Here is a 52,252-nt window from a genome sequence, read left to right as displayed (position 1 = left end):
AGTGGTATCATCTGCTTATTATCTGAGGTTGTTGATATGTCTCCCAGCAATCTTGATTCCAGCTTGTAACATCCAGCTTGGCATTTCATGTGATGTGCTCTGCATATAAGTTAAATAAAGAGGATGATAATACGAAGCCTTGTTGTACTTCTTCCCCAACATTGATCCAGTAAGTTGTTCCATGTAAGGTTCTAACTGTTGCTTGTTAAATCTCATACAGGATTCTAAGGAGACTGGTCAGGTGGTCTGGCATTATCATCTCTTTAAAAATTTTCCACAATTTGTTGTGATCCACATAGGCAAAGGCTTTCAGTTAATCAATGAAGCAGAAATAGATGTTTGTTTTTTTTTTTCCTGGAATTTCCCTTGGCAATTTGATCTTTTGTTTCTCTGCCTTTTCTAAACCCAGCTTATAATCTGAATGTTCTTGATTCAAGTACTGCTGAAGCCTAGCTTGAAGGATTGTGTGTATACAGTCATTTACTAAAGTGACATAAATATTTTGAAAATTCATAGCAATGATAACCTAGGTTAGAGACGACTGATACACTCTAGGGTTAAGTGACCTTTCGTCATGTATATTTTGCTTTCTTCATCAGCTTGTATACACAGATCCAGTATTTTGCATGGACTCTGTGCTAACAAAATGCTTCATCTTTTGTACTTACTCAGGGCTTCTCTGGTAGCTCATGATAGAGAATCTGCCTGCAATGTGGGAGAACTGGGTTCAGTCCCTGGGTGGGGAAAATCCCCTGGAGAAGGGAATGGCTATCCACTCCAGTATTCCTGCCTGGAGATTTCTGTGGACAGAGGAGCCTGGTGGTCTACAGTCCATGGGGTTGCAAAGAGTCAGACATGACTGAGCGACTAACACACAACAAATGAACAGATTCCTTATACATTAGAGCTACCCTAGCTGTTTGAGCAGACAATTTTTAAAAGGTTATAAACACTACCCCAGTTATTTTTATTCATTCTAGTATTCAAAGTGAGAATTTTTGGGAATTAAATCAAAATGTGAACCAGAGTCTCTTATCTTAGACCCATGTATTTCATTTGTCCTTTCTTTAATGTACTGTGATTTTCTTTTTTTCTTATTTTACAGTACAGTTTATTTCACAATTTCTTCTTTATGATAAGTTGGTGATAACTACAAAAGCATCTGTCCTTCTTCATGAAAGGGTCACGTCCACGAGGCATCTTCAGAGATGGTCGAGGCCTTAAAGATAAGCTCTTGCAACTTGACAACCAGTGCCTGGGCACATCTGACTATAAATTCCTGGTCAAGAACACACAACCAGAAAGCGCCGCTGTAGTTCTTTCTCCTTTCAATTCCTGCCAACACTGTATTGTATTACACCACACCTGATCTATCACCCGATGAGGTAATGAGAACCAAATACACCATGACATTGCTAAAGAGAGGGACACAAAAGCCGTCTGTATTATAAATGGGAACTACTTCTATTAGAAATTCAGATAACCCACTTAAATAATTCAAAATGCTTCCTTCATAAGCAGATTACAAAAAAGATACTGCAAGTGCTACCTTTGACAATTTGACAATAATCAAGTTGCTATCACCAAGGACAGTAATGTGACCAGCCTAAGAGTCTCATGCACTCTGTATTTTGAAATCTCAAGGTAGAAAGTACAAATACTTATGCTCTTTATTGCTGTGTGTTCCTACAGTTTAAAAAAATTATTAATGTTTTAAAAAGAATTATCTTCTAGAGATATACACTGAAATATTTATGGGTGACATGATATGTCAGGTATGTGCTTCAAAAGTAATCTAGGGGTGGGGAACAGGGAGTTTACAAGTGAACCAGGACTTTGGAAACTGAGCAGTGGCTTGGGGGCAGGAAGAGGGTTTCACCAGACTTCTCTCTATTCTTAGCTATGTCCAAGACTTCCCATTTTTAAAAATTAAAAATATTTATCGAGGTAGAATGCTTCACTTTTCTCTAAAATACTTCACTATCAAAGAATATTTCTTCTCTTTGCTCCTCTATAATGTATTCTGACACTAGACTTGGAAAAGGAAGTCTGAGTCATAATAAAGGCTAGCAAAGGTTACACACACACAAAAATCAGCGTTTCACTACCCTGTTAATTATCTGCTCCTAAACAAGAGCTGCCCTCCACCATCCCAGGAAGCTCGTCCAAGTCCAGTACTCAGATCACATCCAACTCTGCCTCTTCCCCAGCCGTCCTGGGAGCAGACAGAGGGGGCAGTGCCACAGCAGACCTCCCTCACTTGCCCACTCCCACCAAGTCCTGAGTCATCCTGGACTCACCCCCAAACTCAAGATTCCACCAGGAGCTCCCAGAGCAAAGAATGTCGACTCAGTTCTACTCTGAATAATATTTAGAAAAAACTCAGCCCCAAATAGCAACCTGAAGTTTTTCCCACTGTGATCAATAAGAATGTCACAACAAAAGGTGGTTCCCAAATGAAAATGATTTTATGATAATCAATAAGATGAAACTTTGTGGGATTAAAGTTTAGGGCCACCAAACCTAAGAACCGGGCGTCATCTAAATGTCATGAGCAGAAGACCTAGTCCCTGTGCCAACACTGACAATCTGTGAGGCCTTGGAAAGTCACTTGACATTTATGGGCCCCCAGTTTCTCACCTGTGGGATGAATCTCTTCCACGTATGACTGCCTCAGAGAAAGGCTGATGACCCAGGGAAAACACAAATGAGCCTCCTATAAGCTATAAAGCACTGCATCAAAGTCAGAGTATGGTAAAGACAAATGTGCCAATTCCCTAACATGCTTGATGGGTGTGATGAAGAAGCGTATGTTTAGAGAGAAGACACACTGTTCTACTGAAAAACAACTGACGATGCCCAAGGTGCTCTCCAGCTGGCAGGCAACAAAGAAAAGCATCAAAACACCTGAACCACTGATCACAACCCATGAGAACCATACAGGACACTGTCCAGTGATCACAATCCAGGTTAATCTCTCTCATTAGACTTAGAAAGGGTCTAATGGGCACATCTCTCTCTCTGCCCGTTAGACTAAGAGATGGGAGACCTGTCCTGGGCAATGTCTTCAAACCAGAGCTACACAGAAGCATCACACTGACCAAGAGGTCAACATTCAGGATACCCATATGGACACGTCCAGACTGAAAACTCAACAAGGAGCCCTGACGCAGGATGACCCAGTTCTTTACATGACTGCTCAATGGACGCCATGAATACTCAAGGGGCACAGAGATCCTGTATAAAAGTTCTTAATGTTCTGGCAGACACCCTACGTACCAGGGTGTCAATTTTACCTCTTAGCTTAAACATGCATATGTACCTCACATATACCTGAACGCCCACTTCACATGTATGAATAGTATGAATATTCACATGTATGAAAAGTCAATTAAATACAAACACTAGCAGATCAGCCTTTGGAATGTCTCATCACTGAACAACGTATTTAAAAGAACACCTGCTCCGCCCTGTATTATTTTTATTCATTCTAGTATTCAAAGTGAGAATTTTTGGGAATTAAATCAAAATGTGAACCAGAGTCTCTTATCTTAGACCCATGTATTTTATTTGTCCTTTCTTTAATGTACTGTGATTTTCTTTATTAAGAAAGTGCTAGCACAAAAGGAAAAAACAAACAAAAAAAAAACTATCCCTGTGAGTTGATGGATATGTTAATTAGGTGATTCTGATAATATTTTACCTTTATACATGTATATCAGAATATCATATTTGCACACTGGAAATATATACAAATTTTATTTATTAATTTTAACATTATAAAGATAGAAAAATTTAACTTTTTAAAATAAATCAATGAAATAAAATATAAAAAATTAAATTAAAAAGCACATGATTGCATCCTCCAAGAACATTAATTTTACTTGTTACAGTACCTTTGGACCCTGTCTGTAAGTATCTTTATTGTCATGAATAAATTTTATTTTCTAGAGCAACACTCTATATTGTACTGTAGACATTTTTGGTCACATATTTTCCCCAAATTATATCATTTCCTTTACTTTTCACAATCCATAAGTGAAGTTAAATAATATTGAAAGCATCTTTACTTTCATCCACATAGGAAAGCCTTAAAAAAACCTTGATACATCATATTCCCTACAATTTACTTTCCTAATTTTAGAATGCATCACATTATCCTTCTTAGTTAATAAAAGTTTCTTTTTAAACTTTTTATTGAAAATTAATACAGTAATGCATGGCAATTAATAAAGTCATACATGATATAATACTATTATGATTATATTAAGTTAATACCTTGAATTGACTTCAGCAGGACAGACTTCAAGAAGCAAGATTTCTATAGCAGGACCCTTAGAATAATTATGTTTGTCACTTTATCACAGCATGCAGCTGTGAAGTATACATTGATCTCTTTTTGTTTGGATATTCTTCGACTGATGGACCTAGTTGTTTGCAGATTTTTATTTCTTTGCCACTATAAAAATTGCTGTAATAAATAGCTTTGTACTTACAACATGATACACTGTTGCTTTTTGTTTATAAAATAGATGCATAAGTGCTCTTCCACATTCTAACTGTGTTGTTGGTAAATTACCTATTTGCATAATAATTTAAAATAAAAAATAAAATGCTAATAAAAAGTACTATGCTTTGTGATAGAGTGTGGACCAATTCACTGTAAAGAGACATTGAGGAACATTTCAGGATGGTGGAAATTCTCTTATTGGGAGCAGTAGTAGCAAGCCATCATTTTTCAAGGTCAGACATACATACTTCACATTTTATTATATTCTATTGTGCCTAAAATATACCCTATTAATGTCTGTAAAATGCAATATGACCTTTTCAAAACTATTTTTACTTTTTTAAGACACTTTTCTAGAATTTTTATATAGTCCGTATAGACAAAGATTTAAAGGTTATATAAAAGTATATTAAATATATATCTATAACTCATTGCATAAACTTCCAAATTGTATACATAGTTTACAGTATTTCTTTATACTGATAATACTCTCATGACAATATTAACTTAATACCTTGAATTGACTTCATCAGAACAGACTTCAAGAAGCAAGGTTTCTACAGCAAGACCCTCAAATTATGTTTTTCAGATTGTGACACTTTTTCATTATTGGGCCAGGCAGAACCTCTTCTCTTTATTTATTTTTTCTTCCAAGTTGTTGTGGGCAGAATTGTGTCCCACTAAAATTTGTATGTTGAAGGCTCAATCCACAGTATATCAGAATCTAAGTGTATTCAGAGATAAGGCTTTTTAAAGAAGTAGTTAGTTAAAACAAGTTACTAAAGTGAGCCCTAATCCAATATCATAGCTGTCCTTATAAGAAGAGGCTAAAACACATAGAGAGACACCAGACACTTCGGTGTACCCAAACCGAGTGACAATCACATGAAGCTACAGCAAGAAGGGGGCCATCTATATGCAAGCCAAGGAGAGAGGCCCCAGAAGAAATCAGATCTGCTAACCTCCTATTCGTAGACTTTAGTTATTAATTTTATTTTAAGATTTTTTGATATGTGTGCTTATTTGCTCAGTTGTGCCTGACTCTTTGTGACCCTTTGGACTGTAGCCCTCCAGGCTCCTCTGTTCGTGGGATGTTTTAGGCAAGAATTCTGGAGTGGGTTGCCGTTTTCCTCCTCCAGGAAAATTCTGACCCAGAGATTGAACTCGTACTTCCTGTATTGGCAAGAGATTCTTTGCCTGATGAGCCATCAGGGAAGCCATTTTTTATATGAACTGCTTTTAAAATCTTCATTGAATCCATTACAACACTGCTTCCATTTTATGTTTTGCTTTTTTTGGCCCATAGGCATGTGGGATCTTAACTCCTTGACCATGGATAAAATCCACACCTCCTGTGTGTGAAGTCTTAACCAGTGGACCACTAGGGAAGTCCCTTGATCATGGGCTTTTAGACTCCAGAACTGAGAACACATATTTCTTTTATCTAAAGAAACCTGTTTTTGGTATTTTTGTTATAGCTGCTTAAGCAAATGAATCCATTTTTCATCTTTATTTATTTACCCCACGAGGTGGGCTTCCCAGTGGCTCAATTGTAAAGAGTCTGCCTTTAATGCAGGATACACAAGTTTGAACCCTGGGTCAGGAAGTTCTCCTGGAGAAGGAAAGGGAAACACACTCCAGTATTCTTTCTTGGGAAATCCCATTGATAGAGGAGCCTGGCAAGTTACAGTCTATAGGGTCACAAAAGATTTGGACATGACTTAGTAACTAAACAACAATAAAACCTTACTAGATAACCATCCCAATGTATTTAATGTGAATATTTTCTTGTGTTCTTACAAAATATACATGACTGTTCCATGTGCATGCATCTATACTTTATATAAATCACATTTTGTCATTTACTCCAACTTCCAGCTTTAAATTTAAGGCCTAAAGGGGAAAATAATATGACACACACACACACAAAGTATTGTTGCAAAGAGAACTTAAGCCCCAAAGCTGATAATTTCTCCTGGGCATTTTTCTTTCTACATGATTCTCTTAGTTTTTAAATGCATGAAAATATATGTCTAAAGTATTTAGTGTTTAAAACAATTGTGTGATAGGAAATTTATAGACTAAATAAAGGCTTTAGTTTCAAATATTGTGTTTGATCCTTGCCTAGAATTTATCGTCTACATTTTTTTCACTAGAAATACAATTATAAAGAAAGGATTAAAATAACATTTTTAGTATAGAATATTTTTTGGAGGAGATAGCCTCACTTTTAATATCCAATTTATCCTATTCTTGAAATAATGACTGTGCTAAATTGCATTCTTTGTAGTAAAAGTAAGAAACAAACAGAAATAGTGTCATATGAAAACAAAATGTGTAGATGGAGTTTGTTTTTATTTCATTATTAGTCCATTGGTTTCTAGCTCTTTGGTCTGCATTTTTGCGGTAATGAGTCGCTGAATACAACGAAGTTACTTTGATAGGTACACGTTAATCAGACGTCATGGAGTTGAACTCATTTCAATAATATAGGTCATACTGCCACCAAGAAAAAAAAAAAGAAGAAGACTTAAGAATGTCTGGTTGAACTCCTCGGGGGAGATCTTATGAAAGAGCAAATCCCAAATGGCATCTTCCCAAAGGATGCAAAAGACAAGTTGTGGATATCAGAATCACCTGTGTTTTAGTTAGGTTCTCAAAGGCTCATAGAGCGCCACCAACTCTCACCGACACAGTCACGTAGACATTCTCACTGAGAGGCTGAAACAGATGTGCCTTAGAGGTGGGTAGAAAATATTTATCTTATTTTGGTATAATGGCCTTCAAAAGATTGAAATCTACACCTTAAAGTGCATGACTTCCCTTTCATTTTGGAAAGCATCAGACATTACGTACGATCAAATAATACAATACTAAGTAAAGCTTATTTCTAAGATTTATAACATTTTTGGAGAAAACAGGTTATTAAAAACGATCTAGCTGTTTATATTTCAAACTTATAACTGGTAACATTAGATATTGTATATTTATGCCACCATTGAAAAATGGATTTTTGCTCACTGAGATTATATCATAGTTTTGTTTCTGCAATATTAACTAAAATGAAAAATTCATCTTTCACACACATACACAAAAAAACGTGAAGGAAAACTGAGTACAAAATCACCCAAACTTTAAATGATGATTCTTTTTGAGAATACAGTGATATACCACCAATTTTCTCAAGAAAATTTCCATTAACTCTGGCAATATATTCAATACAGTAGAGGTGAATATATATATATATATACATAATATATAGCCAATGCTATAATAATATATTTAGATAAATCATCTGTGTACAATAAAATTAATCTGACAACATTTTACTCAAGACGTTTTCAGAAAGACTTCAGTTTGAAGAGACAGTGCATAAACAGGATCAATACATTAAGAACTGCAGACCCCTAAATTTTTGGTTTGATAGGACAAGGCTTTCTGTAACATTCTCAAGGAGAAAACGAAACCCAGGAAGAAAGAGAATGTTCATTTACTGGGATGCCTTTAGTTCAAGTAACCCAAAATAAAATATCTGAAATAAATTTACTTAAAAAAAAAAAAGGCCTTATAATTTTATAGGATAAATTTCTAAGTACATGGAGAAAATTACTACATATATATATATATATATATATATGTGTGTGTGTGTGTGTATAATTACTCCTCCTTAGTCATAAACATTGTTGCTAATTTAAAGATAATTTCCCTCTCTTTTAGCCTTCCTATTACTAATTAGTGCTCATAAGAAGACTGAAAATGCCTAGAGTATGATCAGGAATGACATTTTTCAATACTACAAGTTCAAGTTTTATAGCCTTATTTGAGGTAACATTCATTTGCAGTTTCTGGTAGCATGAGGTAACTACTGCAAATGATGAACAATCTTTTTTTCAGATAATAAGGTAACTCTCACCAATCTATGTATTTGAAGAATCAATATGAATATGGATACAAAAGACCAGACATCCTAATAAAATCCAAATTCCCTACTTTGGCACATTAACTTCTGAAAGTAATGCTGTAACACTGCTTAACTTATTCTTAAAATTTTACTTCTCCCTTCCAATTTCTATCCCTTCCAATCATACAATTTCTATCCTTTCCAATCATATAATTCATTATCTTTATAACAGCAAGAATAATCTTTTTTTAATAATTTAAATCTGACCTTATTATTCACCTACATTAAAAACTATCAGTTTTACAATTTACTAGAAAAAAATTCTAATATTTATTGTCATCTTTTTATCTGATTTTATGGATTTTATTTTCAGATTTCCAATATATCCTGGTATAAGTTAGTAAGATAAGAAAAATAATATGAACTTGATTGTGGAATGTATTAAAATGAAGCTAAAGATACTTCAATTATTCTAAAAAGCAAAGCTTAGAATGAATGAATTAATAAATCAAAAAGTTGTGATCCTGCCATTTGCCTACCAGCTAATCTGAGAATCATGGCACAGCGACCATTAAGGATGACAGTCAGTGACTGTGTTAATGACCCAGGGAAGTCTAGACCCAAGAAAGAAAAAGGGGTGCTTAGGATGGCAAAGTATTACAGAAATTGCTAAATACTTCAATGTGGAACCTTGAATAAGAAAATTAGAGGATGAATAGAATGTTTGTGATCTAAAATAGTTGTTTTTTGAAATGTAATTTTACAATTTAAGATAAAGTATATAGCCAGTGAGGCATTAGACTTCAGCAGAAATACAGGAGCTGATATAACTTGGAAGTTTTTGTTTGGGTTGATAATTGCTATGTTTGCCAAGGGAGACAGTGGAGAGACTGACAATTGCAGACAAAACATTAAAAATTGTAAACATGGAGAAAACAAGACAAAAAAAAAAAAGAGGCATGGTGGGGACAGGGGGAACACAGAAGCAATATTTTGTGGCTCAGTGTCTGAGGGCAAAAAAAGCTAGAATCTCAAAATAGTGGGTTGTCCACAGTGTAAAAGGGTGGAGGTTGATTAAGGAACATATTAGAAATTTTTTCTTAGAAATTTTAACAAATAATTTTGAAATAAATGAAAAAAAATATAGTATACCTATCAAGGTTGACATTTTCTTAAGTACCTGTAAGACTAATCACAACAAATGTGTCCCAGACTTAAATATTAATATGCCTGAATGTTTTATAAATGTCTCATAAGTACCTAAAACTTAATATGTTCAAAATATCACTTTGATCACTTCATTTTAAATCATATCTTTTAATATTTGAAAAATGTCATGGGCAATGACCTAACTGTGAAAAGATCACAAAAGTCTTTCCTGTTCCTTCAGTTCAGTTCAGTTTAGTCACTAAGTCATATCCGACTCTTTGTGACCCCATGGACTGCAGCATGCCAGGCCTCCCTGTCCATCACCAACTCCTGGAGTTTACTCAAACTCATGTCCATTGAGTCAGTGATACCATCCAACAATCTCATCCTCTGCTGTCCCCTACTCCTCCTGCCTTCAATCTTTCCCAGCATCAGGGTCTTTTCCAATGAGTCAATTCTTCCCATCAGGTGGCTAAAATATTGGCACTTCAGTTTCAGCACTAGTCCTTCCAATTCAGGACTGATTTCCTTTAGGATGGACTGGTTGGATCTCCTTACAGTCCAAAGAACTCACAAGAGTCTTCTCCAACACCACAGTTCAAAAACATCAATTCTTTGGCACTCAGCTTTCTTTATAGTCCAACTCTCACATCCATACATGACTACTGGAAAAACCGTAGCCTTAACTAGATGGACCTTTGTTGGCAAAGTAATGTCTCTGATTTTTAATATGCTGTCTAGTTCGGTCATAACTTTCCTTCCAAGGAGTAACCATCGTTCAATTTCATGGCTGCTGTCACCATCTGCAGTGATTTTGTAACTCAAAAAAATAAAGTCAACCACTGTTTCCCCATCTATTTGCCATGAAGTGATGAAACCAGATGCCATGATCTTCTCTGAATGTTGAGCTTTAAGCCAACTTTTTCACTCTCCTCCTTCACTTTCATCAAGAGGCTTTTTAGTTCTTCTTCACTTTCTGCCATTAGCGTGGTGTCATCTGCATATCTGAGGCCATTGATATTTCTCCTGGCAATCTTGGTTCCAGCTTCATCCAGCTCAGCGTTTCTCATGATGTACTCTGCACATAAGTTAAATAAGCAGGGTGACAGTATACAGCCTTGACGTACTCCTTTTCCTATTTGGAACCAGTCTGCTGTTCCATGTCCAGTTCTAACTGTTGCTTTCTGACCTGCATACAGGTTTCTCAAGAGGCAGGTCAGGTGGTCTGGTATTCGAATCTCTTGAAGAATTTTCCACAGTTTGTTGTGATTCACACAGTAAAAGGCTTTGACATAGGCAATAAAGCAGAAGTAAATATTTTTCTGGAACTCTCTTGCTTTTTTGATGATCCAGGGGATGTTAGCAATTTGATCTCTGGTTTCTGTCTTTACTAAAGCCAGCTTGAACATCTGGAAGTTCACGGTTCAGGTACTGTTGAACTTTTCAGCTGCAGCACTGGAGCGGCGGTTGCATAGCATGAGCAACCATGAGGACATACCCCAAATCCAAGGTCTGAGAAACTCCAGCAAGATGGTAGAAGCAGCAAATTCACGTTTAGAATCAAACCCCATTACCTCCAGAGACACTCAGAGGGCTCAAACAAACCTTGTGTGCACTAGGACCCAGAGACCCCAAGGAGACTGACAGAGCTGTGTTTGAGGGTCTCCTGCGGAGGTCCAGGTCAGCAGCGGTCTGCCGCGGGGGCAGGGGCTCTGGGTGCAGCAGACTTGGGCATGGCACAAGCCCTCTTGGAAGAGGTCACCAGTAACCCTATCAGAAAGCTGCCAGAACTTACACAGGACTGGGAAAAAGATCCTTGGAACCACAAACAGAACCTTGTGCACCAGGACCCAGGAGAATGAGCAGTGACCCCACAAGAGACTGACCCAGACTTGCCCGTGAGTGTCCAGGAGTCTCCAGCAGAGGCGTGGGCCGGCGGTGGCCGGCTGCAGGGTTGGGGGCACTGAGTGTAGCAGTGTGTGCATGGGGCCTTTTGAAGGAGGTCACCATTATCTTCTTTACCTCCACCACAGTTTGGCTCCAGATAAATAGCAGTGAGGGAACACAGCTCTACCCACCAACAGAAAATCAGATTAAAGATTTACTGATCATGGCCCCACCCATCAGAATAAGACCCAGTTTACCCCTCAGTCATTCTCTCCCATCAGGAAGCTTCCATAAGCCTCTTATCCTTCCCCATCAGAGGGCAGACAGGCTGAAAAACCACAATCACAGAAAACTAACCAATCTAATCACACACATAACAGCCTTGCCTAACTCAATGAAAATATGAGCCATGCCCTGTGGGGCCACCCAAGACGGATGGGTCATGGTGGAGAATTCTGACAAAATGTGGTCCACTGGAGAAGGGAATGACAGACTGCTTCTGTTTTCTTGCCTTGAGAACCCCATGAACAGTATGAAAAGGCAAAAATATAGGACACTGAAAGATGAACTCCCCAAGTCGGTAGGTGCCCAATATGCTACTGGAGATCAGTAGAGAAATAACTCCAGAAAGAGTGAAGAGATGGAGTCAAAGCAAAAACAATATCCAATTATGGATGTGACGGGTGGTGGAAGAAAAGCCTGATGCTGTAAAGAGTAATATTGCATAGGAACCTGGAATGTTAGGTCCATGAATCAAGGCAAATTTGAGGTGGTCAAACAGGGGATGGCAAGAGTGAACATTGACATTTTAGGAATCAATGAACTAAAATGGTCTGGAATGGGGGAATTTAACTCAGATGACCATTATATCTACTACTGTGGGCAAGAATCCCTAGGAGATATGGAGTAGCCATCATAGTCAACAAAAGAGTCTGAAATGCAGTACCTGGATGCAATCTCAAAAACGACAGAATGATCTCTGTTCATTTCTAAGGCAAACCATTCAATATCAAGGAGTCCAAATCTATGCATTCTATGAAGACCTACAAGAGCTTTTATAACTAACATGAAAAAAAGATGTTCTTTTCATTATAGGGGACTAGAATGCAAAAGTAGGAAGTCAAGAAACACCTGGAGTAACAGGCAAATTTGGCCTTGGAGTACAGAATGAAGCAGGGCAAAGGCTAATAATGTTTTTCCAAGAGAATGCACTGGTCATAGCAAACATCCTCTTCCAACAACCCAAGAGAAGACTCTACACATGGACATCACCAGATGGTCAACAACAAAATCAGACTGATTATATTCTTTGCAGCCAAAGATGGAGAAGCTGTATAGAGTCAGCAAAAGCAAGACCGGGAGCTGACTGTGGCTTAGATTGTTAACTCCTTTCTGCCAAATTCAGACTTAAATTGAAGAAAGTAGGGAATACGACAGACCGTTCATGTATGACCTAAATCAAATCCCTTTCCTGTTCCTAATGTAACACAAATTATGTCACAGATGTTATCTTTTTTCTTCTTTCAATTGTTCAATTTACCTCTTCTCTCTATTTCCAAGTTTTCTACTTTGTTTCCTTGTTACCCACCTACCCAACATCAATGTTTTACAATTTACTTAGAAAAAAATCCAAATACTTATTGTGACTTACATTATCTGACTTTCTTAATACTTACTATTAATCAGTCATTCTGGCCTTAAAGGAAACACTAGCCTCTATTAAGTTCCCATGAAACAAGCAAACAAAAACAAAAAAAAGATTTTCTATCTCAGGACAGCATCTTTAGGAAATACACTCGTTCTTATAATCCTGAATGTATTTCTTAAAGATTTATGGAATCCTGGGATATTCTTCCTGTGATTTATTCAGTACTTGATTGCTTCTTATTTTTTAGGTTTTAGTTGAAATTTCACCCTCAGAATGGAATTCTCTTAACAACATCTAAGAAGTAATTCTCCCAGGTTATCTTGATACATCATTTTTGTGTAATTTACTTATGGTATTTACAGCAATCTACAGTTATCTTGTTTAAGTGTTTTATTCTAGCCCTTTGTTTCTTTCTTATTATTGGATTAGTAGGTCCAGAGGGAAAGGGCAAATAAAGTAACTAAAACTTTAATATTTCGTGGAGCAAGTAGGAAAAAGATACGATTATATTGTTGTTGTTCAGTTGCTAAGTTGTGTCCAGGTCTTTGTGACCCCATGAGCCGCAGCATCCCAGGCTTCCCTCTCCTTCACCGTCTCCCAGAATTTGCTTAAACTCATGTCCATTGAGTCGGTGATGCCATCCAGCTATCTCCTCCTCTGTCACTCCCTCCTCCTCCTTCCCTCAGTCTTTCCCAGCATCGGGTTCTTTACCAATGAGTCAGCTCTTTGCATCAGGTGGTGAAAGTATCGGAGTTTCAGCATCAGCCCTTCCAATGAATATTCAGAGTTGATTTCTTTTAAGATCAACTGGTTTGATCTCCTCGCTGTCCAAGGGACTCTTACAAGTCTTCTCCAGCACCACAGTTAGAAAGTTTCAATTCTTAGACGCTCAGCCTTCTCGTATGACTCAAAGTAGTTAAGAGGAAGAATGATTTGGAGTCAGAAACGACTAATATCAAATACTCAAAACTGTTTGGTGTCATTACCGCCTTATTTCTTCAATTGTTTTTATATCACTGCTTCATTTTTTATTTCATTGCAGAATTTTTTTTAATCTTCTTTAGGAGAAGAGTTATCAATAACTCTGGTCTTTTACTGGTAAGGCATTTATGATACATATCTTTTTAAAAATCACTTTACTGAGTTATGTTTGAGATAGAAGAGCTGTATGTGGTTAATGTACAAAATTTGATGAATTTGAAGATAAGTATATATTAGTGATGCAGTTACCAAAAATCTATGCCATAAACATATCCACCATTCCCAAAAGTATCATCCTGCCCATTTTATTATTATGATTATTTTATACATATGCAAAAAGATAATTAACTTTTTGTTAAAGGGTAGATCTTATATTAAATGATGAAATAGTGTTGATTCTCTGGATCTAAATTTTACCTTTTCATATAAGAGACTGTGATAGAATATTTAAGGCCACAGACCAATGTTGAGATCAATTAAAAGTGAGAAGGGACTATAATTGGCTTAGTTAGTAACAGGGAGCCATCCTTCAAGCAGATATTTCTAGGAAAATATTGTATTATAATTCCATGCTGATTCTTTGGCAACTATATGCAATGCAATTTTCAGAGAAGCCTAAGGAAAAGAAAATGTTTAGCATTATTACAGCAATGAAAATTATCAAAAGTGTAAAAATGACAGAATTTGCAATCTCAGTCTACATTGAATAAATGTTAGTACAAGGATGGAATAAAGAAAAGAGGGCAGAATAGTGATTGGATCAATGGTACAGTGGTGAAGAATCCACCTGCCAATGCAGGAGACATTGGTTTGATCGATGGATCAGGAAGATCCTCTGGAGGAGGAAATGGCAACCCACTCTAGTATTCTTGCCTGGAAAATTGCAGGGAGAGAGGAGCCTGACAATTTACAGTCCATGGGGTCACAAAAAAAGAGTTCGACATGATTTAGCAACTAAATAATATTTTAAAATGACTACATCAGGCATTATTCAGAAGAAGCAAATATTTTCAAATTAAAGATCACAAGGAACGTTCAGTTCAGTTCAGTTCAGTCGCTCAGTAGTGTCCGACTCTTTGCGACCCCATGAATCGCAGCTCGCCAGGCCTCCCTGTCCAACACCAACTCCCAGAGCTTACTCAAACTCATGTCCATTGAGTCGGTGATGCCATCCAGCCATCTCATCCTCTGGTGTCCCCTTCTCCTCCTGCCCCCAGTCTCTCCCAGCATCAGGGTTTTTTCCAACGAGTCAACCCTTCGCATGAGGTGGCCAAAGTATTGGAGTTTCAGCTTTAGCATCAGTCCTTCCAATGAACACCCAGGACTGATCTCCTTCAGGATGGACTGGTTGGATTGCCTTGCAGTCCAAGGGACTCTCAAGAGTCTTCTCCAAACCCAGAGTTCAAAAGCATCAATTCTTCTGTGCTTAGCTTTCTTCACAGTCCAACTCTCACATCTATACATGACCACTGGAAAAACCATAGCCTTGACTACACGGACCTTTGTTGGCAAAGTAATGTCTCTGCTTTTTAATATGCTATCTAGGTTGGTCATAACTTTCCTTCCAAGGAGTAAGCGTCTTTTAATGTCATGGCTGCAGTCACCATCTGCAGTGATTTTGGAGCCCCCAAAAATAAAGTCTGACACTGTTTCCACTGTTTCCCCATCTATTTACCATGAAGTGATGGGGCCAGATGCCATGATCTTCGTTTTCTGAATGTTGAGCTTTAAACCAACTTTTTCACTCTCCTCCTTCACTTTCATCACGAGGCTCTTTAGTTCCTCTTCACTCTGCCATAAGGGTGGTGTCCTCTGCATACCTGAGGTGATTGATACGTCTCCCGGCCATCTTGATTCCGGCTTGCGCTTCCTCCAGAACACCGGAAGCACACAATTACTCAGGAGTTTCGCACACTCAGTGCAGAAGATATCGATATGATGCCATGATATGAATCATGGCTTTAAATATTTTCAAGCTAATAAGATATCCATAACTTAATAAAATTCATTGGATTGGGTCTTTGGAATATTCCTAATGTTGGATCAGCTATTCAATTTGACACACTCAAATATTCTCTTTAATAGATGATTTCAAATGTGATTTAATAGACCTAGAAACATGAATTCAATAAATTCTTCAAGGAAAACTCATCTAAGGGGGTGCTTTTGCCATCTATTGACAGTCCTAGAAAATAATTCCTTAATTTCTAACCAAGTCTTTTTTTCTTCCATATAGATGACTTTCCAAACTCATATATGGCTAATGGAAATTTCACCCGAGTCACTGAGTTTATTCTCACAGGAGTCTCAGAAAGTCCAGACCTCCAGATCCCACTCTTCTTTGTCTTCCTGGTCATCTATGGACTGACCGTGACAGGCAACCTAAGCATCATCACCCTCACCAGTGTGGACTCTCGACTTCAGACCCCCATGTATTTCTTCCTCAGGCACTTGGCCATCATCAATCTTGGCAATTCAACTGTTATTGCTCCTAAAATGCTGATCAACTTTTTAGTAAAAAAACATACCACCTCTTTCTATGAGTGTGCCGCCCAACTAGGAGGGTTCTTGGTTTTCATCGTAGCTGAAATTTTCATGTTAGCAGTGATGGCCTATGACCGCTATGTGGCCATTTGTAACCCCCTGCTCTACATGGCGGTGGTATCTCGCCAGGTCTGCTTTCTGCTAGTTTCCCTCACATACCTCTATAGCTTTTCCACAGCTATTGTAGTTTCATGTTGTGTATTTTCTATGTCTTATTGTTCTTGCAATGTAATCAATCATTTTTACTGTGACACTGTCCCTCTGATAGCTTTGTCTTGTTCTGATACTTCATTACCAGAAACAGTAGTATTCATATCTGCATCTACAAACTTGATATTTTCCATAACTCTAGTTGTAGCATCTTATTTCAACATCATTTTGTCCATTCTAAGGATACGTTCATCAGAAGGAAGGAAAAGAGCCTTCTCCACATGTGCTTCACATATGACCGCTGTGTCAGTCTTCTATGGAACTCTGCTTTTTATGTATTTGCAGCCTCGAAATAACCACTCACTGGATATTGACAAAATGGCCTCCGTGTTTTATACACTGGTGATTCCCATGCTGAACCCCATGATTTACAGTCTGAGGAACAAGGACGTGAAGGCTGCCTTGAGGAAATTTCTGACCAATTAGTAATGTAGTGTTAGAACTCTATAGGTCACTGAAGAGATGGTTAAGATAGGCTGCCACTTTGTGGAATATAGTCTGAACAACATTAGAAGCTAAAGGAATGGATGATTTTTCCATTTTGCAATTTCTGTTTTGAGAAAAGGTTCTAGTCCACATCTTTCAAACAGAACTCTTGAATACAAGCCCTTTTTTTCTAATCTAAAAAGTGAAAAATTTGAGACAACAGCTGCAGAAATTTGGGGGATGATTTGGAAAAAGAGCTAGTGAAAGTCAGATTCATATTATTTGTACAAAATCTGTGCAACTCACTGGTCTTGAGGCACATAGGTGTGGAGATTTCAGTATCCTAGGAAAGATTGTGTGTGTGTGTGTGTGTGTGTGCGCGCTCACGTGCTTAGTCATGTCTGACACTTTGAGACCCCATGGACTGTAGCCCGCCAGGCTCCTCTGTCCAGTGACTTTTCCAGGCAAGAATATTTAAATGGGTTGCCATTTCTTCCTCCAGGAGATCTTCCTGACCCAGGGATAAAACCCACATCTCCTGTGTCTCCTGCAGGTGGATTCTTTACCACTGAACCACCCAGGAATCCCAGAGAAGGCTAAAAGTATAAAGAAATATTTATGTAACCACTCATGAGACAGAGTTTGTAGTTTGACACACCTCCTTGTTAATTGTTTCTAAAATTAAAAAAAAAAAAAGAAAAGAACAAATAAAATCAACTCTCTTAAGATTATAACAATATTTAGAAGTCTTCACAGTATGATGTCCCCATGTCTAACATCGACTCCAAGACCCCTGAGCATCAATGTTTTCAAGAAAATGAGTGTAATCCTCGAAGTGACAACAGAGAGTGATTCCGTGTTCTCCTGCTCGCTTCTCAGTCTTCAGTGTCAGTCTGTGCTCCTTAGGTTGGGATTTTTTCAGCTTTATGTCCTCTCCTACCCACTCCATCTTCTTCATCCCAATCTGTTTTGTACACATGGAACTGTTTGGTGGGAGAGACTATTCTGCCCTCTTTAGTGGTATCAAAACTCTTCTTTGTAAAACTTCAAGTCATGGGTCAAAGTGCTAAACAGGAAAAAAAAAAAAAATTCTCAAATTAAAGTTGAAAAAGTAATTTTATCTATCACACTTATAAAAATTCTAAAAATCAACAAAAAGAAAAATCTCAATTAAAATGAACAAAATTTAGACATTTAAGATGGAGATATATGAATGAACAAGTATATAGAAAAGTATTCAGTATTATTAATCATCAAGTAAATGAAATACAAACTCTTCTGATTTCAATTTATAAATCTTTTTTTTTTTCTTTAATTTTGACTTCAAATATTGGCAAGTATGTGGGGATAGTATGGATTCTCATACATGGTTTTAAGTTAGTTTAGAAATCTGCAGTTTGTTATAAAGTTAAATATATAGTTATCTATGTCCCAGTAATTTCCCTCATAGATCTATTACTAGGGAAATAAATACATCTATACACATGCATGCTAAGTCACTTTAGTTGCACCCAACTCTTTGCGACACTATGGACTCCTCTCTTCATTGAATTCTCCAGGGAAGAATACTGGAGCAGGTGGCATGCCCTCTTCCAGAGGATCTTTCCAACCCAGGGATGGAAACGGCATCTCATCTCTTATGTCTCCTTCATTGGCAGGCAAGTTCTTTACCCCCTGGGAAGCCCCACATATATGCACATACACAGTTATATAGGAGTGTTAACACTAGACTTATTACAACAAGCCAAAATTCAAATACCCATCAACAAGAGGATGGTTAAAAATGGGATATACGCACATAGTCAATTATTGAACCTAGATCTCCCGCATTGCAGGCGGATTCTCTACCATCTGAGCCACCACGGAAGCCCCTTGTATAAATGCAGCACAGATAAATTTCAATATTGCTTCCCTGGTGGCTCAGAGGTTAAAGCGTCTGCCTGCAATGCGGGAGACCTGGGTTCGATCCCTGGGTTGGGAAGATCCCCTGGAGAAGGAAATGGCAACCCACTCCAGTAATCTTGGCTGGAGAATCCCATGGACAGAGGAGCCTGGTGGGCTACAGTCCACGGGGTCGCAAAGAGTCAGACATGACCGAGCGACTTCAGTTTCAGTTTATGCTGAGTGAAAGACTGCTTATTTGAGACTGTTTATTGTGTGATTCCACTTACATGAAATTCAGAAACAGGGAAAATAAGTTTATAGCTGCAGTAAGTGGAAGTTGGAGGATGTTGTTCAGCATTATAATGGGGATAGCCTAGGGTGTAGGGATATTTTGGGGGCATTTAAAATATCAGGGATCATTTTTGGTGTTGATAATGTTCTATATCTTGACTTAGGTATTAAGAACAAATGGCACATTTACTAAAGCATACCCGTTTTTACATTTTAGATCCACCTTTAACTATATATGAATTCCCCTCAATTCTACATGAGGAAGTAATAGAGGAAGAGAGCATGGGTAAATGTTATGGGAGGGAATATATTATCTTCTGTTATATTTTAATGTCTATGAAGTTGTGCTGAGCATTATGCAAGAATGATGAGACAGCTCAGAAAATACTACCATTTAGACTATTATTGTTGTAACACATTGCACTGCAAGAATTATGTGTTTGTCATATTAAAAGTCAATGTGTGTATATCACTCAAAGATGAGGTTTTAATTTCAAATCTTCTAGTCACCAATTGAATGTTTTTGATTAAATGATGGAGTTTGTCTTAGATTTGTGTCCTCTGAATGTGGGGATAGTAATATCTGTTACCATATAGGTCAAATGATATATGTTTAATCCAGGGCCTACTACTTATTTTACTGCAAAAAAATAAAATAAAATAAAATAAAAAACAGCTCTATGCAGTGATGATGATTCATTTACACTTTTATCATGACTTTTCAAACTGTTCCAGTTTTGCTGAAATAGAACTCACACAGTAATCCTTTTAATGTTATTTAAATCACTGACTCTGTAAGTACTTTATGGCATGTAGGTCTCCATGGAACTCTACAGATCATTTATGCTGCTTTTTTCCTTTCCTTAAATTATTCCTTACAATTTTTCCACTAGAGAATATGCAAAATATCCTGGAGAATTAGCGGGCACCACAGGAAATTTCTTTTTTAAATCTCTCAGATGATTTAAATTCCTTACTACTTCCTCAGGGACATTACAAAGAAAGAGGAAAGCATATATTCTCCCTACCCAAAGAAATATCAGGAGAACATAAGAGCAGAAAACCCAGTTCTTCATAAAGGTGAGCATATAAAAAATATTGATTTTGATAACAACTCGGGTGTTGGTAATTTCCCTTGATTCTTAGATTCTGACTAAGGACACTTTGAAGGTCACTGACTGCTTATTCTTTACACCACAAAAATTTCATTATTTCCTTTGCTAAATGGTTTCCCTGGAATAGGATGATAGTTTGAAAGGCATTAATCATATGACTTGACTATATGGCATATATTGTTTGATTTGTGAAAGTCAAAAGTGGCATTTGGATATTGCAAGTGAAGAAGAAGTTACAGGTACCTGAAAATAATCATCACCAATTTAATCTAAGAGAATCCATTTATGTTAGGATTTCCAGATAAAATACAGGTTGTTCAGTGGCATTTAAATTTCATATCAATAGCAAATACTTTTTAGTATTTGTTTAATATAATATTTGTTTTTTATAAATATACCCAATGTAATATTTGAAAAATAATAATTTAAACTATATATTATTCATGAAACATTGTACATACCTAAAACAATTATATTTACATTAAAATTGACTCTGAAGTGAAGTGAAGTGAAAGTTGTTCAGTCATGTCCAACTCTTTGTTACCCCATGGACTATACAGTCCATGGAGTTTTCTAGGACAGAATATTGTGGGTATACCGGAGTGGGTAGCTGTTCCCTTCTCCAGGGATCTTCCCAACCCAGGGATTGAACCCAAATCTCCCACGTTGCAGGGGAATTCTCTACCAGCTGAACCACCAGGGAAGCCCCAAAATAATTTTAATATATGGATATGCATATTATTCAGTATGAAAATAACTCCCATGCATAAACTTTGATAATTTTTACTTGTTTGTTTTTCTTGCTGGTTTCTTAGCACTTGTTTGTTTTTCAGAAAAGATTTTACAAACTTAGTGATTATACTGGTCAAAAAGTATAATGATTTGTTAAGAGTTATGAGAAAGTCATGAACCCCACAGAACTCCTCACTGCTATCACCAAGACTGAAGGGTGAAAAATCAGTCTTCCCACTGCATACTTTTTGTATTCTTCCTACTCTAAATATTAGTCCTCAATGGAAGGATATAAAATGTTGCACTAGGATATTCAAAAATGACTAGAGATACTTTTTTCCCAAATAAGAAGAATCAGAAGGGTATCCCTATCTATTTAAGATACTGAAGCAGTTTTTTTGGATACATAACCAGAAGTTGTAAGTTGAATCACATGGGGAATTGCTAATCAACAAATATAGTTTCATTTACATAAGATTGAATAAGATATAGAGATCCACTGTACAATATAGTAACTCTAATTAACAATACTGTACAGTTGACCCATAAATCATTTAATGGGGCAGATCACATGCTATATATTCTTAAAGCAGAAAATTAAAATCAAAATTAAAAAAGAATGGGCAAGGTAAAAGAACCTGGAATTTCAGAAAGAGATAATTACTGACACTGAAAATGGAGATACCATCAGTAAGCATTAGAATAATCCTAGCACAACTGAAGACTTCAGAGTTGTAGGACTGATACTAGTATCTGAACCCCTTTGCTTAATCCAATGTGTCTCTCTTTGTACAATGAAACCCACGACAACAGACAAGGCAATACCTGGTCCTCATCTGTGCGTGAGGAATGAGCCTGAAAGCGGAGTGGGACTCAGTAGAGAAACAGCCATTTCCTTCTCCAGGGGATCTTCCAGGGATCGAAACTGGGTCTCCTGCATTGCACGCAGATTCTTTACCACCTGGGCCACCACAGAAGCCTAGAGAAACAGCAGAAAATACTATCTAGGAAAGAGGATTAGAACTGGCTCAGCAACCTTCACTATTGCCTTTCTTTCTCAACACCACTCCTTGGATTGGACTAGATTCCTGGTTTGATAAATCAGAACCTCTGGAGAGAAAATAACAGCTAAGAATAAAAGGTTTACATTCTAGGTTGTGTGCCCTTAGTTCAACTGGTACTTTTGAATGTCACTAGGGAAACAGAAAGATTGAGATGAAAATTTAGAGTTCAAAAAGCCTGGTCCAATGTGATATGAATAGAAAAAATGATATGTATCTGATTGTGGAATGCATTGAAACCAAGGCTAAAGCTTTTATAAATTATTCTAAAAATATCTCAGATTACATGCTACCTAAAAGTTTTAATGACTGCTATCTGCCTATCAGCTAATATGAATCACAACGTGGAGACCAGAAGGATACAATAGTCTATGACAGTGTTAATACAGGCTTGATCTCAGGAGGTAGGTGAGGGGATGCTTAGGATGGCAAATATCATGAAAATTGGCAAAAAAAAAAAAAAAAAAAAATACAATGTGGAACTCTGACAGAGAAAATTAGAGGATGGATACAATGTGCTTTACAGTGGTTGCTTTTTAACATTTTATTTTTTCCATTTAGGAAAACTATATGGGCGTCCCTCAAAGCTCATTCGGTAGAGAATCTGCCTGCAATGCAGGAGACTTGGGTTCAATTCCTCGGTCGGGAAGATTCCCTGGAGAAGGAAATGGCAATCCACTCTAGTGTTCTTGCCTGGAAAATCCCATGGACAGAGGGGCCTGGGGGGCTACAGTCCACGGGGTCCTAAGAGTCAGACACAACTTAGTGACTAAACCACCACATAAGCTGGAGTATACTAGATTTCAGCATAAGTAGAGGAGCTGATGTAGTTTGGAAACATGATTTCAGGAAACCCCACTCCAGGAATTGCCCTTGTCATCTAATGACAATCCAAGAAAATAATTACTTGGAAGTTTGTAACCACATTTTCTTTTCTTCCCCAAATAGATTAATTTCCAAACAGTGACATGGCTCATGGAAATTTCACCCGAGTCACTGAGTTTATTCTCACAGGAGTCTCAGAAAGTCCAGACCTCCAGATCCCACTCTTCTTTGTCTTCCTGGTCATCTATGGACTGACCGTGACAGGCAACCTAAGCATCATCACCCTCACCAGTGTGGACTCTCGACTTCAGATCCCTATGTATTTCTTCCTCAGGCACTTGGCCATCATCAATCTTGGCAATTCAACTGTCATTGCTCCTAAAATGCTGATCAACTTCTTAGTAAAGAAACACACCATCTCCTACTATGAATGTGCCATTCAGCTAGGAGGGTTCTTGGTTTTCATCGTAGCTGAAATTTTCATTTTAGCAGTGATGGCCTATGACCGCTATGTGGCCATTTGTAACCCCCTGCTCTACATGGCGGTGGTGTCTCGGAGGATCTGCTTTCTGCTGGTTTCCCTCACATACCTCTATGGCTTTTCCACATCGATTGTGACTTCCTTTTCTGTATTCTCAATGGCTTACTGCTCTCTCAATGTAATCAATCACTTTTACTGTGACATTGTCCCTCTCTTAGCCCTGTCCTGCTCTGATACGTCCTTCCCGGAAACAGTAGTATTCATATCTGCATCTACAAACTTGATGTTTTCCATAACTCTAGTTGTAGCATCTTATTTCAACATCATTTTGTCCATTCTAAGGATACGTTCATCAGAAGGAAGGAAAAGAGCCTTCTCCACATGCGCTTCACATATGACCGCTGTGTCAGTCTTCTATGGAACTCTGCTTTTCATGTATTTACAGCCTCGAAATAACCATTCATTAGAAACTGATAAAATGGCTTCAGTGTTTTATACGCTGGTGATTCCCATGCTGAACCCCATGATCTACAGCCTGAGGAACAAGGACGTGAAGGCTGCCTTGAAGAGATTTCTGACAAATTCATGCTGTTGATGTCTTTTTGAACTCTACAGATCAATGAAGAGATGCTTAAGATAGGCTGCTATTCCCCTTCCATGGCTGATTCATGTCAATGTATGATAAAAACCACTACAATATTGTAAAGTAATTAGCCTCCAACTAATAAAAATAAATGAAAAAAAAAAAAAAAAAGATAGGCTGCCATTGTGTGGAGGAGATTCTTACAGCATTAGAAGCCAAAAGAATGGGTTATTCTCTCATTTTGCAATTTCTCTTTTGAGGAAGTTCCTAGTTTGCACCATTCCAATAGAAATCTTGAATACAACCCAGGTTTTCTGATCTAAAGAATAAAAATGTTTGAGTCAATAGTCACAGAATTTGGGGGCTGAATTGAAGGGAAAAAAAGAGCCAATGAAAGTCAGATCCTTATTCTTTGTATGAATTTTCCAGTTCACTTATCCTGATGCATGTGGCTGTGGGGGACAAGTCTAGTACCCCAGACAAGACTAAAAATATGAACTAGTATTTATGAAATCACCCATGAGGTTGAGTCTGTAGTTTAACACAAACCTTGTTAATTCTGAAAAAGAAAAAGAACAAATAAAATCAACTCACTTAAGAAGATGACAATATTCAGATATCTTCAGAACAGAGTGTCACCATGTCCAAAATAGACTCCAGATTTCCTAACACACCAGTATATTCAATGCAACAAAATGAGAGTCATGCTTGAAGTGATAGGGCTTCCCTGGTGGATCAGATGGTAAAGAATCTGCCTGCAATGTGAGAGATCTGAGTTTGATTCCTGGGTTGGGAAGATCCCCTGGAGGAGGGCAGAGCAATGGACTCCAGTATTCTTGGGGCTTCCCTGGTGTCTCAGAGGGTAAAGCATCTGCCTGCATTGCGGGAGACCTGAGTTCAATCTCTGGGTCGGAAAGATCCCCTGGAGAAGGAAATGGCAACCCACTCCAGTCCTCTTGCCTGGAGAATCCCATGGACTGAGGAGCCTGTTGGGCATTAGTCCACGGGGTCGCAAATAGTCGGACACGACTGAGCTTCTTCACTTTCTTTTCTTTCTTTCTTTTGAAGTGATAACAGAGAGAGATTTTCAGTTTTTCTGCTTCCTTTCCTGTCTTCAGAACGTGCCTCAGCTTGCAGTTTTGTCAGTTTTATGGCCTCTCCTACCCACTTCATCTCCTGTCTCCTGTATCCCAAACTGCTTTGTTTGGAACTTTCTGGCGGGAGAGGGTTTTCTGCCCTTCCTGCTGGTCGCACAACTCTGCTTTGTATCACTGTAGCAACTTGAGACAGAACTTAACAGAAACATCAGAAGCAAGAGAGTCTAGGGGAAAAAAAAAATCTGAAAAAGTAGTTTTATCTAGCAAACTTTTAGTATTCAAACAATCAATAAAAAGAAGAAAGCAATTAAAGTGGGCAAATTTTAGAACTGTAAGATGTGGGTATGTGAATAGCAAAGTGCATAGAAAAGTGTCCACTTTCACTAGCCACCAAGTAAATGAAAATTCAACTCACAATGAGATAATTTTATCCCAATTCCATTTATAAGTTATTTTTAAAATGTTTGCATCAAATATTGCCAAGGAGATGGGGCAAATTGAATCCCCGTACATGGCTTTTGGTGATGTAAAATGTTACCATAAGTTCAGAAAGTTAGCAGGTTCTTATAAAGTTAAAAATGCAGCTGCTTATGTTACAGTAATTGCCTCTTAGATCTATAACTAGTAAAAATAATACATATATACACACATATGCTTTTATAAGGGTGTTTATACAAGATATTTTATAATAAACCCAAACTCAAATATCTATTGGTAGGAGAACTAGTAAGATGGGATATATGTATGCAGAGGACTGTTATGCATCCATATAAACTCAGCACAGCTTAATTTCAAAATAATTAAGCTGAGTGCAAGATAGAGCTAAGAATATTTATTGTGTGGGTTCATTTATGTGAAATTCAGAAACAGGGAAAATGAGAGTAGGGATAGAAACCAGAGCAGCATTCGCTCTCGGTGAGAGCGAGCTGTTTGGGAAGTTAAGGTCTGAGGGAAATTGCCTTTATGATGGGAGGAGCCAAGAAGCGGGGGTTATAAAGTATCAGGGGAATGTCTGTGGTGTTGAAATGTATTAGGTATTAGGAACAGATGGCACATTTTCCAAACTTACCCGTTTGTACAATTTAACACCATCTTTTACTGTATGCAAATTTTCCTCAATTCTAAAACAAAAGGAATTCATAGAAGAAGAGAACATAGGTTAAACGTTATGAGAGGGAATGTATTTCCTTATATTAGATTTTATCTTCTATAAGGCTATGTGAACATTATGCAAAAGTGGTAAATTTCAGCTCAGGAAACACTATGGTTTAGACAACTATTATTGCAACACATTGCATTACAATAATTGTTATGTGTTTGTCATATGAAAAGAAAATGCCTGTGTATCACTCATTTAAAGACAAGGCTTTAATTTCAAATCTTCTAGTCATCAATTACACACCTTTGGTCAAATCACATGGTTTATCTGAGTGCAGCGTCCTCTGAACCTGGGAATAGTAATATCCTCCTCATATAGGTTAAATGGTATATTTTTAATGCAGCACCCATGACATATTTTTACTGGAATAATAAATAGGAAAAATAGTTTCATTCTTTTACAAGTGGTTGACCAGTTTTCCCAGCACCACTTGTTAAATAGGTTGTCTTTTTTCCATTGTATATCCTTGCCTCCTTTGTCAAAGATAAGGTGTCCATAGGTTCGTGGATTTATCTCTGGGCTTTCTATTCTGTTCCATTGATCTATATTTCTGTCTTTGTGCCAGTACCATACTGTCTTGATGACTGTGGCTTTGTAGTAGAGTCTGAAGTCAGGCAGGTTGATTCCTCCAGCTCCATTCTTCTTTCTCAAGATTACTTTGGCTATTCGAGGTTTTTTTGTATTTCCATACAAATTGTGAAATTCTTTGGTCTAGTTCTGTGAAAAATACCATTGGTAGCTTGATAGGGATTGCATTGAATCTATAGACTGCTTTGGGTAGAATAGCCATTTTGACAATATTAATTCTTCCAATCCATGAACACGGTATGTTTCTCCATCTGTTTGTGTCCTCTTTGATTTCTTTCATCAGTGTTTTATAGTTTTCTATGTATAGGTCTTTTGTTTCTTTAGGTAGATATACTCCTAAGTATTTTATTCTTTTTGTTGCAATGGTGAATGGTATTGTTTCCTTAATTTCTCTTTCTGTTTTTTCATTGTTAGTATATAAGAATGCAAGGGATTTCTGTGTGTTAATTTTATATCCTGCAACTTTACTATATTCATTGATTAGCTCTAGTAATTTTCTGGTAGAGTCTTTAGGGTTTTCTATGTAGAGGATCATGTCATCTGCAAACAGTGAGAGTTTCACTTCTTCTTTTCCTATCTGGATTCCTTTTACTTCTTTTTCTGCTCTGATTGCTGTGGCCAGAACTTCCAACACTATGTTGAATAGTAGTGGTGAGAGTGGGCACCCTTGTCTTGTTCCTGATTTCAGGGGAAATGCCTTCAATTTTTCACCATTGAGGGTGATGCTTGCTGTGGGTTTGTCATATATAGCTTTTATTATGTTGAGGTATGTTCCTTCTATTCCTGCTTTTTGGAGAGTTTTAATCATAAATGAGTGTTGAATTTTGTCAAAGGCTTTCTCTGCATCTATTGAGATAATCATATGGTTTTTATCTTTCAATTTGTTAATGTGGTGTATTACATTGATTGATTTGCGGATATTAAAGAATCCTTGCATTCCTGGGATAAAGCCCACTTTCTAACACCATACACAAAAATAAACTCAAAATGGATTAAAGATCTAAATGTAAGACCAGAAACTATAAAACTCCTAGAGGAGAACATAGGCAAAACACTCTCCGACATAAATCAAAGCAAGATCCTCTATGACCCACCTCCCAGAATATTGGAAATAAAAGCTAAACTAAACAAATGGAACCTAATGAAACTTAAAAGCTTTTGCACTACAAAGGAAACTATAAGTAAGGTGAAAAGACAGCCCTCAGATTGGGAGAAAATAATAGCAAATGAAGAAACAGACAAAGGATTAATCTCAAAAATATACAAGCAACTCCTGAAGCTCAATTCCAGAAAAATAAATGACCCAATCAAAAAATGGGCCAAAGAACTAAACAGACATTTCTCCAAAGAAGACATACAGATGGCTAACAAACACATGAAAAGATGCTCAACATCACTCATTATTAGAGAAATGCAAATCAAAACCACAATGAGGTACCATTACACGCCAGTCAGGATGGCTGCTATCCAAAAGTCTACAAGCAATAGATGCTGGAGAGGGTGTGGAGAAAAGGGAACCCTCTTACACTGTTGGTGGGAATGCAAACTAGTACAGCCGCTATGGAAAACAGTGTGGAGATTTCTTAAAAAACTGGAAATAGAACTGCCATATGACCCAGCAATCCCACTTCTGGGCATACACACTGAGGAAACCAGATCTGAAAGAGACACATGCACCCCAAGGTTCATCGCAGCACTGTTTATAATAGCCAGGACATGGAAGCAGCCTAGATGCCCATCAGCAGATGAATGGATAAGGAAGCTGTGGTACATATACACCATGGAATATTACTCAGCCATTAAAAAGAATTCATTTGAACCAGTCCTAATGAGATGGATGAAGCTGGAGCCCATTATACAGAGTGAAGTAAGCCAGAAAGATAAAGAACATTACAGCATACTGACACATGTATATGGAATTTAGAAAGGTGATAACGATAACCCTATATGCAGAACAGAAAAAGAGACACAGAAATACAGAACAGACTTTTGAACTTTGTGGGAGAATGTGAGGATGGGATATTTCAAAAGAACAGCATGTATACTTTCTTTGGTGAAACAGATCACCAGCCCAGGTGGGATGCACGAGACAAGTGCTCGGGCCTGGTGCACTGGGAAGACCCAGAGGAATCGGGTGGAGAGGGAGGTGGGAGGGGGGATCGGGATTGGGAATACATGTAAATCCATGGCTGATTCATATCAATGTATGACAAAACACACTGGAAAAAAATAATAATAATAATAATTAAAAAAATAAATAAATATTAAAAAAATAGGAAAAATATATGCAATGGTAGTGATTAATTTTCAATTTTATCATGACTATTGAAACTTCCAATTTTGCAGCAATAAAGCACTTTTGTCTTTTTCATTGTTATTCTGACCATTGACTCTGTGTCAGTAATTGAGTATTTTTATGTCATGCGGGTCTCCATGGAGCTGTAAAGATCATTATGCTGTTTCCTTCCTTTCTTTAAATTATTCCTTACAACTTTTCACTAGAGAATAGGCAGGATATCCTGGAGGATAGGCACGCACCCAGGCAATCTTTTTTAAATCTCTCAGAAGATTTAAGCAAAATCATTTGAATAAGTCGCATGCTATTGATACTTCCTCAGGAAACATCACAAAGAGAGAGGAAAAGCATAAATTCTCTCTACTCAAAGAAAAGTCAGAGAAATATAAGAAGAGAAAATCCAATTCTTCATTAATGTGAGTAGACAGAAATTGTTGATTTTGATTATCACCTTGACATTGGTAATTTCCTTTGTTTCTTAGATTCTGACTATGAACACTTTTATGGACACTGACAGATATTCTTTAACCACAAAAATTCCATTATTATTATTTTTTGTTGTTGTTAACTTGTTTCCCTGGAATACTGTGGTAGTGTCAGGGCATTACCTATGAACTGACTAGATGTCATATATCTATTTTGTTTATGAAAACTGAAAGTTAGATTTGGATATTATAAGTGCAGAGGGAGTTAGATATATCTGAAAAAAATCATGAGAAATCTAATCTATTAAAATCCAGTAAGGTTAGAATGTCCAGATAAAATATAAGATGTTCAGTTGCATTTAAATTTCAGATCAATGACAAATACTTTTTAGTGCCTGTCTCATAAAATATTTGAATTTTCTATAAATATATCCAATGCAATATTTGAAAAAATACTTTAAGATATGTATTACCCATGAAGCATTTTATAAACTGAAAATAATTTTAATATAAGGATATGTATATTCTTCTATATGAGAATCAATTCCCACACATGAACTTGGAGAATTTTTAGTTGTTTGTTTTCCCTAACGGTTGCTTGCTACTTGGTTTTTTGTTGTTCTTGTTGTTGTTTTCAGGTAAGACTTTACTAACTGATTGAGTAAACTAGTAAATGCATAGAATACTTTTTTAAGAGTTAAGGAGAAAGCCACGGACCTCAAGTAGTTCCTAACTCTTATCACCAGGTCTGAAGATTGAAATATCAGTTACATCTTTGCATACTTTTTGTATCCTGTGTGCTCTAATGGTTGACCCTAAATAGAAGCATATAAATGTTGCATCAGAATGGTAAAAAATGACCAAAGATATCCTTCGTAAAATAAGAAGAATGGGCAGAGTATCACTATCTCTTTAAGATCCTTATAGCAATTCTTTTTGATAAGTACCCAGAAGTTGTAATTTGGACCATATGAAGAACTGCTAACCAACAGATATCAAATTTCAGTAATGGAAGATGAATAAGTTCTAGAGAGGAACAGCATTGTGCCTATAATTAAGAATGCTAGTCTATTCAGCCATAAATCTTTTAATGGAACAGATCTCATATTATATATTCTTAAGGAGAAAATTAAAATTAAAAATGAATGGGTAGGGTAAAATAATCTGGAAATTTAAAAGAAAATAATAAAAGACACTGAAAATGAAGATACACTCAATAAATGTTAGACTAATCCTTAGCAGAACTGAAGACTTCAAAATGGTGATTAGTAGCAGATGTTTGAATTCCTTTGCCTAATTCAGCATGTCTCACATTCTACAAGAAAACCCATGAAAGCAGATCAGGCAACACCTGGTTCTTCTCTGAGAGAGGAAAGGGCCTGAAAGCTGGATGGGACACAGTAGAGAAACAGCAGACAATGTCATCTAGGAAAAAGCAATAGAACTGGCTCCACAAAGCACAGTATTGCCTTCCATCCTTAAACCCATTTTTGGATCAGACGAGTTTCTTGGTTTAACAGGACAGAAACTCTGTAGTATCTTAATAAGAAAATAGAACCTAGGAAGAAATGTTTATTTTTTAGGTTGTTGTTAGTTCAACTGGTAATTTTGAATATCAGCAGGGACACAGAGGGCAAGAGGAAGAAAAAAAAAAAATGTTGGGCTGAGTGTATGCTGAGTGAAGTGATGTTAAAGTAGAAAAGTGATGCAGACCTGAATGTGGAATGCATTGAATATGAGGCTAAATCTTTTTTTTTTCAATTATTCTAAAAAATATATCACAGATTACAAATTTGACTACTGAAAAAGTATTAAAGACTGTTATTTGTCTATCAGCCAAAGACATGGAGATCAAAATGATATAGTCATCAATGACAGTGTTAATGAAAGCTTGACCTAAGGAAGTAGGAGTGTGTAGAATGGCAAAGTATTATTGAAACTGGTAAATAATAAAATGTGGAATTTTGAAAGAGAAATTTAGAGGATGGATATAATATTACTGATTTAAAGTGGTTCAATTAAATTTTTTTTTTTTGTCATTTAAAAAGTGTATGTAGCCAGCAACACATTAAATTTCAGCAGAATTAGAGGAGCTGATATAATTTGGAAGCATGATTCTTGGAAATCTCACCCTAGGCATTGCCTGTGCCATCTACTGGCAATCCTAGGAAATACAATTTTTAAAAACTTTAACCATTTCTCCTTTCTTGCTCAAACAGATGACTCTCCAGACTTTACCATGGCTCATGGAAATTTCACCCGAGTCACTGAGTTTATTCTCACAGGAGTCTCAGAACGTCCAGACCTCCAGATCCCACTCTTCTTTGTCTTCCTGGTCATCTACGGACTGACCGTGACAGGCAATCTAAGCATCATCACCCTCACCAGTGTGGACTCTCGACTTCAGACCCCCATGTATTTCTTCCTCAGGCACTTGGCCATCATCAATCTTGGCAATTCAACTGTCATTGCTCCTAAAATGCTGATCAACTTCTTAGTAAAGAAACACACCACTTCTTTCTATGAGTGTGCCACCCAACTAGGCATGTTCTTGGTTTTCATCGTAGCTGAAATTTTCATGTTAGCAGTGATGGCCTATGACCGCTATGTGGCCATTTGTAACCCCTTGCTGTACATGGTGGTGGTGTCTCAGAGGATCTGCTTTCTGCTAGTTTTCCTAACATACCTCTATAGCTTTTCCACAGCTATTGTGGCTTCATTTTCTGTATTCTCTATGACTTATTGCTCTTCCAATGTAATCAATCATTTTTACTGTGATATCGTCCCTCTGATAGCATTGTCTTGCTCTGATACTTCCTTTCCAGAAACAGTAGTATTTGTATCTGCATCTACAAATTTGGTGTTTTCCATAATTACCGTTGTAACATCTTATTTCAACATTGTTCTGTCCATTCTAAAGATACGTTCATCAGAAGGAAGAAAAAGAGCCTTCTCCACATGTGCTTCACATATGACGGCAGTGTCAGTCTTCTATGGAACTCTACTTTTTATGTATTTGCAGCCTCAAACTAACCATTCTATGGGTGCTGATAAAATGGCTTCAGTGTTCTATACACTGGTGATTCCCATGCTGAACCCCATGATCTACAGCCTGAGGAACAAGGACGTGAAGGCTGCCTTAAAGAGATTTCTGACAAATTCATGCTGTTCTTTTAAGCTGATGTAATTTTTAACTCTAAGGTAAATGAGGAGATGGTTAAGAAAGGCATATTGTGTGGAGGAGATTCTGAACAGCATTAGAAGCTAACGGAATGGGTGTTTTTCCCATTTTATTTATTTTGAGGCAAGGCTCTAGTCTGCATCATTCAAATAGAAATATTAAAAATAACTTAGTTTTTTCTGATCTAAAGAACAAAAAGTCAGAATTTGAGACAATAGTCTCAGTAATGTTGGCAATGAATTGCAGAAAGGAAACAATCTATGAAAATGAGATCCTTATTCTTTGTAAAAGCTGTCCAGTTCACTAATCCTGAGCCAAGTTCATTTATTCTACTGAGCCATGTTGGTTACTGGAAGATTTCAGTTGTCCCAGACCAAAAAAAAAAAAAAAAAAAAAAAAAGAACTAATATTTATGAAATCACCCATGAAACAGACTGTAGTTTGCCAAAAACTTTGTTAATTTCCTGCTCTAGTTAAAAAAGAACAAATAAAGCAACCCTCTTAAGAAGAAGATAACAATATTCACATGTCTTCACAGCACAATATAACCATGCTCGAGACAGATTCTAAGTTCCCGACAAACCAATACAGTCAATACAAGAAAATTAGAGTAATCCTTGAAGTGACAGCAGAGAGCAGCTCCCAGTTCTCCTGCTCCCTTCTCAGCCTTCAGACCTTCAGAGGTTAGTCTGTACCTTGGTTTGGGACTTTGTCAACTTCATGTCCTCTTCTACCCACTTCATCTCCTGCGTTCCAATCTGTTTTGTGTTTGTGAACTTTTTCTGGCAGGAGATAGCTTTTTGCTCTCCCTGCTGCTAAGCCACTTTAGTCATGCCCGACTCTGTGCAACCCTATAGACAGGCAGCCCACCAGGCTCCCCCGTCCCTGGGATTCTCCAGGCAAGAACACTGGAGTGGGTTGCCATTTCCTTCTCCAATTTATGAAAGTGAAAAGTGAAAGTGAAGTCACTCAGTCATGTCCAACTCTTCACGACCCCATGGACTACAGCCTACCAGGCCCCTCCGTCCATGGGATTTTCCAGGCAAGAGTACTGGAGTGGGTTGCCATTGATTTCTGCTTTGCTCTCCCTAGTGATAGCAAAAATCTCTTTGGTAATACAATAAGATATTGGGTTACAGAAAGAAACAGAAATATCAAAATATAAAACATCAGGGAGAAAATATGCAAAAATTGTTTTATCTAGCATGTGGAAACATTCAAAAAATCAAGTAAAAATTAAATGTCAACAGGTAAAATTTAGACAACATAAGATGTAGATTTGAACACAGACTGGTTCCAAATAGGGAAAGGAGTACTGCAAGGCTGTATATTGGCACCCTGCTTATTTAACTTACATGCAGAGCACACCGTGAGAAATGCTGGGCTGGATGAAGCACAAGCTGGAATAAAGATTGCTGAGAGAAATATCAATAACCTCAGATATGCAGATGACACCATGGTGGAAAGTGAAGAGGAACTAAAGAACCTCTTGATGAAAGTGAAAAAGGAGAGTGAAAAAGTTGGCTTAAAGCTCAACATTCAGAAAACTAAGATCATGGCATCCGGTCCCATCACTGCATGGCAAATAGATAGGGAAACAGTGGAAACAGTGGCTGACTTTATTTTTCTGGGCTCCAAAATCACTGCAGATAGTGACTGCAGCCATGAAATTAAAATATGCTTGCTCCTTGGATTGAACCCAGATCTCCCACATTGCAGGCAGATTCTTTACTGTCTGAGCCACCAGGGAATAGGATTATCTTATCCCAATGTCCATTTATATATGTGTGTGTATTAATTTTTACGTCAAATATTGGCAAGAACATGGTGAAAATGAAATTCCCATTCACGGCTTTTGCTAATGTAAAATACTACAGTAAGTTTGATTATCTTGAAGTTTCTTGTAAAGTTAATTATACAGTGACCTACATCCTAGTTATTCTAAGATCCCTAACTAAGAGAAAGTAATGTATATATACTCACATATTCATTTACATAGGACTGTTTATACTAGACATTTTAATAGCACATCACAAACACAATATCCATCAATATTTGAAGAGCTGTGGTACACACATGCAGTGGGATGTCATATAGTTATAAAATCACGTATGGATAAATTTCAAAATCACTATGCTGAGTGAAAGATACCAGACTGAGGTTATTTATTGTGTGATTCCACTTACATGGAATTCAAAAACAGGATAATAAGTTTAGGGATAGAAAACAAAGTGGTATTGCTAGAGTTGGGAGAATGTTTGTGGAGTTTAATGAGGGAAATTTCCATCATTCCAGGAGGGGTGAAGGATGTGAAAGGTTGTTGCTGAACGATAAGACGGTGGATTCTTGGCCTCCGGAGGAGACGAATTCAATCCGGGGCCAGAGACGAGGCTGGATCGCTTAGAGATTTTGTGTAATAAAGTTTTATTAAAGTATAAAGGATATAGAGAAAGCTTCTGACATAGGCATCAGAAGGGGGCAAAAGAGTACCCCCTCCTAGTCTTTAGCTCTATGGTAGTCACTCACAGTTTGTTAATGAAAAGAAAGGAAAGTCTTAAAATTTAGAATGGCACCAGATAATTCATCCCTGGCCATAAAACGATTGATTTGAATCTTGTAGAAGGGCAGAATACCAGCAAATAGTTTCATTTACATAGATTAGGGGAACAATACCTGAGTAAGTAGGTTGGGCCATTTGGCGGAACCACCTTGAAGATAGAGTCTGGGGTACATTAACATAGCTTAAGACAACATTTCCATAAGAAAAATAAATGTATTGGTTAACTCAAGGTTTGAAAGTAGTTAGCTTCAGGTGAAACCAGATGTCCTGGCAACACAGCATTTTAAGAGAAACCTCGTTTTGAATTTGTATAGAGAAGGAAAAACATATCGCTGGTTTGTTTCTTCCTGCCACTTAAGAGAGATAAAAATGTCTGGCACTTGCAGCCTCTTTCCTCCATTTGGAGACCCCTGGCCTTCCTGCCTGTTACCCTCTCAGGTGGAGGGGTTATAAAGCATTGGAGAAGTTTCTGTGGTGCTGTAAATATTCTATATCTTGATTTAGGTATTAGGAATGAAAAAGGAATTCATAGGGCCTGGACTCCATCTCAGGCCTGCTGATCGTGCTAGGCCGCCTCTCCAGTGGACTCTGAAATCTGTGCTTAAGGCCTGTGGGAATGACAATGGAAGGATAAGACCCCCTCTGGGCAGGGGAATCTTGAATATCTCATCCAGGTTACTCATTGCCTAAGAGAAAACAGACACTAATCACCCCTGCCTCTGGACAGTATCTATCGGAATGTAACCACAGGCTTATTGATTATTAACTGTTTGAACACAAAACACGTGAATGATGGGGTTATTGTGATTGTATTTACCCTTCCTTTGTAAGCCTCAAGGGATTTGGGCTGGTGGGTTTGGACACGTACACATGGGGTATAAAAGATTTTCACAAATGCTGGTCGGGGCCCTTGGCTAAGAGGAGACTCTGCCTTGGGCCCGCTGGTGTAATAAACTGCACTCCACTATCTGCATTGCCCTTCTGAGTGAGTTTGTTTCCCGGAAAGTATGGCCATAACAGGAACAAATGACACATTTTCCAAAACTTACCCATCTATGCAATTTAGATCCATCTTTAACTGTTTATGATTTTTCCTAAATTCTAATACATAAGGATGAGGGTATAGGTAAAATGTTATGAGAGAGCATGTACTGTCTTATATTAAATTTTACCTTCCATGAGGTTGTACTGAACATTATCCAATAGTGTTGGTGTCTCAGCTCAGGAAGCACTATAGTTTAAACACACACTGCATTTCAATAATTGTTATGGATTTTTCATATTAAAGGTCAGGGTATGTATACCACTCACTCAAAGATAAGGCTTTAATTTCATCATGGCTTTGGTCAAATTACATAGTTTATCTGAGCTTGGTTTTCCTCTGTATATTGTTATAGTCCATATTTATCTCATGTATGTTAAATGATATATTTTCACCTCAGTGCCAACTACATATTTTTTTACTGGAATTATAAATTCAAAAAATGCTATGCAATGATAATGATGATTCATTTTCAATTATATAATGACTTTTGGAACTGTTTCAGTTTTGCTGAGTTAAAGCCCAAATACAGTAACATTTTCATTGTTACTATAATCATTGAGTCTGTGTAAATGAGTGAACACGTAAAAATGGCTGTAGTTCTCCATGGAACTGTACAGATAATTTTTGTTGTTTTCTTCCTTTCCTTAAACTGTCCCTTACATTTTTTCACTAGGGAATATGCACAATATCTTGGATAATTAGCAGAAACTACAGACAATTTTTTAATCTCTCAGATGATTTAAACAAAAATGTCTGAATAAATACCATGCTACTTCCTCAAAGAACATTGGAAAGAGAGAAGAAAAGCATAAATTCTCCTAACTCTGAGAAAAGTCAGAGAAACTTGAGAGCAGAACATGCAATTATTCTTTAAATGTGAGTAGATAAACATTGCTGCTGATTTTGATTATCACCTAATGTTGGTAATTCACCTTGATTCTTAGATTCTGACTAAAGACACTTTTATGGTCACTGACAGATCATTCTTTATGTCACAGGAATTTCATTATTTCCTTTTTTAACTGGTTTCCCTGGAATAGTACGGTATTTAAGGCATTAAAATCCCATGAATTGACTACATGTCCTATATCTATTTGACTTGTGAAAGTTGAAAGCTGCATTTGGATACTGCAAGTGTAGAAGGAGTACACAGATCATCACCAGTCTAACTATTAGAATCCAGTAAGGTTAGAATTTGCAGACAAAATACAGGATATTCAGTATCATTTAAATTTCAGATCAATAACATATACTTTTTAGTATTTAGCCTCATGCAGCATTTGGCTTTTTTTATTAATGTACCCAATTCAATATTTTAAAAAGAATATTTTAAAATATTGTGTCACCCATGAACTATTTTATAAATTGGAAATAATTTAAAGATATGCATATTCTTATATATAAGAATCAACTCCCATGCATAAACTTGGAGAGTTTTTATTCGTTTGTTTTCTCTACCAGTTGCTAATGACATGGACCATTTTTTTCTTTTTCTTTTTCTTTTTTAGAAAATATTTTACAAATTGAGCAAGTACCCTGGTAAATATAGGATGATTTTTTAAGAGTTTTGGAGAAAGACTTTAACCCCAAATAATTTCTAACTACCATCAGCAATTCTGAAGATTCAAAACGCAGTCATCCCTTTGCGTCCATTTTGTATCTTGTCTGCTTTCATGCACACATACATGCTCAGTTGTGTCCGACTCTTTGGGACCCCATGAACTGTAGCCCCCATGGGATTTTCCAGGCCAGAAGACTGGAGTGGGTTATTTCCTCCTCCAGGGTATCTTTCTGACCCTGCAGGAATAGAACCTGCATCTATAAGCAGACATATCTTTTCCTTAAAAAAAAAAAAAAAAAAGAACAACTTGGCAGGGTATCACCACCTCTTTAATATCCTGATTGAAATTATTTTTAGTAAATGCCCAGAAGTTGGAAGTTGGACCATACAGGGACTTGCTAGTCCACAGGTATATAAAGTTTCAGTTAAGGAAGGTGAATAAAATCTAGAGATCTACTTTATAGCATTTAACTATAATTTACAATACTGTACTGTTCGTTCATAAATTATTTAATGGGGCAGATCTCATATTACATATTTTATCACATGAAATCAAAATTTAAAAAACAGACAAGGTCCATGGAATTTTCCATACAAAAATACTGGAGTGGGTTGCCATTTCCTACTCCAGGGGATCTCCCCAATCCAGAGATCAAATACAAGTTTCCCACATTGGTAGGCAAATTCTTTACCACTCTGCCACCTGGGAAGTCCAAATCAACTATACTTCAATAAAAACATTTTTTTCTTCCGAAAAATAAGAGGCATGAGAAACACAGAAAGAAGATCCTGTAGTGCAGTGTTACAGGACAAAAGAAAATCTAGAATCTCAAAAGAGAGGGTTGTCCTCAGTGGAAGAGGATGCAGGTAGATTGAGAAACCTATTGGGAAGTTATGCTATAATTAAAGTAAAAAAAAAAAAACTTGAAGCAGATGAAAAAATCTTGAAATAGATGAAAAAATACTGTATGATCATTAGGGCTCATTTCCTAAATATCTGCAAGTGTAACTTACCACATATGCTCCAGACTTACATAGTAGCTTGCCTAAATTAATATTTAAATGCCTTACAAACACCTAAAGTTTAATAAGTTCATAATATCACTTTCATCACTCCATCTTAAATCATAGCCCCAAATATTTGGAAAACCATATTTGATCCAGTCACAAAAAAATTGCAAAAGTATTTTTTGTTCCTAATCTCAGTGTCATTCCCTCATCTCTTTCAAATAGAGCACACACAATGAATTATGTTGCTGATACTTTCTTGTTTCTGCTCTCAACTGTTAATGTACCATCTTCTATTTCCATTTCTCTACTTTGGCGCATTATCTTCCACCAGGAATCCTATAGCAACTGCTTAACTCACTTTTAAATTTTTACTCATGATTTCTAACTCCTTTCAATTACATTATTATCTTCATAACAGCAAGAGTTATCTTTTTAAAGTTTAAAACTGGCCAAATTCCCTAACTACCTTCAAACTTATCAATACCTTAGAATTCACTTAAAATAAAATCCAACTATTTACTGTGACCTATATTATATGATTCTACTGTCCCCTTTTCCTCATTATTATTTAGTCACACTGGCTCCATTAAGTTTTGCTATAAAAACAGACAGGAAAAAAATATTTTCTACCCCAAAACAACATCTTCAAGAAATTGGAATCCTGAAATGTTCTTCTGGTGATTCATTCAAAAGTTGGTTCCTCCTCATCGTTTAGTTTTAGTTCAAATGTCATGTTTCAAAAAGGTCTTCTCTTAACATCTTGTGTGAAATAATTCTCTCAGGTTATCCTAATGTATATTTTGTTACTTCTTCTTATTCAAATGAATATATTCTACAGTTTTCTTGTTTATATATTTTGTTACCAGCCCTTTCTCTCTTCCTTATTATTGGAATAGAATGTCCATGAGGTAAGGGACAAGTAAGTCAACTGAAGCTTGGCTATTTCCTGACAAAAGTAGAAAATCAACAAATACATGGCAATTAAATAAGAAAATGATTCAAGGAACCAAAGAGATGTTTGGTGTCAGAAATAAACTAGTATAAAATATTCAACAATATTAGAAGTAATCTTGGTCTTATATCTCTGATTCTTTTTCATTGTCACAACTTTTTTTTTTTCTTACTGTAAAGTTTTTGTTTTAATTTTGTTTAGAAGAGAAAATGTCAACAGTTCTGGTCTTTTTAAAGTCTCATATTAAAAAAAATAAAGTCACATATTTATGATATATAGATTTAAAAAACACTGTATTGAATTATGATTGACATGCAAAAAACTCGACATGTTTAATGTATGCAACTTGATGAGATTGGAGATATGTGTGTATCAGTGAAATCGTCACCACAATCTATGCCATAAACACATTCACCATCTACAAAAGTTTCCTCCTGCTACTTTATTAATTATTAGTAATATATTGCATATGTATATATACATACCTATATGTTAATTGTTGCTAGAAGGTAAATCTTATGTTAATTGATCATATAGCTTTGACCCTCTACAAATTCTCTCCAAGTCCTCAGATTAGAGACTATGAACAGACTTCTTTGTGTCAGGTGCCCCCAGCTAGATATCAATTGTTATTGAGAAAAAGCTCAACTTAGTGAGGTCAAATATCACCTTTCAAATATCTCTAGCAAAACATTCAGTTGTATTATAATCTCATGTAGATCCTTTAGAAAATATATGTAATGAAATTACCATAAAAGTTCTATAAAAGGATGTTTATTATTATTGCATCGATGAACAAATATAAAAAATCTGATAAAATATCAGTAAAGTGATGAACTAAAATTGAGTTCAGAAGTATTACATAATTCAAAAAATAACATTATGAAATTGTATAAATAAAAAATAATGGTTAAAAATAAAAGCACATTGAAATAATATGAGGAATTGCATCAACTTGTGGGCAAGAAGGAAAAGAGCTATGATAGGGAGGAAAACATTTTCAAGGAGAAAAAATTTTTAAAGCTGAAAAGAGAATAGTTGATGTGAAGAATGGATCTGAGAACACGTCTCCATTTTTTTTTTTTTTTTTTTTTTTTTGTAATAAAGTGAAAAATAAGCAAAGAGGTTAACAGAAATAGATAGTCAAAATTACAAGTTCAATATACACCAAATAGAAGCTATAGAAAGACAGTATAAATGAAAAGGGGTAGAGTACTGGCTAAATTATCTATTCTTAAGAAAAAGCAAGAAATCTCAGATTAAGAAATTAAGAATAGATGACAAATTATTTGTGTGCTTAGTCGCTCAGTCATGTCTGACTATGTGACCCCCACCAGGACTGTCGCCCACCAGGGTCTTCTGTCCATGGAATTTTCCTGGCAAGAATATTGGAACAGGTTGCCATTTCCTATTCCCAGGGATCTTCCCAACCCAGGGATAGAACCTCTGTCTCTTGAGTATCCTGCATTGGCAGGCAGATTCTTTACCATTAAGCCACCTGGGAAATCTTGAATTATTCGGGAACTTGCAATTCGTCATATCTTCCTCACACTCTGTTCAAGAGGCATCAGAATGGAATCTCTGTTCTAATTTTTAAGCTACTAAAACAGTCATAATTTAATAAAATTACAAGAAAATAAATTCTCAAAATATACATTACACTGGATCATCTGTTTAATTTGCCATACCCGTTTCTTCTCTTCAGTAAATGATTGCAAAATTGGTTTACTAGACCTAGAACTTTGAGCTTAATAACTGAGATGAATAGGAGATCTCATCAAAGGATTGCTTTTGTCATCTAATAACAGTCCTGGAAAATAATCCCATAAAGTTTGTGACTACTTCTTTTTTTCTTCAAACAGATGGCTTTCCAAACTCTTACATGGCTCATGGAAATTTCACCCAAGTCACTGAGTTTATTCTCACAGGAGTCTCAGAATGTCCAGACCTCCAGATCCCACTCTTCTTTGTCTTCCTGGTCATCTATGGACTGACCGTGACAGGCAACCTAAGCATCATCACCCTCACCAGTGTGGACTCTCGACTTCAGACCCCCATGTATTTCTTCCTCAGGCACTTGGCCATCATCAGTCTTGGCAATTCAACTGTCATTGCTCCTAAAATGCTGATCAACTTCTTAGTAAAGAAACACACCATCTCCTACTATGAATGTGCCATTCAGCTAGGAGGGTTCTTGGTTTTCATTGTAGCTGAGGTGCTCATGTTAGCAGTGATGGCCTATGACCGCTATGTGGCCATTTGTAACCCCCTGCTCTACATGGCGGTGGTGTCTCGGAGGATCTGCTTTCTGCTGGCTTCCCTCACATACCTCTATAGCTTTTGCACATCACTCATGACTTCATCTTCTGTATTCTCTATGACTTATTGTTCTTCCAATGTAATCAATCATTTTTACTGTGATACTGTCCCTCTGTTAGCATTGTCTTGCTCTGATACTTCAGTTCCAGAAGCAGTAATATTTATATCTGCATCTACAAATTTGGTGTTTTCCATAATTACCGTTGTAGCATCTTATTTCAACATTGTTCCATCCATTCTAAAGATACGTTCATCAGAAGGAAGGAAAAAAGCCTTCTCCACATGTGCTTCACATATGACAGCAGTCTCAGTCTTCTATGGAACTCTACTTTTTATGTATTTGCAGCCTCAGACTAACCATTCTATGGGTGCTGATAAAATGGCTTCAGTGTTCTATACACTGGTGATTCCCATGCTGAACCCAATGATCTACAGCCTGAGGAACAATGATGTGAAAGCTGCACTGAAGATGTTTATTAGAAATACATGCTGTTCTTTAAATCATTCTAGCTTTAAAACTCTATAGATAAACGAAGATAGGCTGCCATTGGTTGTAGAAAGCTGAGATTAGATGAGTGATTTGTAGGTTCTCAACTAATCCTGTAAATTAAATAGGATTCTCTTTCTAGGAAATGGTGATTTAAAAAATAAATGGAGACTCCTGGAATTCTGAGATAAATATAGAAATGAAGCATATTCACTAACTTCGCTAAGTGCTCAGTTATCTAGATCAAAAGAAATGTTTCCAGGAGTCAGGAGAGATATGTTAAGAAATAATTAAACTTGAACAGAGCAATATCTATAAATGAAAAAAGCAAGTTGATCTTTCTTATTATTTGGTTTCCTTTTCTTTTTACCCTGGGTATATATGGGCATAATAGATAAATACATCTTGAAGAATTGTAATTAGAGATGGCTAAATTAATTTTTACACTTTTTAATAAAGTTATACCAATTATCTTTAAAATAAAACTCCCTTCTCTGTCTTAATATTGTTTGATTGAAAGATATATGGTAGAAATGAATTTATATTATGAATGCTAAACAAAATATGATTGATAATTTTATTCAAATTAATATACTTTGTTTTGAATTTATTATAAGCATGCAATTTTGATATTAACATGAAAGCATAGTCAATTTTTGAATATGCTCTCATTTTATTCATGAACTTAATGGATTCCATTAAGATTTTTCATCTCTTTACTCAAAGTAATACATGGACTTTATTGTGAGACAATGGACATTCAATGAACAATCTTTTTCAGAGTTCTTTATACCACTACAAAAACAATCTGTTTTCCAAACAAATTCTGTTATGTTTTCTGATAGTTTTTGATCAGTGAGCTTGCACTAAAATCTGTTCTCTGACTCTGAATGGATAGAGGTGTGACCAGAGTCTATCCCAGACATATAAAATCAGAATCACCAGATAAAGATCACTAAACCCATATTTTAAGAAAAGTTGAATGGGGTTGGGATTATGAAAATATTCATATATAAGATTGTAAATATTCACATTTAAATGAAGGCTTTCAAATATAATCCACCATTTATTTTTAAAGCAATATAAAATGGGTTTTATGTCCAAATATCAAAGGTTTATGTTTTGGAAGGAATGAAAACCAATTGAGAGGAAGTGAAATCAGGAAAATAAGAGACATTTGGATATGCTTGATTTTTCATGAAGTGTTGTTGATTTACAATTTTATATAGGTTTTAGGAGTTCAGTTAAGTTCAGTCACTTAGTCATGTTGGACTCTACCACCCCATGGACTGCAACATGTGGTTCCCTGTCCATTACCAACTCCCAGAGTTTACTGAAACTCCTGTCCATTGAGTCAGTGATGCCATTCGACAACCTCATCCTCTGTCGTCCCCTTCTCCTTCCACCTTCAATCTTTCTCAGCATCAGGGTCTTTTCCAATGAGTCAACTCTTTGCATGAGGTGGTCAAAGTATTGGGGTTTCAGATTCAGCATCAGTCCTTCCAATGAATATTCAGGACCTATTTCTTTTAGGATCTCCTTGCTGTTCAAGGGACTCTAAAGAGTCTTCTCCAACACCACAGTTCAAAAGCACCAATTCTTCAGTGCTCAGCTTTCTTTATGGTACAACTCTCACATCCATAGATGACTACTGGAAAAATCATAGCTTTGACTAGATGGACCTTTGTTGGTAAAGAATGTCTGTTTTTGGTATGCTTTCTAGTTGGCTCATAGCCTTTCTTCCAAGGAGCAAACGTCTTTTAATTTTATGGCTGCAGTCACCATCTGTGGTGATTTTGGAGCCCAGAAAATTAGTCTCTCATTGTTTCCATTGTTTCTCCATCTATTTGTCATGAAGTGATGGGACTGGATGCCATGCTATTTGTTTTCTGAAAGTTGAATTTTAAGCTAACTTTTTCATTCTCCTCTTTCACTTTCATCAAGAGGCTCTTTAGTTCTTCACTTTCTGCCATAGGTGTGGTGTCATCTGCATATCTGAGGGTACTGATATTTCTCCCAGCAATCTTGACTCCAGCTTGTGCTTCATCCAGCCTGGAGGTTCACTCCATTCCGATTAGGAACCAGTCTGTTGTTCCATGTCCATTTCTTCTTGACCTGCACACAGATTTCTCAGGAGGCAGGTAAGGTGGTCTGGTTTTCCCATCTCTTGAAGAATTTTACACAGTTTGTTGGGATCCACACAGTCAAAGTTTTTGGCATAGTCAATAAAGCAGAAGTAGATAGTTTTCTGGAACTCTCTTGCTTTTTTGATGATCCAACAGATGTTGGCAATTTCATCTCTGGTACCCCTGCCTTTTCTGAATCCAGCTTTAACATCTTGAAGTTCATGGTTCATGTACTGTTGAAGCCTGGCTTGGAGAACTTTGAGCATTACTTTGCTAGCATGTGAAATGAGTGCAACTGTGCAGTAGTTTAAACATTCTTTGGCATTGTCTTTCTTTGGGATTGTAATGAAAACTGACCTTTTCCAGTCCTGTGGCCACTGCTGAGTTTTCCAAATTTGCTGGCATGTTGAGTTCAGCACTTTCACAGCATCATCATTTAGGATTTGAAATAGCTCAACTGAAATTCCATCACATCCACTAGCTTTGTTCATAGTGATGCTTTCTAAGGCCCACTTGACTTCACCTTCCAGGATATCTGCTCTAGGTGAGTGATCACACCATCATGATTATCTGGGTCATGAAGATCTTTTTTGTACAGTTCTTCTGGATATTCTTGCCATCTCTTCTTAATATCTTCTGCTTCTGTTAGGTCCCTACCATTTCTGTCTTTTATTGAGCCCATCTTTGCATGAAATATTCCCTTGGTATCTCTAATTTTCTTGAAGAGATCTCTAGTCTTTCCCATTCTATTGTTTTCCTCTATTTCTTTGCACTGATCACTGAGGAACCCTTTATCTCTCCTTGGTATCCTTTGGAAGTCTGGATTCAAATGGGTATATCTTTTAGTTTTACCTGTAGTTGTACACTACATATTTGGAAAAATAAAGCTAGTGAATATAACAAAATAGAAACCGATTCACAGGTATAAAGATCAGACTAGTGATTACCTATGGAGAGAGGGAAGGGAAAAGGGGCAAGATAGGGGTAGAAAGAGGCAGATCCGACTATATTTAATATAACTTTAAAATTGGAGAACAAAGAAGACGCACAGACAATTAGTGTTTTCAGGTATCTTATGATTGACAGCAGAGGACTGTGATGTAAGTAAAGGGGTACAGTTAACAGTCCTTCACATGGGATGACGGTGGGCACGTGGAGACCACAATAGTCAGGTAATGATGAAGACACCAGGTCAGACCAGGAAGGACCGAGGTGCCTGGAATTTGTGGAGCTGGGAACAGGAGTGGAGACAGGTAAGCAGACACAGTGACTGCACAGTAGCCTGAATGCTGCTTGAGAGGTCCAGTGACTTCTAAACCATACTATTAAGGTGAGGTTCCATAAGGCCAGGCCAAGAACAGCCTCCAGGGAATGAGAAATGGCTGGGGGTCTGGATGATGAACACTCCCACTTCACACAGGATTGAAACACATCACAATTCTGTCAAACTCTGATGAGAAAATTCACTGAATGTCTAGGGTTCCGTCCAACTCAAACCTGAGCTATGTAGGTGGGGGAAAGGTTGAAGTACCCCCAGACAAAACTATGTCAATGAACATTTATATAACCATCCTTGAGGCAGAGTTTGCAGTTTGACACAAATTTTGTTAATTTCCTGCAAAAATAAGCAACTAAAAGCACAAATAAAATCTACCCTCTTAAGAAGAACATAGCAAAATTTAGTTAGATATTGTCAGAGCATCATATCACAATTTCCAGGTTAGACTCCAAAGTTCTCTAATACAGCACAGTCCTTGCAGTGATAACAGAGAGTGGTTCCAAGTTTTCCCTCTCCCTTCTCAGTCTTGAGTGTTATTCTATGTACCTTGAGAAGGGGCTTTATCAGCTTTATGGCCTCTCCTACCCACTTCGTCTCCTGCATCCCAATCTGTTCTGTACATGAGAAGTTGTCAGAGGGGAGAGAGTTTTCTGCCTTCCCTACTGGTACACAATTCTGCTTTTTATCACTGCAGGATCTTGAGCCAAAGAACTAAACAGAGACATTAAATAATAAAACCTCTGAGTGTTTATTGGCCATCTGGATGTCTTCTTTGGACAAATATCTGTTTAAATCTTCTGCTCATTTTCTTGATTAGGTTGTTTGCTTTCCTGATATTGAACTATACTAGCTGCTTATATATTTTGGAGATGAACCCTTTGTCAGCTGTTTCACTTGCAACTATTTTCTCCCATTCTGAAGTTGTCTTTTAATCTTTTTTATTGTTTTCCTTGCTGTGCAAAACTTTTTAAATTTAATCAGGTTCCATTTGTCTGTTTTTGTTTTTATTTCCATTCCTCTAGGAGGTGGGCCAGAGAGGACCTTGCTGTGACTTATGTCAGAGTGTTCTGTATAAATTTCCTTCCAGAATTTTATAGTTTCTGGTCTTTGACATTTAGGTTTTTAAATTCACTTTGAGTTCATCTTTGTATATTGTGTTAGGAACTCTTCTAATTTCATTCTTTTACACTTAACTGTCCAGTTTTCTCAGCACCACAAATTGAAGAAACTATCTTTTCCCCATCGTATATTATTACCTCCTTTGTCAAAGATAAAGTGTCCATAGGCATGCAGGTTTATCTCTGGACTTTCTATATTATCCCATTGGTCTATATTTCTGTTTTTGTCCCGAACCCAAAAATGGGCAGAAGACTTAAAAAGACATTTCTCCAAAGACATATAGATCGCTAATAAACACGTGAAAAAATGGTTAGCATTGTTAATTGCTAGAGAAATGTAAATCAAAACCACAATGAGGTACCACCTCACACAGGTCAGAATGGCCATCAAAAAAATTTACAAACAATAAATGCTGGAGAGGATGTGGGAGAAAAGGGAAACCTCTTGCACCATTGGTGGGAATGTAAATTGAGAAGCCACTATGGAGAAGAGTTTACAGAGACTCCTTAAAAAACTAGTCATAAAACCACCACACGACCCAGTGAGCCCACTACTGGGCATACACCCCGGGGAAACCATAATTGGAAAAGACACATGTACCCCAATGTTCGTAGCCACACTATGTGCAATAGCTAGGACATTGAAGCAACCTAGATGCCCACTGACAGATGAATGGATAAAGAAAATGTGGTACAAATATGCAATGGAATATTACTCAGACACACACACACAAAATGAATTTGAGTCAATTCTAGGAAGGTGGGTGAAATTAAAATCTGTTATATAGAGCAAAGTAAGTCATAAAGAGAAAAAAGCAAATATTGCATATTAACACACACACACACACACACACACATATATAATCTTAAAAAATGGTATTGATGAGCCTATTTGTGGAAAAGGAGTGGAAACTCAGACATAGAGAATGACTTGTGGATACAGTGGAGGAACGAGAGAACAGGATGAATGGAGAAAGTAGTGCTGACATAAATGCACCGCCATATGTACAACAGATAGCTGGTGAGAAGTTGCTATATAACACGGGGACCCAGACTGGCACTCTGTCATGACCTAGAGGGGTGAATAGGGAGAGGGGAGGGAGACTTAAGTGGGGTGTGATAAGTGTATAATTATGGCTGATTTGCATTGTTATATTGCAGAAAACAACACAACTCTGTAAAACAATTTTCCCTCAAAATGGGATAAATTAAGAAGTAAGAAAACTTCTAGAAAAAAATCTCTCTAAAAGCAGTTTCATCTAACACACTTATAAAAAGTGAAAAAATCAATAAAAGATTGAGTGAAATGGACAAAATTTAGACACTTTAAAATGTGTATATATATATGAATGACCAGCAAGTACACTGACAAGTGTCCAATATCATTGGTCACCAAGTAAATGAAAACTAAAGTCACAATGAGATTATTTCATCCCAATTTCCATTTATAAATTACACTTTTAAAACTCTTATCCAATGATGATTTGTTTACCATTTTATCATGACTTCTGGAACAGTTGCAGTTTTACTGTGAGAAAGCATATCCATCTTTTTCATTGTTGTTGTAATAATTGTCTTGAAGTAAGTACCTTTATGTCATGTAGGTCTCCATGGAACTGTACAGATAATTTATGCTGTTTTCTTCCTTTCCTTAAATTTCTCCTTACAATTTTTTCACTAGAGAATATGCAGGATATCCTAGGTAATTTGAAGCCATTAAAGGCAATTAAAAAAAAAAAAACAACTCTCATATAATTTGGGCAGAATCATCTGAATAAATTCATGCTACTTCCTCAAGGGACATCACAAGGAGAGAGGGAAAGTATAAATTGCCCCTACCCAAAGACAAGTCAGAGTAATTTGGGAGTAGAAAATTGAATTCTTCATTAAAGGTGAGAAAATAGGAATTGTAGATATTGATTAACACCACAGTGTTTATAATTTCCTTTAATTCTTGGTTTCAACTATGGACACTCTTACAGTCACTGACAGTTTATTCTTTACATCACAAAAATTTCATTATGTCTCTTGTTAACTGGTTTCACTGGAAGATGATGGTAGTTTTAGGACATTACAGCCTATGAATTGATTAGAGGTCATGTATTCATTTGATTTGTGAAAATGGAAAGTGGTATTTGGATATTGCGAGTTCAGAAAGAGTTAGGAATGCCTTAAAATCATCAACAAATTAATCTATTAGAATTAGTAAAGTTAAGATTTCCAGATAAAATATAGGATGCTCAGTTGAATTTAAATTTCAAATAAATAATAAATATTTTTCAATATCTGGCTCATGTAATATTTGATTTTTTCTATAAACACAGGTCTTCCCTGGTGAGTCAGTGGTAAAGAGTCCCCCTGCCAATGCAGGAGACTTATATTTGATACCTTGTCCAGAAAGATTCCCTGGAGAAGGAAATGGCAACCCAATCCAGTATTCTTGCCTGGAAAACCCCATGGATGGAGAAACCTGGTGGTCTACAGTCCCATGGGCTCTCCTCTAATGGTTAGCTCAAAGTGAAAGCATATAAAATGTTTCATCAAGATATTAGAAAATGACCAGAGATATCATTTCCCAAATTAGCAGAATGGGCAGGGTTTCAATTTCTCATAAACATCCTGATAGCAATTCCTTTTGATAAATACCCAGGAGTTGTAAGCTGGACCATAAAGAGAGTTGCTAATCGACAAGTATAAAGTTTCAGTTACATGAGATGAATAAGATCTAGAGATCTGCTGTACCTGTGCCTGTAATTAACAATACTGTATGTTCAGCCATAAATCTCTTAATGGGGCAGATTTCAAGTTATGTATTCTAACCACATTTTAAAAGATTTAAATTTAAAAGAAGAATGGGCAAGGTACAAGAATATGGAAATTTAGAAGGATGTAATAACTGACACTGAAAATGAAGAGACCTTTAATAAACGCAAGAATGATTCTCAGCAGAACTGAAGACTTCAAAGTGGTAAAACTGATGCTATAAATCTGAATTCCATTGCTTAATCCAATTTTGTCTATCTTTCTATAAGAAAACCCATGATAGCAGGCCATGTTACCCCTGGTTCTAATCTGTGCATGAGAAAGGAGGCTGAAAGCAGAGTGGGACTCAGTGGAGAAATAGCAGACAGCACCATCTGAAAAAAAGGAATAGATCTGGCTCAGCAATCTCCAGCATTGTCTGTCCTTCTCAGCTCCACTCCATGGATCAGAATAGATTCCTGGTTTGATAAGTCAGAACCTCTGTAGTGTTTTAAAGGGAAAATAAAATCTGAGGTGAAAAAATGTTTATTTTCCAGATTGCTTGTTTTAGTTCAACTGATACTTTTGAATATCAATAGGGAAACAGAGGACTAGGGTTGAGAGTAAGTCTGGTGAAATGATATGACTAGACAAGTGATACAGACCTGAGTGTGGGATGCATTGAATATGAGAACAAGGTTTTTTTCAATTATTCCAGAAGATATCTCAGATAATATATTTGATTGATAAAAAATGACTCTTATTTGCTTATCAACAAATCTGAGAAAATGGTAATATGAAGATGAGAAGTCCATGAGAGTGTTAATGACAGCTTCACCTAAGGAAGGAGGGGTTGCTTAGGATGCCAAAGTACTATGGAAATTGGCAAATGATACAATAAAGAGCTTTAAAAGAAAAACTTAGAGGAAGAAGATAATGTGTGTGATTTAATTGGTTGCTTTTCAACATTTAGTTTTGCAATTTAAGAAGAGTATATAACCAGCCTTTTTGTTCTCAGTTGCTCAGTCATGTCCGACTTTTTAATGTCCCATGGACTGTAGCCCACCAGGTTCCTCTGTCCATGGGACTCTCCAGGTAAGAACCCTGGAGTAGGTAGCCATTCCCTCCCCTAGGGGAATCTTCCTGACCCAGGGACTGAACCCATGTCTCCTGCATTGGCAGATAGACCCTTTACTACTGCACCCCCTGGGAAGTTATAAACCATCAGCATGCTTGATTTCAGCAGAATTAAGGGAACTGATGAGTTTCCCTGGTGGCTCAAATGGTAAAGAATCTGTCTGCAACGCAGGAGACCTGAGTTTGATCCCTGGGTTGGGAAGATCCCCTGGAGAAGGGAATGGCTACCCACTCCAGTATTCTGACCTGGAGAATTCCGTGGACTGTAAAGTCCATGGGGTCACAAAGAGTCAGACACAACTGAGTGACTTTCACTTTCTCAAGGGAACTGATATATTTTCAAAGTATGATTTTAGGAAATCTTACTCCAGGAATTACCCTTGCCATATAACAACAGTCTTAGAAAATACAATTTTTAAATTGTAATTTAATTTTAAAAACTGACCACTTCTCCTTTCTTTCCCAGATGACTTTCCAAACTCTTACATGGCTCATGGAAATTTCACCCAAGTCACTGAGTTTATTCTCACAGGAGTCTCAGAACGTCCAGACCTCCAGATCCCACTCTTCTTTGTCTTCCTGGTCATCTATGGACTGACCGTGACAGGCAACCTAAGCATCATCACCCTCACCAGTGTGGACTCTCGGCTTCAGACCCCCATGTATTTTTTCCTCAGGCACTTGGCCATCATCAATCTTGGCAATTCAACTGTCATTGCTCCTAAAATGCTGATCAACTTCTTAGTAAAGAAACACACCATCTCCTACTATGAATGTGCCATTCAGCTAGGAGGGTTCTTGGTTTTCATTGTAGCTGAGGTGCTCATGTTAGCTGTGATGGCCTATGACCGCTATGTGGCCATTTGTAACCCCCTGCTCTACATGGCGGTAGTGTCTCGGCGGATCTGCCTTCTGCTGGCTTCCCTCACATACCTCTATAG

At 37.0% G+C, this 52,252-nt stretch overlaps 5 protein-coding genes across 5 annotated transcripts in view; all 5 read left to right on the top strand.

The window, feature by feature from the left end:
• Positions 1-16,332: 16,332 nt before the first annotated feature.
• On the top strand, positions 16,333-17,256 carry LOC133056102 (olfactory receptor 8J3-like). Its single transcript, XM_061141212.1, has one exon. It carries the CDS (start codon positions 16,333-16,335, stop codon positions 17,254-17,256), a length of 924 nt encoding a protein of 307 aa, XP_060997195.1.
• Positions 17,257-23,307: 6,051 nt separating this feature from the next.
• LOC133068049 (olfactory receptor 8J3-like) lies at positions 23,308-24,240 on the top strand. Its single transcript, XM_061159139.1, has one exon. It carries the CDS (start codon positions 23,308-23,310, stop codon positions 24,238-24,240), a length of 933 nt encoding a protein of 310 aa, XP_061015122.1.
• Positions 24,241-32,032: 7,792 nt separating this feature from the next.
• LOC133056090 (olfactory receptor 8J3-like) lies at positions 32,033-32,980 on the top strand. The gene has a single exon (XM_061141203.1). The coding sequence runs from the start codon at positions 32,033-32,035 to the stop codon at positions 32,978-32,980; it is 948 nt and encodes a 315-aa protein (XP_060997186.1).
• Positions 32,981-41,985: 9,005 nt separating this feature from the next.
• LOC133067958 (olfactory receptor 8J3-like) lies at positions 41,986-42,948 on the top strand. Its single transcript, XM_061159085.1, has one exon. The coding sequence runs from the start codon at positions 41,986-41,988 to the stop codon at positions 42,946-42,948; it is 963 nt and encodes a 320-aa protein (XP_061015068.1).
• Positions 42,949-51,797: 8,849 nt separating this feature from the next.
• Positions 51,798-52,252, top strand: part of LOC133056081 (olfactory receptor 8J3-like) — a 948-nt gene continuing 493 nt past the window's right edge. Inside the window, exon 1 of the mRNA XM_061141191.1 lies at positions 51,798-52,252. This exon is cut by the window's right edge and continues 493 nt beyond it. Within this exon, the coding sequence (XP_060997174.1) occupies positions 51,798-52,252 (455 nt within the window).

Source organism: Dama dama, chromosome 1 (genome assembly GCF_033118175.1).
Source record: "Dama dama isolate Ldn47 chromosome 1, ASM3311817v1, whole genome shotgun sequence".
Lineage (NCBI taxonomy): Eukaryota > Metazoa > Chordata > Mammalia > Artiodactyla > Cervidae > Dama > Dama dama.
This window is presented reverse-complemented; position numbering and strand designations above follow the sequence as displayed.

What these genes read in the sequence shown, in the direction of transcription:
- LOC133056102 (XM_061141212.1), top strand. Translation starts at nt 16,333, where the DNA reads ATGGCTAATGGAAATTTCACCCGAGTCACTGAGTTTATTCTCACAGGA.
- LOC133068049 (XM_061159139.1), top strand. Translation starts at nt 23,308, where the DNA reads ATGGCTCATGGAAATTTCACCCGAGTCACTGAGTTTATTCTCACAGGA.
- LOC133056090 (XM_061141203.1), top strand. Translation starts at nt 32,033, where the DNA reads ATGGCTCATGGAAATTTCACCCGAGTCACTGAGTTTATTCTCACAGGA.
- LOC133067958 (XM_061159085.1), top strand. Translation starts at nt 41,986, where the DNA reads ATGGCTCATGGAAATTTCACCCAAGTCACTGAGTTTATTCTCACAGGA.